This window comes from Cannabis sativa, chromosome 3 (genome assembly GCF_029168945.1).
Source record: "Cannabis sativa cultivar Pink pepper isolate KNU-18-1 chromosome 3, ASM2916894v1, whole genome shotgun sequence".
Lineage (NCBI taxonomy): Eukaryota > Viridiplantae > Streptophyta > Magnoliopsida > Rosales > Cannabaceae > Cannabis > Cannabis sativa.
This window is the reverse complement of record NC_083603.1, coordinates 49676829-49748917: the sequence shown is the minus strand read 5'-3', so window position 1 is coordinate 49748917 and position 72089 is coordinate 49676829. Positions and strand designations below refer to the sequence as shown.

Genomic DNA, 72089 nt, shown 5'->3' with positions numbered 1-72089 from the left:
ATTCTTTGATGTTGAAACCTCCTTCTTGCTGAAAGTCTTTCTTCACGATCTTCCTCACTATGATTGAGGTATCACTTGCTGTGTGTGGGCACTACTCTTACACTAAGAATTTCGAAATTGAAGAGGAAGAGAGAGAGAGAGTGGGTTCAGCCAAAGATAGGGAGAGAGAAGGCTCAGGTTTTTCTGATTCAGAAAGTGTCAAAAAAAAGTGTAATTTTTCTGAAGCCTTCACTATCTATTTATAGCATTCCACTAGGGTTAGGTTTGAATTATTTGGCATTAAAATAATGAAAATATCAGAGGGAAAAACCCTAAAAAAGTGGCCGGCCCTACATAGTGGATTTGGGCCTCACTTTTTGCAATTTTGCATTTTTATCTTTTCTGCATCTGATTTTCTCAAAAATGCCAATTTTCTAATTCAACCATTTAAATGCCAATTCTAACTATTTAATAACTATAAATAATATTGTCATTTATCATATTTATTAATTGAACCATACAGAGTATCATAATTAACAAATATGCCCCTAATAACTCTTTCTTTACAATTTCGCCCTTACTTAGTGAAAAATTCACAAATAGACATAGTCTAATTTGAGAATTATAATTGATTAATCAAAACCAATTACATGAGTCTTACAAGCAATATTATCTCAACTAGTGCGGGGACCGTGGGTCTATATAACCGAGCTTCCAATAAGTAGATCAAGAATTTATTACTAAAATTCACTAACTTATTAATTCTTCGTTGAATCCACGCATAGAACTTAGAATTGCACTCTCAGTATATAGAATGCTCTATATGTTCCACCATATAGACACATCATTAGTTATCCATTGTTATAATCCTAATGTGATCAATGATCCTCTATATGAATGATCTACACTGTAAAGGGATTAAATTACCGTTACACCCTACAATGTATTTATTCCTTAAAACACTTGACCCCGTATAAATGATATTTCAGCTTATGTGAAATGAGTACTCCACCATTTATGTTCGTTTGGTCAAGCTCGAAGGAGATCATCCTTTGCTTACTATTCGCCAGATAAAAGCTATAGATTCCATGTTTATGATAGCACTCCCACTCAATTGCACTACCGTGTTCCCAAAATGTACGTTTCACCCTGACCTAAAAGTAGGCTTAACTAACAAATCAAAGAACACGAATAACCTTTCAAGATTGAGCCTAATCATATCAGGATTAAGATCATTTGATCTAGGATCAACTAGGCGATATTGACTTGAATAGATATTACGGTAAGTTTAATAAATCTAAGTCAAAGTTCAATATCGGTCCCTTCCGATGCATACTCCATGCATCCAACCTGAGCTTTACTTTAACCAATGCTCTGGAAAGAACATAGCACTTCTCCAAATGCAAGTAAACTCTGTTGTAGATTATCATATCAGTAAAACCCTATGTCTGATAAATCTAGGAAACTTTATTCACATAGTCATGTTTACTTTCCAATGTGTTGACGACACAATAAACAGGATCAAGTATGTGAAAAGGGTTTCAGATGAATTCATACATTATGTACATATAATCATGAAATAAATCATGTGAACCATGCAACATCAAATGTTATTTCTGATCTATATTAATAAGTAAATCTGATTATATTGAAATGAGTTTTATTTAGGGCATAAAACCCAACAAGAACACTCTATATGTTCCAAGATATAAATAAATTATAAATTATCTATTTTTATAATCCAAATAATCAATGATCCTCTATAGATAATCTACATCAAGTAGGGACAAAATTACTTCTACCCTTCAATGTATTTTATCCTTAAAATAGTTAGCTAACCTATAAATTATATTTCAGTAAACTAATATAATTAATGAAATGAGTACTCCACCATTTATCTTTATTAAGCCAAGCTCGAAAGAAATTATTATTTCACTTTTATGCATTTATAAGAGCTATAAATTCTGTATCTACGATTAGCGTTCCCATTCAATTGGTCAACTTTAACGAACAATTCAAAGAACATAAGAAAATACAATTGAACTAGAACCTAACCATCTCAGGATTGAGATCATTGATCTAAGATTAACTTGGTGATATTGACTTAGATAGATAGTACGGTAAGTTTATGATATCTTATCCAAGTTCAATATCGGTCCAATTCGATGTATAACAATACATCCAATCCAATCTTACTTTACCAATACCTTGAAAAGGACATAGCACTTATCCAAGGTACAAGTAAACTACATTGTTGATTATTATATCAGTGAAATCTTATGTACTGATAAATTGTAGGACTTTGTTTAATCGCGTAATCTTGATTAGTTTCCACTGTGTTGACATAGTAATCAAGAATATCAATGTGATAATGATTTGTATGAATTTATAAACCAAACAAATGATCATGAAATAAACATGTGAACCAAATAATATATTAAACACGTAATGAAATAAATCTGTTTCTTTATTGATAAATGAATATTCAAGAGAGCAATTTGTGGCGAAACCCCCTTATATTTTAATTTTTATACACTTAACCCCCTTATCTTTTTTTTGGTGGCAAAACCTCCTTATGTTTTAATTTTTATACACTTAACCTCCTTATTCTTTTTTTTGTCACAAAACCCCCTTATGTTTTAATTTTTATACACTTAACCCTCTTATTTTTTTTTTGGTGGCAAAACCCCCTTATGTTTATTTTTCTTTGCAAATTTGACACACCAGTTTAATATTACCGTTAAATATCAATTGGATGACCATTGTATACACCTGTGTATATGTAATAGTAAAACCTCTAAGTCGAATCGATACAGTAGTAATCCAGTTAGTATTTAACGGTAATATCTAACTAAAACTTTAAATTTGCAAAGAAAAGTAAACTTAAGGGGGTTTTGCCACCAAAATAAAAGATAAAGAGGTTAAGTGTATAAAAATTAAAACATGAGTTTTGCCACAAAAAAAAAAAAGATAAGGGGGCTAAGTGTATAAAAATTAAAACATAAGGGGGTTTCGCCACAAAAAAGAAAAGATAAGGGGGTTAAGTGTATAAAAATTAAAACATAAAAGGGTTTCACCGCAAATTACTCTATTCAAGATTACATTAAAATAGAGCTTTAATTGGAGCACAAAACTCAACACCAACCCACCCAAACACAGACCGACCCGCACCCTAACCAACTCGAGCTTGAAACCCGACAACTCGTGCACACAAACGGGCTGATTCAATCTACTAATTCTATACACCCAAACTCAAAAATTTTGAAACTCCTTAAAACCCACCCTATGTGCACCCCTATCTCATAGGGTCCATTTCAAATGGTTTATGGCTTAAACCTACTTCATCATTAATACTACAGTGGTACAGTGACATTGATTGGGCAAGTTGTATCAATGAAAGATGTTCAATAGGTGGCTATCTCATGTTTTTAGGTCACAATTTAGTCTCCTGGTCTGCTAAAAAGTAACAAGTCGTTGCTCGTTCTAACATTGAAAATGAGTTTCGAGCAATTGCTAATGTTGTTAAGATCATATGGATTTCTTTCTTGTTGTTTGAGCTTTCAGTGGTGCTTCCTCAACCTTAAATACTTTGGGTTAATATTCAAGGTGCAGTTGCATTGGCTTACAACCCTATTTTTCGTGCCTGAAGCTAACATATCGAGATCGACCTTCACTTTGTTCATGATCAAATCATTGAAAAACAACTCTCAATTCGTTATGTTCTCTCTTTGGATCACGTTGCAAATATCTTAGCTAAACCTTTGTCTACTGACCAATTTAGTTACCTCAAATCCAAACTTCAAATGGCATCATCTCCTTATTAGTTAGAACAATTGGTGTAAAAGTTGGTTAAAAAATATATTTAGTTGAGGTGGCATTGGTAACATTTTTGTTTTTGAAAAATAAAAGTATGTTCTCTAACTATTTTGTTTTTCAATTTTAAAAACAGAAAATAAAAATGTGTTCTGTAAATTTTATTTTCATTATAAATTTTATTTAAGTTGAGTTTTCAATTAACAACTCATAATGGTGAGTTCTTAGAGAGATTTACATCATTGCTCATTTCATTTGTTAATTAAAGTGAAAAAATAAAGGGTAAATACCATTTTGGACCCTGTGTTTTGCAAAAGTTGCAGATTGGACCCTCTGTTTTGTTAAATGACAAAATGGACCCTGTATTTTCTAAAATGGTAAAAATAAGACCCTGAATTGATTTTTTGTCAAAATAAAATTTAATAATAATCCGATGTAAAAGTGTTATGACAAAACTGTTTACATTTTCTGTATCTGTTTGTATTTTCAAGTTGGTTATATTAAAAAAAAGTTGTCAAAAATTAAGCTCAGGGTCCTATTTATACCATTTTGGAAAATACAGGGTCTATTTTGTCATTTAACAAAACAGAGGGTCCAATTGGTAACTTTTATAAAATATAGGGTCCAAAATGGTATTTACCCAAAAATAAATGATCTTAAATAAGAGAAGTACAAACCTTTTATATACTATCTAAGCAGATTTTTCAAATTGACACTTTTTTCCAATAATATCTTCACATATATGTTATTATGTAATGCTTCCAACAAACAAAAACTCAACGTTTCTCTCCTATATACAGTTATGCAACAAGAGAAAAAATGTGAAATTATACTCAATCTCAAACGTAGTATCAATATTAAAGCCTAAGACCAAGAATATGATTAACATTAATATCTGATCTGCTTCATTAAATACAAACATATACCTATAAGTATATATTGTTCAATTTAATTTGTCTGCAATCAAGATAGTCCTTTTCAACAACAAATTTAAATACAAGAACATCTTAAAGAGTCACTGTAAAGAGTCAGAGTTAATAGAACAAAAACCACAGACTCATCTCAACACATCTACCACAGTCTTGCCACTTGAACAGACCATGATGTGCCAAGGATCTTGCGATTTGAACGAAAAACCAAATTTTACGGTAGTCATCAAGACCATCGCTATACGTAATCAGATCAATATATGTAATCCATAGTCCACATTTCCTAAACCTGCAAACACTATATATCGAACGTACAGTTATTATTAGAATGTATGCCCCCAAACTTGTAGCCCTGAACAGTTGTGGGCTAGATTGTTTAAAGAGCTTGGGATCAATTGGTGTATGGACAGCAATGGGGATAAGAGGAGTTCTAGATTATGGACAGCAGCCATTCTGGCCATTTTTTAGGCTATTTGGCTAGAAAGAAATAGTAGAATTTTTGAAGGCATATATAAGGAAGTTGATGTCCTTTGGAAGAAGGTTAAAGTATGTACTTCAAAATGAGTCTACAAGACAAAAAGCTTTCAGGGCCTATCTTTTCAAGACCTGACTAGGGAATGGTGTTCTATTTTGTATTAGTGCCTTGGTATGGGGATATAGACATAGGCCTAAATGTATCCGGTTTTGAGCTTATTTTGCATTTTATGCTTTTAATTTTTCATGTCTGTTATAATGTTACTACGATTTCCCTCCGCCATAAGTGAGGCTCTCTAATAAATTTGGGAGGTCACTCTAAGATAAGTGGCCTTTGTCTCTTTCAAAAAAAAAAAGAAGAAAAAAAAAGTTGTAATGTATGATTCTTTTGAATCTTTAATAAGTAGACCTCGATTCACTGCAAAACTATCAAAATTTACCTAATAATAATTTTGATCATATATGTACCACTGATGGCTATTAAAATTTAAGGTTATTTGCGGCAAAACCCTTTAAAGTATGGAAGTTTTTGCAACTAACTTCCAATTCTAAAATTTTTGCGGTAAAACTCCCTAAATTCAAGATTTGTTAGCACTTAGCCCTTTCCGTCCATTTTTCGCTGTTAAGTGCCAGGTTGGAATGTCCACGCGTACACAGTGTACACGTGGCACAATTTTATTGGTCCACGTAAATAAATATTTTAAAAAATTAAAAAATTAATTATTTTAAAAATAAAAAATAAAAAAAAATTATTTTTCTTTAAAAAAATAAAAATTAAAAATTTAAAAGTACTTTAGAAAATAAATAATAAAAATAAAAATTACAAAAATAAAAAAAATTATGTATATATATTTTTTTTCATTTTCCCTTCTTTATTTTTTCTTCTTCTTCTTCTACTTTTTTTTTCTCTGTAAACCGAGAGCCACCATCACCATACCAACACCCACATCACTCACCACCATAACCCCATTTCTTCCCCATACTCTCTCACTTAACAGACCTCAAAAATGACTAAAACCCTAAAAATGAATATAATCACATTTGGAAAAATAACCCCAAAAATGACTAAAACCCCATTTCTTCCCCATACTCTCTCACTTAACAGACCCCAAAAATAACAGACCCCAAAAATGGGAATCGTGAATGATTCAAACGGCAAGATCCAATGCCCAGATCACGACACCACCACCACCTCCTTCCCAGACCTCCCTCGAACATACAACGTTGATTCTCCCATTCTAGATCTCTCTCACTCCTCATCTTCTTAGTGGGTGTCGAGGACAACGAGATCTAAACTCCCCTCTGTCAAGATCATCTTTGGCACTGTATGTCGACGGAGGAACTCGCAACTGGAGGAGGTTGGGACGACGAAGCTTCGAATCGACGAGCTTGAGGATGAGATAGTTGTCTGGAGTTAGGCTTCTCGGTTGAAGAGGTTGGGACGACGAAGCTTCGAATCAACTGCACTGTATTTTTTTTTCATTTCATTTGTATTTTTGTTTGCTTTTGTTGGATTTGATGGGTTTTAGTTTGATTTTGTTGGAATTGAATTTGATTTGGATTTTATTTTGATTTTGTTGGATTAAGAACTAAAAAATAGGTTTTGATATTGGTGGTGGTAGTTTCGGTATTTGTGGATGGTGGTGGGCTTGGTGGTGTTGATAGATTGAAGAAAAAGAAGAAGAACGAAGAAGAAGAAGAAGAAGGTTGAATTAGGGAATTAGGGTTTATTTTATTTTCAAAAATTTTAAAATAATTTTTTATTTTTTTAAAGAAAAATATACTTTTTTATTTTTTATTTTTAAAATAATTAATTTTTTAATTTTTTTAAATATTTATTTACGTGGACCAATAAATTGTGCCACGTGTACACTGTGTACGCGTGGACATTCCAACCTAGCATTTAACAGCTAAAAATGGACGGAAAGGGCTAAGTGCTAACAGAACTTGAGTTTAGGGAGTATTACCGCAAAAATTTTAGAATTGGAGGTTAGTTGCAAAAACTTCCATACTTTAGGGGGTTTTGCCGCAAATAACCCTAAAATTTATTACTATTGTACTGTTAAAACACAAACAAATTCTGTTAAAAGACTAGGACTTATTTGTGTGAATAAATTGTAAATGTTTGTTTCTTTCTGCGGGAGGATGCAACTGTTAAAACTTCTGATAAAGTTAACTTTTAATAGGAATATGTTAAAAGCACAATTAGATAGCCTTATATAATAGGTGAAGTTAAGATAAATATTATAAATTAATTTCAATTTTGGTTATGAGAACTCGTTCAAGATATAACCACAATAATTCATGTAATGTATGTGACAGGATCAACCAGCTTAACACATAACAAATTCTTTAACATATAGCAAGGCAACTAAGAAGAACTTAACCAATCCTTGTACTAAATCAATTCACTAATTGTTAGAATTTAGGGATAAGATGAATGAGATTCTATCTCAAAACCAATTGGCAATGGGAGGAGTAGTCCATTCATCTTATATATCATAATTTATTTTCACACATTAGCAATGTGGCACTAACTCTTAATACTAATGTAAACAGTTCTAAACTTATCAAAGAAAATTGACAAAAAATAATGACAATCAAAAACCAAAAGAATTTTTATATATTCATACATTCAATCTTATTTAGCTTCTTATTTGAAATTTTAGCCAAGTAGGGGAAAAAAAACACTACAACACATGAAATCCATAAATGGAGTCGTACAAAAATAAAAAATAAAAACATAATTCTACAAAACAAACCTCATAGTGTTATGAAGATTTAATGGATTCAACAAATCCACTACCGAGAAGCCTCTCTACATACTTGCCAAGTATGTCGACCTCCAAATTCACCTTCAGCCCTACTTCTTTTGAGAGGAATCACCACCTTTTGTTGGGTATATGAAACCAACATGAAATTGAAACAACTCTCATCATCAAACACATCCACCACAGTCAAACTAGTTCCATCCACAGTAATAAACCCTTTTGGCACCACATACTTCAAAATCTCTTTGGAAGCTTTCACCTTGATCCACAAAGAATCTCCCTCAGGCTCCATACTCACGATTTCTCATGTTCCATCCACGTGCCCCTGAACAAAATGCCCTCCCATTCGGCTCGTGGGCTGAACCGCTCTCTCCAGATTAACCAGCGAACCGGTCGAGAGCTCGGCCAGTGACGTCTTCCGAAGCGTCTCAGGAGCTAAACCAACTGTGAATTCGGACAATTGGTTGTCGAATTGGGTGACTGTTGTTGGGTTTTGTCCCCTAAATAAAACTCATTTCAATATAATCAGATTTACTTATTAATAAAGATCAGAAATAACATTTTATGTTGCATGGTTCACATGATTTATTTCATGATTATATGTATATAATGTATGAATTCTTTTTAAGTCCAGAACATATGAATTTGTTAAAGATTATAGTGTTGTCAGCACAGTGGAATATAATCTTAATTATATGTTCAAAAGTTTATTCCCTGATTTGTCAGAACACTGGATTTAGACTGACATGGTATAATCAGCGATAGGTATTCTTACACCTTGGAAAAGTGTTATGTCCTTTCCAGGACATTGGCAAAGTTTACCAGTATCGGATGTATGGAGTATACATCGGAAGGGACCGATATTGAACTTTGATTAGATATATTAAAACTTACTGTAATATCTATTCAATTCAATATCACTTGTTGATCCTAGATCAAATGATCTTAATCCTGATATGGTTAGGTTCAATCTCAAGAGTGTTATTCGTGTTCTTTGATTTGTTAGTTAAGCCTACTTTTGGGTCAGGGTGATACGTACATTTTGGGAACACGGTAGTGCAATTGAGTGGGAGCGCTAACATAAATATGGAATCTATAGCTTCTATTTGGCGAATAGAAAGTAAAGGATGATTTCCTTCGAGCTTAACCAAACCAAAATAAATGGTGGAGATCTCATTTCACTTAGCTGAAATATCATTTATACAGGGTTAAGTGTTTTAAGGATAAAATACATTGTAGGGTGTTACGGTAATTTAATCCCTTTACAGTGTAAATCATCTATATAGAGGATCATTGATCACATTAGGATTATAACAATGGATAACTAATAACGTGTCTATATCGTGGAACATATAGAGCGTTCTATATGACTGAGAGTGCAATTCCAAGTTCTAAGTGTGGATTCAATGATGAATTAATAAGTTAGGGAATGTACTTGGTAAATTCGGTTCGACTTATTGGAAGCTCGGTTATATAGACCCATGGTCCCCATACTAGTTGAGACCATACTGCTTGTAAGACTCAGTTAATTGATTTTAATTAATCAATTAAAATTCTAAAAGTTAGACTATGTCTACTTTATGAATTTTCACTAAGCAAGGGGGAAATTGTAAAGAAAAGAGATTCTAGGTTTATTTATTAATTAAGATACTTTATATGTCTAAATTAATAAATATATTAAATTGGAAAATTAGCATTTTTGAAAAAATGGGAATGGAAAATAACAAAATGGGAAAGTTACAAAGTGAGGCCCAATACCCTTTGTATGGCCGGCCACATGCATAGGAAATTCTATTTGTAGTTTCCATTATTTTAATGTCATACAATTCTAACCTAAACCTAGGGGGTTTTCTATAAATAGAAAGTGTTGGCTTGAGGAAACTGAGAACTAACACACAACTTTGATCATTTAGTTTCTCTCAGAAAAGCCTCACGCCTCTCTGTCTTTTCTTCTCTTCTATTTCGAAACCCATGAGTGAATGAGTAGTGCCCACACACATCAAGTGGTACCTCAATCATAGTATGTAAGACTATGGAAAATCTGCATCAAAGAATGAGAAAAGAAGATCCAGATTCAGATCTTTTTTTTTTATGAATAAGAATCATTGTATTGCTCATCCAAAACATTACATTTTACAATTTACATCACAATCCTCAATCCTATCTCTTATCTGACTTAGTAATCTACTGTAGGGACTTTACTTTCAATTAATCTATACAAGTCAAACTCAATCAATACATACAAAATCCATCTAGTTAATTTCCTAATAATCAGTATTTATCATCATCCGTGAGCTTGTTAGGCAGCCCCAATATTCTGAATTTACTCTCTTGTTGGACCCGTTGAATGATGACTCTTGTGTGCCACAGTTTTTGGTTCCAGAATACATCATTTCTGGCTTTCCATATATGGTATACCAGCCCAGCAAGAGCAGTCTTCAAGACACTCCTTCGAGCAGCAGAAAACGTTTTGTTCTTGCTGAAACTCTTTGCTAGCTGCTGCATATTTGTTGCAGTCGACCTCCATTGCAGCCAAATCTTTATCCCTTGTAAGCAGTTTCGGCTATACTCACAGTCAAAGAACAAATGATTGCTTGTTTCCTCTTTTTGTCCACAAAGCAAACATGTCGAATCGATTGTTGTGTTGTATTTGCCAATCCTTTCTTTGGTGTTCAATCTTCCCCAAAACACAAGCCAAAGAATAAACTTGTGTTTGGGAATGATGAATCTATCCCAAACAATCTTGGACCAAGAGGTCTTATCCCTGCCTTCAAAAAGAATTTGATAAGTGTGCTGAATTGTATGCCTCTGCTGCAGATTCAGATCTTGATTATGCTCTGCTACAGAAAGAAATCAAGGGCTAGAGATCTGAATGGAAGGAGTCATATTATTCCGCTGCACTCACTGTAAGGTTTTCTTAACTTTATATGTGTTTATTTTCATTGTTTTAGAATTTATATTAGGTTGTTAATCCAACATACTTGTTAGTAAATCTAGATCCTGGTAAAATAATTTCCAACAACTGTGAGGCAAGTCCCATTCACGGCAATGTTGTCGCCGAGGTTGGCTCCCTCGAGTACTGTCTTGGCACCGATTATCATGTCGAATCCGCCATGTTCAGCGATACCAATTTGCTTGACTTGGCCCATTTCTTCAACAATTCCAGTGAAAAGGCATCTGATTGCGGTGTTTCGGCTGGGACGAAGAGATCTAGAATGGTTTCGATGAAATGTGGGGTTGGAGATGAAGAGAGTGAGCGTTGAATAGCCAGAGAAAGGATTAAATTTGAGGTTTGCTTTGGGTGGAGTGGTGGTTAGACTAGCCAGGACTGAGCTTCTAGGAAGAGAGATTTTCGTTGTAGAGGGTACGGAAAGACGAATGGGAATTGCCATTGTTGTGTCGCCCTTCCTCTCTCCCCAACGGCCAATGTTCTCTTCTCTTTTTACTTTTAACTGTTAAACCCTCTCTCTTTGAGTTTGATTCGAACAATATTAAATATTAATATTAAGGTATTTTTTCTCATATAGCTTTATTTTGGAAAAACTTTACTTTTTTACTCTCATATAAAAATTTAAATAAAAAAGGAAAACTCAAATTTTTTTTTTCAAAAATACGGTCTCTACAATAACCAGGGCCGGCCCTAGGCATAGGCGGGCTAGGCCTATGCCTAGGGCCCACACTTTCCGGGGGCCCAAAATAAAAAAAAAAAAATTATTAGGTTTTTATTTAAGTAAAATTTAAGTGTATTATAAGCAACAAATATTTAAAGCTTAGTTGGTTGAGTTGGATATCATATTATTCAAGGTCATGGGTTCAAATCCCATAACACTCTTCTTTTAATTTTTTTTTTTATATATTTTTGAGGGCCCCAAAATTTAATTCGTCTTGGGCCCATATATTTTCAGGGCCGGCCCAATAACCTTCCCAAAATAACTTCTTCAAATATTTTAGATCTGAAATTATCATGAGCTCACCCAAACAATTCAAGATCTACTTCATAATCAATGTAGCTTCTCCAAACAACACCACCAACAATGTAGAAGCTTTTGCCGATCACCATGAATGCCGACGAGAAAGCATTTATTGATCACCATGAACTCCGGCAAGAAGCTTTTTCGATCAGCCATGGCAACACGGCCAGCAATAGAGATCTCCATGAAAAGTTGACAAGAGAAGGTCACAATTGAGGCAAATCTCCATAAACGCTTAATTACTTGCAAAATTTTCTGGGTTTTTCTTAGTGAAAACAAATCTGATGTTGATTAATATGTTTGCTTCAATTATTTTTTTTAATCAATTGTTGTTTAGTTGATTCACATATATTGGTGGTTTTAGTTCATATATTTTCGTATTTTCTGGTATTTTTTGAAAATCTAGAATGAAAACAATGAATTGAAGTTTCTGGGAAGTATAATGAGAACAGTGAGTGAATTTTAAAATTTCAAAATAAAACTATGTTGTTTTAACGTTGTTGTCATGTTTTTTTTTTTTGTTATCCATGATCGTAAAATAAAAGATAAACAAAAAATACAATAACAACACAAAAAAAAATGAGAAATTTATGTAATTTTATTATTAAGAATAATTAATAATGAAACAAAGAAATAATTGTGTTGACCACAAGAGAACAAGAAAAAAAAAATATATTGTATCATAACATCTTGACTCATCCAATCTAAAAATAATTGAATTATTTATTCAGTAGGATTAATCTTTCCATAATTTTCAACATTAAAAATAAAAAGTGAAGATGAAAGTGTAAACATAAATTTCAAAATATATATATAAAAAAAAAATTATTTTCATGTTGTTATGAAGTTTCGTTTGTGTTGTTTTGAAACATCTTATCTTTAACTTGAAAATACTATGTTAAACCAAGTTATTTTCAAGTTGTAGTAAAGTTTGTTATAAGTTGTTTAATCAAAAAATACAAGCTACCAATATTTTAAATGTTTTCCTTCATAACTAGTTGTTATTTAATGTTTTTGAAGTAAATCAAAGTAAATTCATACTGAAAATTGGTTGATTTGAATAAATTGGTGCAAATAATCCACATTTTAAAAAAAAAATAGTAGTACATTTAAGGTCATTTCCTGATTACTGTCATGAATAGTTGTTTATACGTTGTTCTCATGTATTAAAATAGTTGCTTAACAATATTGAAAAATTAATACTGTCAGGTATGGAACCATTGCAAAATTTGGTACAGAGCAATGGTCATTGGGATAACAACAAGTACTATGTTGCTTACGAATCAATTGGATAAATAATATCAAGAGATTGCACCTTTGCTAAACTAGTGCGGATAATGATGAAGAAATTACAATACAATCGTGAAATAATTCACAAACAACTGAAATATCAACTAAAGGAAGGCTGTCAACCACTTCAAATCAAGGATGATAAAAGTATATTATTTTACATAAAGTTATTAACTAAGAAAATTGATTTCAAACGATATCTATTGTAGGAAATTATTTTACCAGGATCTTAGATCTACTCACAAGAATGTTGATTAACACTCTAAATATGAACTTCTAAAACGATTATAAATAAACACATATAAAGTATGAGAAACCTTACATTGGGTGCAGCGGAATAATATATCTCCTTCCACTCAGATCTCTAATCCTTGTATCCTTTCTGTCCCAGAGTATTATCAAGATCTGAGCCCGAATGTCCTTCTTGTTGAATGTCTTACTTCACGATCTTCCTCACTATGGTTGAGGTACTATTTCCTGTGTGCGGGCACTACTCTATCACTAAGAGGTTCGAAATTTTCAATGAAGAAGAAGAGAGGAAGGTGGCGGCTAGGTATAGAGAGAAGGCTCAGGTTTTTCTCTGAAGAAAACAAGATGTGAAAGTCACTTTTTCCTGAAGCCATCACTATCTATTTATAGCATGCCACATAGGGTTAGGTTTGAATTATTTGGCATTAAAATAATGAAAATATTAAATGATAAATCCTACAAAGGTGGCCGGCCATGGCTAGTGGATTTGGGCCTCACTTTTGCAATTTTGCTGTTTTATCATTTTTGCATCTCATTTTCTCAAAAACGCCAATTTTCAAATTCAACCATTTAAATGCCAATTCTAACTATTTAATAACTATAAATAATTATTAAATAATATTTTCATTTATCATATTTATTAATTGGACCATACAAAGTATCTTAATTAACAAATATGCCCTAAAAACTCTTTCTTTACAATTTCGTCCTTGCTTAGTGAAAAATTCACAAATAGACATAGTCTAATTTGAGAATTATAATTGATTAATCAAAACCAATTAAATGAGTCTTACAAGTAATATTGTCTCAACTAGTGGGGGGACCATGGGTCTATATATCCGAGCTTCCAATAAGCAGATCAAGAATTTACATCCTAAATTCACTGACTTATTAATTCTTCGTTGAATCCACGCATAGAACTTAGAATTGCACTCTCATTATATAGAACGCTCTATATGTTCCACCATATAAACACGTCATTAGTTATCCATTGTTATAATTCTAATTTGATCAATGATCCTCTATATAGGATATTTACACTGTAAAGGGATTAGATTACTGTGACACCCTACAATGTATTTTATCCTTAAAACACTTAACCCCGTATAAATGATATTTCAGCTAAGTGAAATGATCACTCCACCATTTATTTTCGTTTGGTCAAGCTCGAAGGAAATCATCCTTTACTTTCTATTTGCCAGATAGAAGCTATAGATTCCATATTTATGTTAGCGCTCCCACTCAATTGCACTACCGTGTTCCCAAAATGTACGTATCACCCTGACCCAAAAGTAGGCTTAACTAACAAATAAAAGAACACGAATAACACTCTTGAGATTGAACCTAATCATATCAGGATTAAAATCATTTGATCTAGGATCAACTAGGTGATATTGACTTGAATAGATATTACGGTAAGTTTAATAAATCTATGTCAAAGTTCAATATCGATCCCTTTCGATGCATACTCCATGCACCCAACACAAGCTTTACTTTAACCAATGCTCTGGAAAGAACATAGCAATTTTCCAAATGCAAGTAAACTTTGTTGTAGATTATCATATCAGTAAAACCCCAGTGTTTTGATAAATCTAGGAATCTTTATTCACATAGTCAAGTTTACTTTCCACTGTGTTGACAACACAATAAATAGGATCAAGTATGTGAAAATGGTTTGGATGAATTTATAAATCAAATAGACAAGCAATTGATAAGATGAACCAAAACATACAAATGAATGAAAAATACTTCTGTTTCTTTATTGATATTGAATAAAATGGATACATTGAAATGGAGTTTTATTTAGGGCATAAAATCCAACATCTATTGTGTGTGAACACATTCAACAACACAGAAACACAATCCTTTCTTGCAGCTACCCAAACAATAATGAGCAACAATGTGATAATGACCAAAAAGTGACAATCACTCAGTACAGTCAGATGTGAAGCAACCTGAAAACAACACAACAACAGCAAGTAAACAACTTTTATCTGTTGCATTGTATTATGTTGTTTTGAAGTATATTTTTTTTCTGAATATCAAAATCTTCAAACTTCTCTGAACTCTTAGGAGGGACATGAAAGTAGGTATAACAATAAAAATCATAAGCGAAAAATTCAAACAACTAAATAAATAATTTTCAAGAATATGAAAAATATAAACATAATCTAAGCATCCAGAAAAAAAAAAAAAAAAAAAAAAAAAAAAAACCAAACCAAACCAAACCAAACCAAACAACAACATTATAAAAACACCCAGACATAAACAGCCTGAAAGATGAACAACTTCCAAGCAACATATTAACAACAATCTGCAAAACATGAAATTACTAAAGTAATTGTCAACCGTGAAATTAAATTTAGCAACACGAAAACTACTGAAAACAAACATTAAAACAACTGTTTAGAAAAAGTCAATACAACACTAAAAGACCAAATAATGCTACAAACTGTTTAATAGCGAAAACTAAACCAAAAAACAACTAAAAAACAACACAAAAATAACATCAAGATAAATACATAAAGAAATAGTACACACAAAAATGAGACAAAACATAAAACCGTGAATATAAATAGGTAAAACAAAAATAAAATGAAAAACAACAGTTGATTAAAAAATTTCAACTTAAAAAAATAAAAAAAAATTCAAGGTAAACATACCTTGGGTTTAACTTTAGGCTTCACTTCCAAATCAGGAACTTCATCCTCGAAGTCACATTAGAGTTAACCTAAAACAACAAGGGGTGAAAAATTTGAAACATAAAATAGCAAACGAAAAACACAACTAAAAGAAAAAAAAACTAAAAAAAATCGAAAAACAACAGAACCCAACTTACATCCTTGACAAATGTCGAAGATTTGGTTCTTTTTGCCTTACGAGACTCAATCTTACATCCTTAAGTGTGTAATTTAATAATTAAAGGATTATATGGAGTGCTTAATTAAGTGTCCAAATTATTCAACTCTTTAGGAACCAATCTAGCAGGTTTGTCGCTGTAAAATTGTGCATTAGCGTCCAAGTTTACAGGCTGATTCCTCTGCTTCAATTTTTCTAGGAATTCGTGTTTAACATATTTTTCTATTTAACTATGATATTTTTTTTCTGATTTATATGTATTTTTTTTCTTTTAATTTAACACCCCTATCTCCTGTTTAACCCTTTTATTATATTCAAAACCTCACTTGTTAGCACGACGAGTACAACTCAACATGATGAAATTCAACGGGCAAGATCTTCCCAACGTGTTGCCCACTTCATTCCACTTCTCACCTTTAGCCTGCATTAGCTAGACGGCCCTATATATCTTTACTATAAAGAGAGTCTATTGTGAAGACAAGTAAATAAATACATAAAAGTATAGGGTATTTGAACCATGCTCTACTTACTGCTCTAGATTCTTATATATATACATAGTTCTTGTTCAAACGAGTAATACCAGAAACATAAACTTATGACTTGTGCTTTACATGCTACACATGCCTATGTAATTTTCACTTAAATATCTCACCAGATGATATTTATAACAAAAAAAAAAAAAAAAACTAACAGAAAATAAAATAAAAATCCAGAAGAAAGAAAAGAAAGAGGAGAAGATGTTAGGGATGGTGTGAAATATGAGAGAAAACTCATGACATAAGCATAGGTATTTTTGTAATTATCAAACTTTGAAAATCTAATATTGAAAAACAAATTTTTTATAAATGTTTAAATAACCGAATAATGATAAAAATGTAAAAAAAAAAAATAGCAAAATGTGGCACCAAGTGTAAGAATCCCTAATATTAATTGAAACTGATTTTTTTTAAGAAATGAACAAATTTATTGAAAATATCATAGAGGTGAGCATCTATGGCCAATATTTATAGTTATTCTCTCACATTTTTTTTTATAAAAAAATACTCTAATAATTGACAACTCAAAAAATTATTTGTAACTGTGCCATAAAAAAAACAGTTGCAACAAAACCAGTAGTAGACCCAAAATTAAATTTCAAGGAGGGCGTAATTTTGTTTTCACGTATAAAAATACACAAATTACGGATGTGTAAATATGTCTGAATTGTGCTAGCCCGACCCATAATTGTTAGACATTTTAAAGCACGAATCATGTTGTACACGACAAAACTGGACTTTTCAGACGCTCTAAGTGGTGAAACTGCTGCAGTTTGTTTGGCGCTTGAAGTGGCAAAGGACAAAGGACATAATTTCATCCTGGTTGAAAGCGATTCTAAGGTAGTGATCAATTCGCTCAGTGGCTTCGACCCTAAATGAGAAATTGAGAACCATTCCTTATTTTGTAATAACATTGTTTCATCTTTTGTTAGCTGTTTATTATGTATTACTGCCAGAACTTGTAATTTTATGGCTCACAATGTGGCCAGATGGGCGTTCTCCCATAACCGCTTTGGGTGCTTTGATGTGGCATCTATCCCTATGAACAGGGGCGGAGGCAGGGTCTAATAAGAGGGGAGGCCAACCATTAAAATTTAAATATTAAATAAATATCTTAAAATACATAATTACATTAAAAATTATGAATACAAATTGTGTATTTGTACTTGATTATTCATTAGTTTATTTTTTACTAAACTACTATATAATTATTAAAATTTATCTTCTTTATTATAGAATTGTAGTTTTTACTACATTTTTTATAAAATAAAATATCTTGATTGTAGATTTTTTTATTTTATTTTGAGAAATGCGAGAAAGTATTACTAGTGGTATGCATCACCAGTATGAGGTGTCATGCCATTTTAATATAATTAAATATCAAGTTCTATATATTATAATTTAATAACTATTAAAGAATATCATAAATCATTTACAACAAGCTATATGGTTGATATTGGGAAAAATATAAACTTAGATTTTTTTTTCCTTCTACTTGATTATTTTTATGAGATAAAATTTTATTATTATATAAAATTTCCACTTATACATATTTACTCATTATGATGTTTATTAATTGATGTAATATTTATTTTGAAGAAAAAATTAGTGTATATTGTATAATTATAATATTGGATTATTTTGTTTTAAATATTTAATTTGTAGGACTCACACTTTAAATGAATACCCATCACGTACTCTCTAATGTCTAGTTTCTACTATCTCATTTGTTTTTCTTATTTTTATTTTTATTTGTTTATTTATTTTAATGGAGAGAGCCAATTGACTACTTAGTATATTATTTTTTGTACTATTTTAATGTTTCTTATATATTTTTTGAAAAATAAAGGGGGGCCAAGGCCACCCTTACTCCCAATGTACATCCGCCCCTGCCTATGAACATTTTATGTAATGACCGCGAGGTCTAACTTTATGTTTAATGAACATTAATCTTCAAAAAAAAAATGTTGTACTGGACCATAAGAAAATATGGATCATGCCATAAAAATATGAAATGTTTCATGCCATGCAATAATTTCATAGGGTAAGCCTGAAACGGCCCGCAAATCTAATAGTTTCGTGTCGTGCTCAGATTCTTATTGTGCTTTATTCGGACCGGGTATTTTTCTTAAATAGACGAACCTATTTTCTTATACAAACTCAAATTCGTGCTCTATATTTTTGTATTTTTATTAAAATTGATGAACTAATTACTAAAATATATGTGTATTTATAGTTTTAATTAATTTTATATCATTTTTCAACAATAGTTACACACAATCATATTAAAATAATGATAATTATTATAATTTGAATATTACTATCATTTTTGTAAAGTCCTTTTTTTTGGCAAGTTAGTTGACAAAATAATTTTTCCATTTATGGTAAGATTGTTGTGCATTCATATTTGAATTCTTGCCTTATAAATTCGGATTGTAGTTGCTCTTTTCCTTGTTTGGAAAGTTGCACTTTCAGCTGAACTTTCCTTTGTTGAAAACTTCTCAAAAGAGAAGGAATTCTCTTTTGGAAAGTTGTCTTTTTTAGGAAAACTTTGATTATTGCCTTTTCCTTATTAATTTCGATTGTATCTTGATACAATCAGAATATCTAATCTGTTTTTGGCAGGAATCAAGCATTGATAGAGGATCAGACCCGATTTTAGCAAGTTTCCCGTTTCTGGTCAGATCTACTGCGTCAGCATCCGAATCTGATGTAGCAGATCGTGTTTCTTTTGGAAAGTTTTTGTACAGCTGCTAATTCGAACTTGTGGTTGCCTCTTTGGTTTCTATGTTCTATAAATAGAGCCTAGAGAGCAACCATTCGAATTACCTCTTCCATTATTCATTTTTTACATTTATCTTTTGAGAGAAGAGAGTGTTTCTTGGTTTTGTGAGAGCCTAGTTGTTCATCTAGGTTCTAGTTGTTCTATTTCTGTTCTTACTCTGTCCTAGAGGTTGTAAAGAACTACTTGACTGAACAAGAGATTGGTCTTCGGGAGAAGACTTGATAAAGCCTTACTTCGGGAGGAAGTAAGCACTTGGTCTTCGGGAGAAGACTTGTTGAAGCCTTACTTCGGAAGGAAGTAAGCACTCACACTTCAAAGACGAAGGGAGTTCGGGCTTGAAGGTGTTTCAAGAAGTCAGATTCATAAAGTGGATTACAAAGGATTGCGGCAATACTTTAGAGGGAGTCTAAACTTGTTTAAGTCAATTGTCTTTGTAATTTTGATACTTTATTAATTGATTTCATTCTCTGGGCGTGGCCCCGTGGACTAGGAGTGTTCGTGAGAACACTGATACCACGTATAAATCTCTTGTGTCAAGTTATTTATTTTTACGCAAATATTTTATATTACGCTTTGTTCGGTTCTTTGTAGCAGAATTGCTTTCTACTGCTGCAAACGCTTACAGTTTTTATATTTTCTTATATACAACTGACATTTACAAAAACACGGTTTTTCAATTGGTATCAGAGCGGGACACTAAACTCTTAGTGTGGTCCTATAACGTTTTTGTGTTAAAATATCATTTTTTGCAGAAGAAAGTTCTATTTCTAGACCACCGTTGCTTAATGACTCTAACTATCCTTATTAGAAAGTTAGAATGAGGGCCTTCATCAAATCTCAAGATGAGAAAGCTTGGAGAATGGTTCTTTCAGGTTGGTCTCTTCCAGTTGAGACAGATTCGTCAGGTAATACTACTATAAAATCTGAACTGGAATGGTCTATTGAAGATGATAAACTTTCTGCCTACAATAGCAAAGCCTTGCATGCTATCTTTAATGGTGTAGGTGAGGGTTACATTAAACTTATATCATCTTGTGTTTCTGCTAAGGAAGCTTGGGAGATCCTTCAAACTCAGTTTGAAGGAACTTCTGATGTGAAAAGATCTAGATTTATCATGCTTCAAACTAAATTTGATGAGCTTAGAATGTCTGATAATGAAACTTTAACTGAATTTTATGAAAAATTATCTGACATTGCTAATGAATATTTTGCTCTTGGAGAAAAGCTTGATGATTCTGTTCTTGTGAGAAAAATTGTTAGAGTACTTCCAGAAAGGTTTGATACTAAACTTTTGGCAATGGAGGAAGCTAAAGATTTTAGCACTATGAAGGTGGAAGAATTGATGGGTTCCTTACGTACTTTTGAATTAAATCAACAGATTAAGCAAAAGGACAAACCCAAATCCATTGCTGATAAAGGTAAAAGTATTGCTTTGAAAGTTGCTGATAATGAAAATTCTGATAGTGAATGTGATGATGAGATTGCTTTATTAACTAAGAATTTTCAGAAATATATGAAAAAGATGGGAAATAAAAAGAATATTTCAAAAGGTTCAAAAGGTAATACTTTTATTAAACCATCTGTTTCTAACAAAAAGGGAATTCAGTGCAGGGAATGTGAAGGTTTTGGGAATATTCAAGCTGAATGTGCAAACACTTTGAAAAAGAATAAGAAAAGTTTCAATGTCACTTGGAGTGATGATGAAACCGAAAGTGATGAAGATAATTCTGAAAATGTTGCCCTAACCTCTGTTATGTCTAATGTGTTGTGTGATTCACAGGTGAAAGCTAGATTGGTATGTCTGAATAATACCACCGAACAAGAGGAATCAAATTCAGATGAGTCTGAAATCTGTGAAGAGTCTCTTGCTGAATCATACAAAGTCATGTATGAAAAATGGATTTAGGTTGCCTCTGAAAATAGAGAGTTGAATAAATTGAATAAAAAATTGTCTCATCAGATTGAAATGTGTGATTTGAAAATAAAAGAGTATGAGACAAGTTTTTGTGATAAAAAATGAAAAAATCACTCTCTTAAAGAAGGAACTTGAAAATTTTAAGAAAAATGTTCAAATGCTTAACCCTGGATCTTCTATTTTTGAAAAAGCTCAGAATGCAGGTCAAAGAGGGTTCGCAGGCCTTGGTTCAAGTGGAATGGAAAGTTCTGGAGTCACGAAGTTTGTAAAATCTAGTGTTCAAACGAATCACTTTGAGGCTACAAAGTCTGCTGTAACAATTTCACAGCCTGTTACTGAAGAAGCCGGTTCGATCTTTGTAAAATCTCCAGGATTATAGAAAAGAGTAAGATCTCAGGTAAAAAGATTTGTTCCCACTTGTCATTTTTGTGGTAGAAAAGGACATCTCAGACCTAAATGTTTCACGTTGAAAAATCTGTTTAAAACAAATTATTTTGATAATTTGGAAAAATCTCAAAAGAAACATAAAGGTTTGAAACAAATATGGGTGAAAAAGAATTGTCTAGCTGGTTTTTCCGATAAAACTGTTGCATCTCAAATGTGGTATTTTGACAGTGGTTGCTCTAGACATATGACAGGTGACAAGGACTTTTTGACTAACATTCGGCCTATGCAATGTGGAGAAGTCACTTTTGGTAATGGCCTATCTGGAAAAGTTGTTGGTATGGGAACTCTAAATTTTGAAGGGTTACCTAGACTGAAAAATGTGATGTTAGTTGAAGGACTGAGGGCTAATTTACTTAGCATCAGTCAAATTTGTGATCAAGGGTTTACTGTTTCTTTTGATAGTGATCATTGTTATGTTCTGAATGATGACAATGAATGTATCTTGCAAGGATTTCGATCCAATGATAATTGTTACACTCTAACCCCTGTGTTTACTTGTCATTCAGCTATCAACAACACCACAGATCTGTGGCATGCCAAGCTTGGGCATATTAATTTTTAAAACCTGAAAAAATTGTCAAATGCGGGTATTGTTCGAGGACTTCCCAAGCTTGGTAAGGAAAGTGAAGGTAAGTGTGAACCGTGTCAACTTGGGAAGCAATTAAAAATCACTCACAAGCCTGTGTCTGATATCAATACCTCAAAAGTATTGGAATTGCTTCACATGGATCTTATGGGTCCAATCCAAGTTGAAAGTTTGAATGGTAAACGATATATCTTTGTGTGTGTTGATGATTTCTCTCGTTTTACTTGGGTAGATTTCTTAAGAGAAAAATCTGACACTTTTGATGCCTTTAAAACTCTTTGTTTGAGATTAAGAGTTGAGAAAGGTTGTAATATTGGGAAAATTGTTCGAATTCGAAGTGATCATGGTAAGGAGTTTGAAAATTCTGTGTATGATGATTTTTGCAAGTCTACAGGTATAACTCATGAATTTTCAGCTCCCAAAACTCCTTAACAAAATGGAGTTGTTGAGAGGAAGAATCGAACATTGCAGGAAATGGCAAGAGTGATGTTAAATAGCAAGAAGTTGACAAAGCGTTTATGGGCTGAAGCTATTAACACAGCTTGCTACATAATAAACAGAGTGTTTATTCGTCCAGGTACCTCAAAAACATCTTATGAAATCTGGAAAGGTAAGCGCCCCAATGTAAGTCATTTTCATGTTTTTGGATGTGTGTGTGTGTTATGTCTATAGAGATCGTGAGCATATTGGTAAATTTGATGCTAAAAGTGATGTTGGTGTGTTTATTGGATATTCCTTAAACAGTAGAGCTTATCGTGTTTATAACATGAGAACTCAAACTGTTTTGGAATCAACTAATGTGGTTGTTGATGATTTTCAAGATTTTTTAGAGTTTTCCACAGAAGCCAAGATAGATAGTCTCATGGATGCTCCTCCAGAAGCAGCAAAAGCAGATCTTGATGCAACAGAACCCATTTCTGATGCTGCAAATGACAAATCTGCTACTGCAACTGAAACTGGAGAACCAGAACCGTCTATCATGACTCATCCAAACATCATCACTGATTCTATTCAGAAAGAACTAAGCACCAGAGTCAAATTGAATCATCCAAAAGATCTCATTCTTGGAAATCCTGAAGAAAGCATGGTAACTCGCAGAAGGTATGTTAATTTAATCAGCTTTCTTTGTTTTGTTTCTCAATATGAACCGAAAAATGTGAAGGAAGCCATGACCTTTGAGGAATGGCTCAATGCAATGCAAGAGGAACTCAACCAATTTGTTCACAACAAGGTATGGATTTTGGTCCGAAGACCAAAAGGTATAAATGTAATTGGAACAAAGTGGTTATTTAAAAATAAAAGTGATGAGTTCGGTACAATTGTGAGAAACAAGGCTCGTTTGGTGGCACAAGGGTACACACAGGTAGAAGGTATTGATTTTGATGAAACTTTTGCTCCTGTTGCAAGATTAGAATCAATTCGTTTACTTTTGTGTATTGCTTGTATTTTGAATATTAAATTGTTTCAAATGGATGTGAAATCTGCCTTCCTAAATGGTATTTTGAATGAGGAAGTTTATGTTGAGCAACCAAAAGGATTCGAAGATCCTCAATTTCCAGACCATGTATACAAGCTTGAAAAAGCTTTGTATGGTCTGAAACGAGCTCCTCGAGCTTGGTATGAAAGGTTGACTCAATTTTTACTTTCTCATGACTATCACAGAGGTAGTGTGGATAAAACTCTTTTCATCAAGCATATAAAATTTGATTTTATCATTGCTCAAATTTATGTTGATGATATAGTTTTTGGTTCTACATCTAACCATGAAGTGCAGGTATTTGTTGATCAAATGAAAAGTGAATTTGAAATGAGCATGGTTGGTGAGCTTAATTTCTTTTTAGGTCTTCAAGTGAGACAAATGGAAGGAGGTACATTTGTATCTCAAAGTAAGTATGCTAAGAACCTTGTCAAGAAATTTGGCCTTGAATCGGCTAAGCAGGTAAGTACTCCAATGAGCACCACACTGAAATTAACAAAAGATGAGAATGGAGTAAAGGTAGACACTACACTCTATCGTGGCATGATTGGAAGTCTTTTGTATTTAACTGCTAGTCGTCCTGATATCTGTTACAGTGTGGGAGTGTGTGCTAGATATCAAAGTAATCCTATGGAATCTCATGTATCAGCTGTAAAAAAGATTATTAGATATGTTAATAGCACCCCTGATTATGGAATTTGGTACTCGAAAGATACTAATTCAAATCTTGCTTGTTTTAATGATGCAGATTGGGCAGGCAATGCTGATGATCGAAAGAGCACAAGTGGAGGGTGTTTCTTTCTTGGGAATAATCTAGTATCTTGGCATAGCAAGAAACAGAATTCCATCTCCTTGTCCACTGCCGAAGCTGAGTACATAGCTGCTGGCAGTTGTTGTACTCAACTATTGTGGTTGAAACAAATGTTGATTGATTATGGATTTAAATTGGGTGTTTTAACTATCTTTTGTGATAACACTAGTGCCATAAATATTTCCAAAAATCCTGTTCAACATTCTAGAACAAAGCACATTGATATAAGGCATCACTTTATCAGGGAACTTGTTGAAAATAAATCTTTGCAATTAGAATATGTTGATACTGAAAAACAATTAGCAGATATTTTCACAAAGGCCCTAGATTCAAGTCGCTTTGACTCCCTCAGAAAGTCTTTGGGAGTTTGCATTGTCTAAATCTCTCTTGTTCATATTTTTGTACAATATTGTTATGTGATTCTTCTCTAGCTTTTAATCTTCTTTCATTGTATTTTGACAAATCATGTTTATGCTTTTGGATTATAATTAGTTAGGATCTCATTCTTATCATACTTTGTGATGTTGTGTTAAAAGGTTCATGTTACTCTTTATTTGTGTCTAGGATTAACTAATGTACTTATACAGAGTTGAGCAATTTTTGTTTCAGACTTGTCAGGCCCTATTTGGAATAGAGCTACCCATACTGAGGTGTGAAAGCCATCTTTTGAGTAAGCTGGAACATTGTAATTAGCAACTATAATGAGGATGCACTACCATAGAAAAGGGCTACCTTCAGTATGGTGTGATAGCATCCAGTTGCGGGATCAAATTGAAAAAGGCGAAAATGAAAAATCTTGCCAAGGACAATGATCCTATTTTCACTGCACACACTTATGTCTGACAAGTGTGTTCAAATTTGTAAGTCTCCTCTACTAAATTAAATTGATAATCCTTGGTCACAATCTTAAGTAACATGCATATCTTTTTCCTCAACATCAATTAAGTATGATTTGTTCCTGAGATACTGATTAGTTATTTTCTTTAAAAGCATAACATGTATTTTATTTTGTCATTTTTCAATGATATTTGATTACATTGCTTGTTTAGAATTTCATATATGTATTGTACACATTTTATTTTATTTTCGGTTTCTTAAAAATAATAATAAAAAAAAAAGAGGGAGGTGTGTGTCTTGATTCATGGGCTAAGGAAATTTTGTGCTTAAATGGTAAGTATCAACATTTATTCTTCCTTGATTTATTTTTGATATGTTTTCATTTAAAGATTGATCTTTTATATGGTAATGTGTCTTTAATCTTGAAGATTGACTTATTTTTGGAAATATTGTTGGTAATTCTAGTTTCCTTTTATTCCTTTTTTTTTTTAAAAAAAAAAAGGGGGAAAGAAGTTGCAAGGAGTGGGCGGTTTCCTTTTGTAGTCGTGGGTTGGTGGTTTCTCAAATATTTTGAAATTGGTTTCCTTTTTGCTCAACTCTCCCATGTTTATTTAATCCAATTTTTGTCATTTACTCTCACCACCTACCCGATTCTATTTCTTTGTCTCTCTTGCTTGTTGCTGTTCATTGTCTCTTTCAGATCAAAATGGTGAGAACAAAGAACCTAGGGCATCCCAAAATGTTGGTGGAATCCGAACAAGCCCCCTCAAATGCTCTTCTTGCTGCTCCAATCTTCTTGCTGCCATGGAGGAGGTTCAGCAAGAGATGTCCAAGCAGCTGTCCTCATTGATCAAGCTTTATGGGGCATAAGTTTTCTTTCTTTTTGTTTTTGTTGGACATATTTCTATATTTTCATTTCTTTTTGTCTTTGGCTCTTATAGATAAACAAAAAGGGGGAGTAATTGGGTTTTTAATTGTATACTCAACTGTCTAGGGGGAGTTGAGGTTTGTGTTTGTGTTAGTGTTTGTGTTCGTCTTTGGTCAAAGTTAGCTTTTTATTTTAGTTTAATGTTGTGCTTCTCAGGGGGAGTTTTTATGTTTGTTTCGCTAACTTTGTTTTGTAGGTGTTTGTTAATTAATAATATTTTGATTATCTAAAGTCCCAAAGGGGGAGATTGTTAGGTCCTTTTTTGGCAATTTAGTTGTCAAAATATTTTTTAATTAATGTGCATTTTATTGAGCATTCAATTTGTTTTTATCAACTCTAGACCCTTTTTCCAGGGGGAGTTGTGGTTGGTTAGTACCTGTGAACTATTTGGTTTAAAAGTTAGCATGTTTCTTTAGTTATTGTTGGTTTTCGATTGTGTTACTCAGGGGGAGTAGTTATTTGTTATGGCTAACTTTAACTTGCAGGTACCTTGTGTTAAAAATTATTTTGTTCATCTAAAGTTCCAAAGGGGGAGATTGTAAAGTCCTTTTTTTTGGCAAGTTAGTTGACAAAATAATTTTTCCATTTATGGTAAGATTGTTGTGCATTCATATTTGAATTCTTGCCTTATCCATTCGGATTGTAGTTGCTCTTTTCCTTGTTTAGAAAGTTGCACTTTCAGCTGAACTTTCCTTTGTTGAAAACTTCTCAAAAGAGAAGGAATTCTCTTTTGGAAAGTTGTCTTTTTTAGGGAAACTTTGATTATTGCCTTTTCCTTATTAATTTCGATTGTATCTTGATACAATCAGAATATCTAATCTGTTTTTGGCAGGAATCAAGCATTGATAGAGGATCGGACCCGATTTTAGCAAGTTTCCCGTTTCGGTCGAATCTCGTTGCGTCGACATCCGAGATACGATGTAGCAGATCGTGTTTCTTTTGGAAAGTTTTTGTACAGCTGCTAATTCGAACTTGTGGTTGCCTCTTTGGTTTCTATGTTCTATAAATAGAGCCTAGAGAGCAACCATTCGAATTACCTCTTCCATTATTCATTTTTTACATTTATCTTTTGAGAGAAGAGAGTGTTTCTTTGTTTTGTGAGAGCCTAGTTGTTCATCTAGGTTCTATTTGTTCTATTTCTGTTCTTACTCTGTCCTAGAGGTTGTAAAGAACTACTTGACTGAACAAGAGATTGGTCTTCGGGAGAAGACTTGATAAAGCCTTACTTCGGGAGGAAGTAAGCACTTGGTCTTCGGGAGAAGACTTGTTGAAGCCTTACTTCGGGAGGAAGTAAGCACTCACACTTCAAAGACGAAGGGAGTTCGGGCTTGAAGGTGTTTCAAGAAGTCAGATTCATAAAGTGGATTACAAAGGATTGCGGCAATACTTTAGAGGGAGTCTAAACTTGTTTAAGTCAATTGTCTTTGTAATTTTGATACTTTATTAATTGATTTCATTCTCTGGGTGTGGCCCCGTGGACTAGGAGTGTTCGTGAGAACACTGATACCACGTATAAATCTCTTGTGTCAAGTTATTTATTTTTCTGCAAATATTTTATATTCTGCATGTTCAGTTTTGCTGTAGCAGAATTGCTTTCTGCTGCTGCAAACGCTTACAGTTTTTATATTTTCTTATATACAACTGACATTTGCAAAAACACGGTTTTTCAATTTTAATTGATGAATAAATATTTATCATTGTTATTATTATCGAGCTTTATAATATGTCGTGCTATTGAGCTAATCTATTTATGTTTACGTGTCGTATTTTTGGGACTTATCGTGTTGTGTCACGCCTAAGTGCATATTTTTTTTTCGTGTCATGTCGTACCTAAGCACATATTTTTTAGTGTCGTGTTTGTGTCTCTCGGGCTCGTGTCGATTTATGCCATATCAAAAAGTCTGATCCATATTTATAATACCAATGACAGTTCTGATCATGTTGCAAATCATAATCAAAGATAGAAAGAGAGACTAATACATATTTATCACGGAAAAGTGAGAGAAAGATGGAGAGAGGTAGGAAAAAAAAAAGAGGATAAGGTTTTTTGATGAAAAAAAAAAGAGTGGGTTAAAATGTTTTTATTACTATATTATTTTAATAGATTTTAAGGTTATACATAATCTATATACTATAGTTAAAAAGAAAAGTGAGGGAGAGAGTGTTAGGGAAATGTAATATTAAACTTATTATTTAAGTTGTTGAGATTTTTCTAGGTGAACATTTGATTAGTTTTTTTATTATTATTATTTGGTTATAAAATGTGATATATTTGATTGATTACGAAAGTTAGTAAACCTGGGTTTGTGAAGGAATACCGGCCTATTAGTCTTTGTAGTGTGATATATAAGATTGTGGCTAAGGCAGTGGCGTTGCGATTGAAAGGTACTTTGTCTCCGTTGATCTCATCGTTTCAGAGTGCTTTTGTACCTGGTAGGGCTATTCATGATAGTGTTATGGTGGGGTTTGAGTTGCTACATTCTTTGTTCAAGAAGAATAATGGAGTTCGTGGGTTTATGGCGCTGAAATTGGATATGAGTAAGGCCTACGATAGAGTTGAGTGGTGCTTCTTGCGTGCTATCATGTCCAAGTTTGGTTTTCCGAATCGGTGGGTGGACTTGATTATGGATTGTGTGTCTTCGGCTGAGTATGATTTTTTGGTAAATGGGAGGCCTCGGGGTAGTGTGGTCCCAACGAGAGGTTTGAGACAGGGGTGTCCTCTTTCTCCTTATTTGTTTCTATTCTGTGCTGAGGCACTTTCAATGCTCCTTCAACAGGCTGAGATAAATGGTGATTTGATGGGTTTCAGGTGCTCTCGCTCTGGTCCGCGGGTGTCTCACCTATTTTTTGCTGATGATAGCCTGATATTTGGTAGAGCTAATGGTAGGGAGGCGGAGTCTATTCGTCGGATTCTTCAGTGTTATGAGAGGGCTTCTGGGCAACAAGTCAATTTTGATAAATCTGCAATCACATTCAGTCCGAATGTTCAGCCTGCAGATCGTACTAGTGTATTGGGTATTTTAGGCTTGGGGTCAGTGGCCACTCACGACAAGTATTTGGGGTTGCCGACGGTTATTGGGAAGAATAAGAAGCGTACGTTTGCTAGTATTTGTGACAAGGTCCAGAAACGTGTGCGTGGTTGGAAGCGAAGTTTCTTTTCAGCGGGGGGCCGTGAGATTCTTATTAAGGCGGTTCTACAGGCAGTTCCGAATTACCTTATGAGTATGTTTCAATTGCCTGTTGCGACGTGTGATAAGCTGCGTTCCATCATTCTTCAGTTTTGGTGGGGTACAAAGGGTGATAAGAAGAAGATTGCGTGGGTAAAATGGGATGATGTTTGCCAGCCGAAAGTGAAAGGGGGATTAGGCTTCAAGGACTTGGTCCTGTTTAATCAAGCTATGGTCGCTAAGCAAGTGTGGCAGCTATTCCATTCTCCGGATTCGTTGCCGGGTCGGGTATTGAAACATAAGTACTTCCCCGAAACATCAATTTTGGATGCTAAGGATCGCCAAGGTTCTTCTCATTTGTGGTCAAGTTTGGTGTGGGGGTTAGAGTTGTTACGGATGGGGATGAGGAAGGTGGTTGGGGATGGTCGTTCTATTGATGCGTTTCGTGATCCATGGATGCCTCGGCCGAGGACTTTTCGCCCTATTACAGCTGTTCCTTCGGGCAATGTGATGGTGCATGACTTACTGGAGGTAGGTGGGGGGTGGAATCTCCACGCTTTGTCTCAACGCTTCTTGCGAATGGATGTAGATGTTATCCTTGGTATTCCGGTGGGATGTGGTGTTGGTGCTGATCGGTGGTGTTGGCATTATAGCTCTAATGGTGCTTATACTGTGAAAAGTGGGTATGTGGTGGCTCTTGATGTCTTGAGTGAAAGGTTAGGCTCCTCTTCTTGTAACCAATCTCACTGGTGGAATGGGTTGTGGAATTTGAAGGCCCCTCAGAAAGTAAAGATCTTCCTTTGGAGAATGTATCATCGGGCCCTTCCTACAAATTCCCAGCTTATTAGGCGCAAGGTTCTTGTGCATCCGACTTGTAATAGGTGTGGGGAGGAAATGGAATCACCGGAGCATGCTTTAGTGTTTTGTTCATCTTTACTTCCTCTTTGGACTAATCTGCGGGTTTGGCATCATTTATACCGGGGTCGGATGGGTTCCTTGGCGGAGTTGCTTGTTTATTTATTTGATGTGCTTAGCAGGGAGGAGTTTGAGTTGCTGGCTATGGTGTGGTGGTGGGTGTGGTATGATAGGAATTCTGTCTTGTTCGGGCAAAAACAATCGCGGTTGTTTGGGATTGTCGACCTTGCGTACGAGGCGTTGGTTGAATTTCAAGGGGCTGGTGTGGGTGCTGATGGGGCTGTAGTGAGGAGTGGGTTTGCTGGTGGCTTGGCTGTGGCCCGTAGGTGGTGTCCTCCTTTGCGGGGCGAGTTTGTGTTGTCTGTTGATGCGGCGGTTTCTCCGGGTAGGGGGTTTGCTGGGTTTGGGGGGGTCATTCGGGGTGGGGATGGTGAGGTGTGGGCGGCCTGGGCGGTGGGTGGGGTTGGGGAGTTTCAGGTTGCGGTAGCCGAGCTTTTGGCGATGCGTGTTGGGTTGCGGTGGGCGGCTACGTTGGGCTACAAGCTGGTGAGGGTTGAGACAGATTCTTCTGTTATTCATTCTTGGATTTCTCTTCCAAATTCTATTTTTATGTATAAACCGATTGTTGAGGAGATTATTTCTCTCTTAGCTGCTGTTGGTGGTGGTTCTTGTTGTGCCATTCCGCGTGTTGCGAATGGTGTGGCCCACGCACTAGCAAAGTTTGTTACTAGTTCCTTAGGGGTTGATTTGTGGACAGATGCTTGTCCTAGATTTATTAGTGCTCCTGTAACAGCTGATTTAATTTAATGTGATACATCTTTTCCTTCAAAAAAAAAATGTGATATATTTTTTCTCAGCATGTGCTTTAACCCAGCCTAGGCCTATGTTGGGTTCGCTTGTGAAGAAAATTGTGGAAAAAAATTGAATTAAGTGTTTGGTAAACTATAAATTTTAAAATATTATGAATTATTAAAATTTTATTATAATGATAATAATAATGTTATGATCTAGTTAATTATAATGTTAAAAATTAGACCACATTGCATGTGTGGCAAGACCACTCCAATAGATAATAGGGATATTCTAAACAGGCCCGGCCCTGGGCATAGGCGGGCTAGGCCTGTGCCTAGGACCCACCCAGCCCAGGGGCCCAAATTTTTTTTTTCCTCTTTTAAAATTATACATTTTTTTTTTACTGATTTTGAAAAATACTACATTTTTTCTAATATAAGGGCCAAAAAAAAAAATTTCTCTGGCCCACTTTGTTTCAGGGCTAGCCCTGATTCTAAATACTATACATTTCATGCTCATCGAACAAATATTATAGATGTAATGTTCATCAAAATATACTATACATCACAAAAATATGATAGTCATCTAGTCAAACAAGTTCTTCATCCATTTGAAGAGCATGCACAATTAATCTATGAGTAACACAGATTGGAAACACTTTAATCTGGATAATAAACTTGCAAAAACCTCTAACAATGATCTTAAAATCATTAGAGCAGGGAGCCTGTAGTAAAAAACAATCACAGTTGTAAATGATTAATAAGATTAATGTATTAATAACACATTAAATTGGGATACAATTATGACAAGATTAACCAATTAATAGCAATGCTTACTTAATTAGTATACAAATTTATTACCATACGTATAATTTGTACATGAAAATGAGAATATGTTTCTCATAGTTAAAGAAATTTATAATTTTTTTTAAATAAATTTTTTTACACATATAATGTAATAAAGTTCTATAATATATATTGTTATAAATTTTCTTTTTTTTTTTTTTTTATCATGTCGTGTTTTTTGGACTCGTATCGATTTCGTGTCGTGTCGAAAAGTCCGGCCAGAATGTACAACTCTAGGCAGGATCTAAAAACTTTAACTTTAGTGCAGGAGTCATACTTCATTCTACTAGTTGAATTTTAAACTTGGTGGGCACTATTTTCAATCCCTTCATATTTTAGTTATAGCAGTTTGAAAGTACTCTATATATTTGACAATTTTTCTTTTTCAAGATTGGATGATAGATATACTATAATGTTGATGAAATGACCTGTCACCATTTTGAAACAGATGGAGTGCTTTCTGTTACCTCAACAATTTTTTTTGGGTTCAAATCTTTGCAATGATAGGGATCAGGTTGTTGCTTTTGCATTATAACTGGTTTGCAATGGCTTAGAGGAAACCTTTCTAGTCTCATTCAATATGATACTGTAGTTTATTTTTCATGAAGTTGCTTTCAAAAATGTTGATCTTTTTGATTGATTTGCAGCTAGGTAAACAACTGCCAGTAAAGTCACATTTTTAGAGCATAATGAACTAATTTTTGTTTCTAAACATGGAGATTAATTCTTCAATGTATTTAATTTGGAGATGTTTATTTGCTACGCTAATTAGTTTGAAAACTTAAAATTTAAAGCAATATAACTTTCTTGTTATTAATTGAAACTGTATAATTTTAGTTTGTGTATTTTATTATTGGTGAAATGTTGCTCTATTTTTGGGTTTTTTAAACTTGTGATATTTTTCACTTTTAATTTTTTTTAGAAAAAAAAAATCTTTTTTGACATATGGGCAGAAGGAGAGCATTTTTTTCAGGTATTATAAAAAAGTGTCACTTTTGAAGAAAGAAGTTCAATCAAGCATACAGTCAATTTTTGGAAACATCACTTAAGGTTACTCTACCTAAATCAGGAAATATTACAAATAAGATAGCTCAATTACTCAACATCTAACAGCTTGAAAAAAGTGGAAAATAAACACTTCGGGACAGAACCGGTGGTGGAGGTGGTGGCAGGCAGTTGGAGAATTTCAACTAACTAAACAAAAGTTCAAAGAAAATACTAAAATACAAGTGCACCATCCTACCCTCCAAGATTTCCCTCCTAACAATACCTGCTCACTAAACTGTTTTTAGTGCTTGCTTACCAATCCCTACCATTGTCTTCATTCATCTACTTTATTACTTTAACCCCATTTCTTTCATCTCTTATCTTAACGTATTGCATTTCCATTTTGTAGTAGCCATGGCCAAGATCAAGAGGCTTGGCCTGATTATATTGAGGCTTGCTGCGTTCGCTGCTACCCTTTCCGCCACCATTGTCATGGCTACAAGCCATGAGAAGGCCAGCTTCTTAACCATCTCTTTTGAGGCCAAATACTCACAAACACCTGCCTTTAAGTAAGAATTCTAGCATATCTTCAAATCTTATTAATGGCTAGATAGCTACTTTTTTCTTTATTATTTATTTGTTTGCTAACAACACTGGTTTATAGGTACTTCATGATTGCAAATGCCATTGTCAGTGTTTATGGGTTTCTGGTTATTTTCCTCCCTTCAGAAAGTTTGCTTTGGCGTCTAGTAATTGCCATGGATTTGGTAAAGTTGCCATCACCTGCCTTTTCACTTCAAATTGTGTTATACTTGAAACATTCTATAATTTAATTGTTGTGATGAATCAATATCCTAATTGAAGAACTTTTAGATGTTCTCACAAACTTCATGCAGCATAATAAGATGGGTTTGATAGCTAGAGAGAATCCCAAATACTGTGACTAATGTTTAGATTTATAACCCCTTGATGAACTTTCAAATTTAAAATCAAAATAAAAAGTTCTACAACTTACTGTTTAAATTTTATTCATTCGGTCAGGTTTTTGCGATGTTGCTCAGCTCAAGCATTTCAGCAGCTTTAGCGATAGCTTATGTGGGAAAGAAAGGAAACACTTACGCAGGTTGGCTGCCGATATGTAGCCAAGTTCAAAACTATTGCGACCACGTAAAAGGAGCTCTAGTTGCTGGTTTTATTGGAGTAATACTTTACTTTCTGCTTCTTATGCATGCTCTGCACACCGCCTTAGATCCCTTTCTCCTGAAAAAGACTTAGTTTCTTCTTCACACCAATCTATGAGTACATTACGTGAAACTTGTATTGATTTTAATACTCTAGAGGAAAAAAAAATCATATAGTATACTACAGTGTATCCATACAAGCAAGTAGCAACAGTAGAGAATTCATGCTTATAAGATATAGAATAATTGTGTCTTTTCTCCTTTTTATCTAGAGTTTCTAGTTCAACATGTGTAAGAAAAACTACAGTTATGCAACTTTTGAAAGCAAATGTTTTGTTTTTAGGTTGACGCCACAAGCTTTGCAACTCAATTATATAAATCTTCTTCTGTTGACTTGTGACATTTTAATCTCCACCTTTTGGGCACAAATGAAATGAGGACAATTAGTCCTGTCCAGTCCACCTCTACTATTTCAGATAAAAATATGATATAATAGAAACTTTGTTATTGCAGCATGAGAAAAAAAACAAAGGTGACAAAACTTTGAAATCCTCCTCAAAATGACTCAAGCCCCACACCAAATTAGTTGAGGTAAGCCCTACCTCTTTCAATGTTTTTGGAAAACCTAAAGTAGACACTAATATAAGAAAGATGTGAACATGGTTAAGCAAAACATGCCTGTTAATGGAGGGAGAATAAAATTGAAAAATAGAGTTCATCTCTAATCTTACCACCAAACACAAGATGGTGCAAACCAAAAACTTGTCCTGAACTATCAAAACCAACAGAAGCAAAAGAAAAAACAATAATAAGTGAATCTTACATTAGTACAGAGAGAATATGAAAGCCCATGTAACTCTTCGAAGATTCAGATTATTCCATCATTTGATTTTCCTTGTATCATCTTTAGTAGTTCCCAACTGAGTGAAAACAGGAGAGTACCTGTGATTGCGAATAACTGAAACAAGAAGGTATGTATTTGCAGCCAGAAAGAAGATACTGGCCATCCATAGTTGAAGAAAAACATTCTTCCCCTTAAACTCAAGCAAATACCCCCACATCAACCAATGAAGCTGAGCTCCTACCCATATGATTATGCATGAAAGGCCTTTCCATTTAAGTCTTATGCTGCTCCAAGGCAGCAACAGTGGCAACAGACAGAAGAACCATACAAAGTACTGTGCTGTAATCACCTGTTAACAGTCAGATGGAGTATTAGACCTTATGGTTGATGACAGCCTTGTTCTTGCAATTCAGTAGAAATTAAGCCTTGTAAAATAAATAAATAATTGATTGATGATGATGATGATTAGACTAACCTTATTAAATGCCACAAATGCCACAGTCTGTACAAAGAAGCAAAACGGGAGGTCTTCAGCAAAACTTGAAATAAGTACAAGCTGAACTAAAAACTGAGGCAAAAATGAGATGAGCTTCTCTGCTATCATGAGCTCACGGTCATACTGAAGGTAGATGTGGTAAAAATAAACAGAAAAGTTGTGCCTTGGATCTGTACGGGTAAGATGATATAGCAGGGCCTCATGCAGAAAATCCCACCCGTACAAACAAAAGAAAAAAGCCGTACAGGAAAAGAACACAGACCCCGAAATTAAGCCAAAAAGTATTCTCTCCTTCGTTAGTACACTTTTCATAAGGAACCACGGATGTATCAAATGAGCCATTCTTGTAATACATGATTGTTGAGATGACTTCTGTTCAATATGACTCCAGCTTTGAAGAGCAGGCCGACGACCAGATTGAAAGGCTTGTGGGTCAAGAATCAGAAGAATGGGAAGTGCGTATATAATGGGGTAGATTCTAAAGTGAACAACTAGGCCATACCAAAGTGCAGCTTGAAAAACACGTCCTGTTGCAAAAAGGGAGACAAACCATAGGGAGTAAGATAGATGTTGGTGAAAATGCATCAGTCATCATTAGAAACAGTGCTATTTACAGAACTAGCTATTTGCTAATGCTGACGGGATGCTAAGGACATGTCATTTTCTCAATCAAACAGTAAATATTGTAATAACCAGATGTTAAGACTACACTATGGAATAGTTAGTCATGCATATAATTTGTATCACAGAGAAAAATAATGCATAGTCATAAAACATAACAAACTACATAACTCTTTCTACTCAAATACAAGAAAAACTTCAAATTGGAAATTTGAACAAATATTGAATACATTGTCTAATATCATAACTGTAATCCTAGGTCATGTGTGAAGAGAAACGGAGAAATAGATTGGATTTGATAAGTTTATCTAATATTATTTTGTTGGTGTGATTTAGTAAATAAATTAGAAACATTAATCCAACCACCTAAATAATCCACCTAGCAATAATCCCACTGAGAAACTTTGAATAATTCTATACTACAAAATTAGTATTGTTCTTTTATCAATTTACTCATTTAGTTTTTGTTTCTTCTCTAATTTTTCTTAAGCCAATTCAGTAAGAGATACTAAAATTTTGTTCCCCGCAACCAAAATCCCTATGTATATATAGCATACAATTGTGGACCAACTTCAACTCTTAAAATCTCTCCTTTCCCATATTTCAACGTTCTTTCTAGTGTTGTTTTTTGATTCACACTTACTATCCTACAAACGGTATAGCATGTATAGAGAAACAAAAACAAAGTAACAAGAGTGAAACTTACACCGTTCATGAGACATATAATGATCCAAAGAATCATGGCGCAGACAATCGGCTCACAGTTTCCACGAGTCCCAATAGTAAAGGTGAAAGGGTTAAAGAGCCAAGAAACCACAGAAACAATACATAGATTCTCAGGCACCCCACGCATCTTCAAAATAGTACGTATGAAGAAACCCACAAGCAAATCTGCCCAAAAAAAAAATCATATTATCAGTGAAAAATAAATGTATCTCTTAGTGAAGATATTCTCTGGAAATAAATGCATAAAAAAGAAGAAAAAGAAAACGACATTTCTAGTTAGTATACCTGAAGCTGAGAAGATGAATTTTCCCCATGACCGATGGATAAAAGAATTGGGCATCAGCAAAAAAGCGAGCAAAGGGGAGTATCTATAAGTGGATCTCTGAAAGGGAGAGTTCCCAGATGCCATTAGAGAAGCAGCATCTGAGAAGACGAAGTAATCAACATCTGTGTACCTAACCTCCATGTGTGTATCTTGCCATTCTCCATATAAGATTAGAATAATCCTAAATATTGCTGAGACAATGATGAGCGTGGTAAAGCTCACGAAGGCCATTGGTCTGAATGAGACTGGTAAAACCCTAGTTAGTGTATTTGTTCCATAACCCAAAATTCACGACTTGTGTGTTTGGTCCACATTGTGGACCAAACTTGCACAATGTGATGCTAGTATTGCTTGTATTACATTATACTAAGTTTAGTCTACAATAATATTAGTTAAAGAAACAATATAAATATATTCAAACCATATAATATGTGATGCTAACCAAAACCGTACCACAATACATACCCATTCTTATTTCGATCCAATCAACTTCAAATAAGTAAATATATCATAAATATATCCTCATTCTAACCCCAATCAACATCAAAATTGTCAGAAAGTATAAAAACTAGTGTTGTAAATATAGGCTGTGTTTTTTGACACGGCACGAAACAGGCACAAGCCTAGGAGGCACGAGCACAATCAAGCACAAAAAATATATGGTTTGGACGCAACACATCGACAATGTTACAAATTGCCACGACACGACACGAAAAGCGCAATTAATGAACTCCACTCTGTTGTAGCCTCCTTCCCCTATTTAAGTGTCACTGCTGACGTAAGGGCTCATCGCTCTTGTCTACAAAAGCTAGTTCACAAACTAGAGCAAGATGATCGCTTCCCCATTTCTTACTAGGGAGTCCTCCAGTTCTTTTCAAGATATCAATGGGCAAGGTTTCAAGAACTTTGACAGGAACAAATTCCTCGGTATGCCAAATATAGTCAACAGTGCCCATAAACTTGGAGTGGTAGGATGTTGCTAGGGGTTCTCCATAATTATCCCTTGTTCTACAACTTCCAGAAGCACCAAGATATGCACTGCAAAGCTTTAAATGGTGCTTGAGATGAGTGGTCACTTCACTGCCTGTAGCAAGCCTTAATTCTTCTTCACTCCATCTATGTGACACGGGTAAGCTGCTTATCTTCACATTTGAAGGCCTGAAGGATTTGCATTTTGAATTAGCTTCGATTTGTCCTGAGATTTTACAGCGATCATAAAGTCGAATGTCCAGCTTCGATGATGCCAAGAATTGGTATATAGGACTCTGTGGAATGCTATTTAGATCTCCACAAAGTATAACAGGGATGCAGCCCCATTCACGTGATAGCTTGGATGCTTTTTCAATAAGTAGTCTCACCTGGCCTAGCTTGATGTCCCCACGTTTCGGATTGAAAAGCACGTGTATATTTCCTATCACGAAGGTTCGGTTTTGGAAAGGTTGAATGATTGATTGGGTATCAGCATCTAACTTTGGCATATGTTCGTTCATCTTTAGAACACAAAGTTGGGCAACATTGTTGCGAAGACCATAATCTTGATACTCTATACTCTCATGATGCAAAAGAGAAAATAATTCTTCTTTCCAAAATATAGCGCATCCATCAAAAGCTTCACCAGTCCGTGCCTTGTAAACACCCTTAAATCCATCTTTCTGAAAAAGATCTTTTAACTCAGTAAAGCGATCAACCTCCTGAAGGCATAGGATGCTTGCATTGTACTGCTTGATCTCCTTGCAAACAAGTGTCTTCCGCCTGTCCCACTTTAGATACTTTGGTGATACATTACAATACAGGTCTTCATGATTGGATGCATTTTCAACACCTAATATGTTATAAGAAACAATCACAACCTTATCTCTATAAGATGAAGAATCACGCGAAGAGAAAACCCATTTTCTAGAGTTCATCGTACTACTCGACTCCAGTATAGACTGCTTCTTGCGCCGCCGATGAGATCGGCAAATGGCATTGTAACTATTAAACCCGACTAAGCATCGAGGTGGATCAGGATTCAAAGCGATGGTTTGTGCTTCTGGTGATAAGGTGCTTTTATTTTTGTGATGGCTATGGAATCGTTTTGATGAATGGCGGCATTTAGAAAGAGGAACAACATGTGCGTGCTCCGACAGTGGTTGTAATCGTTTAGGTGGTTTCATGGTGCATAAACTGCTGGGTAAACTGCAGGGAAGTTTACCAGCAAAAATATAAATAAAACGCTTGGAAGAATCTGCAATTAATTTATTTGTAGTATGTAAGCAGTCAAGTGCACACAAAATCTAATATGATCCAAGTAACAGCAAGCATCCTAATTTAGTCATTGCACACACACATCTTATCTTACCTATATAACAAATACCTATCTAACAGAATTTCTTGTGGTTTAACAAAATACCTTTAAAAACTTAGTTTTAAAGATGCTGTCAAATACTAACAACAATGCAGATGCAAAAGAATAAAGCATAACTGTTCACATCTTCTCTAAATAGGTTATCAGTTGGTAGCTATTCAATGAAGTATTTTCCATTTTGGTTCAAAACTTCTCTAAACAGTTCATTACTTTCAACGAAGCATTGCCTTTTTTGCTCTTATTACAATGTCAAATAAAATTTGAAACAACTAAAAAGTATCTATCCAATCAACAACAACACAGCATTGCTCCACATTGAATGCAAAGTAACTTATTTGTCACTATAAGATTATTTCCACTTTAAGTTGCTTAGAAACACCATAAATTAAATTTTATTTGGAGAGAAGTTTGTCAATGTCACCCAACACTTAGTCAAAACCAATACCGTTATTTCTCAGAACCTCGTATATGGAATTATCCTACTTAAATACAGTACTAAAAGAAAACAAAAAAAAAAATCCCACAATAATATCCATTTACGAACTATTAGTCATGTCACAAGGAATCAATACCATGTTATTCGCATGAAAGAAGCAGTAATCCCATTGAACCAAAATCACAAAAACATAAAATTTCTTTCATTTCAAATGGAAAAAGATTGACCCATTGAACAAAATCTCGTATGATCATTACAACATATTTATACTGTTAATGTTTAAAAGATTTGGATAAGGTGTACACATATACACAATTTCTAAATCTTAAAACTAAACATGATAAACTAATTATGACAAACCTGACACCATTAAAAAAAACGAAAAAAATGGATAGTAGCTAAATCATATCCGGACAGAGAGAATCACTTGAGAAAAATAAAACAACCAGATAAAGTTTCAATCGTTTCCCTGCATTTATGGCTGCACGATAAAAAGACATGTTCAAGTAGAGAAATCAATTTAGAGCATAACAGAATCAACTCAGTATAGTATGCTCTTCTTCTAGACTATTTTTCAGAGCAAAACAAGGGTTGATTTAATTACTTTACCACTGATCAGAAAACATAAATAAAACTACAGTACACAACCATAGAAGCAAACAGAAACAAATCAAAAAATTATGGAAAGAGAAAAAAGAAATCTCTGTAAAAAATAGATGAAAGCACGTACCTGTGAGTAAAGTAATTGTTTATCCGAGCAATGAGGAAGCGCAGGTGGTAATGAAGGCAAACGGAATTCCCCCTCTCCGATCAGCAGTGAACGAGGTTAGGGTACCTGTGATGAGTTAGTCACAGAAGAAAGATAGAGATCGATTAACGGAGAGAGAGAGAGGGTGGGTGAGAAGTTGTGCTCTTTGGTTGGGCTTCTGATATTGGGCTTGGGCTTGGGCTTCTGATATTGACCTTGGGCTTCTGATAAAATTCCATGAGGAAATTACACTCTATACCCTTTTTATATTGTCCTCTTTTATTTTTACCTTCTTTTTTAAAATCTATTATTTTTACCTCTTTTTTAAAACATTGTACCAATTTTACCCCTGTCACTTCAAGATACTCTTCATGTGATTCTCTTATGTAAGGGTATTTTGGGTACAATACATATAAAAAGAGGTATATTTCAAATAAATATAAAATTAGAGGTAAATTTCATTAATTGATGAATAAAAAAGGCATTTTTCAACTTACCCCAAATTCCATCATCCAAACATCGCTAAGAAATTAGGGATTATTTCATAAATATACAAAATAATGACAAAACTTTCAGATTTTTATGGATTTACTATTTTCTTTAAAAAAAATACTGTGTTATTTTTCTGTTGTTTTCGAAAAAATATTGTTTTGACATTGCTGCTATGGAAAAACAACATAATTTTTTTACAACTATACATAGTGTTGTTTTTTCCGTTGTTTCAAAATAATTTTGTTTCAACGTTACTGTTACGGGAAAGCAACATGAAAGCAATATTTTTTTCTAAAAAAAAAAACAAGTCAAAACTTGTAAAAGAATTCTATAGAAATGTAAATAAAAAAAAATTGGAATAAACAAAATCTGTAAGAATGTAAAAAAAAAAAAAAAAAGAGTTTTTTATGATTAAACCTTTTCAACTATCACTCTACTTGCACTTAACCCTCTAAGCTCAAATTTTGACGGTAAAACCCTCTAAACTACTAAACTATTTGCAAATTTAAGGTGTCATCCATCTTTTACAGTTAGTTGTCAATATAGACTGTTTATGTATATACTTTTGTATATGTGTCAAATTCATATTGGTACACTTAATATTATTATTTTAAAAGTATAAATCTAAATCGTAAGATGATCTGAGCCCGATACTCCTTTAGATGTTGGATTCTTCCACTCAGATCTCTAACCTTTGTTCCTTTGTGTCGCAAAGTATTATCAAGATCTGAGCCCGATACTCCTTCAGGTGTTGGATTCTTCAGAATCTTACATACTATGATTGAGTACTAGACTTGTTATGTGTCGGCACGTACTCAATCACTAAGAGGGACAAAAATTTAAGAGAGAGAGAGAGAAGGTTTCAAAAATAGAGAGAGAAAGAGAAGCTCAGATTTCACTGAAGGCTTAAGTTGCATCAACTGTCAGTTTTGAGTCTATTATTATCTATTTAAAGGAATCCTTATAGGTTTAGGTTTGAATTATATGACATTAAAAAATTGATAAATAAATGGCTAAATTGAGCTTAAGTAGCTGACCATTAGGATGTGGACCCACCAATTATAGTTTTGTCATTTATTTAATTATTTATCCTATTCTTTCACAAATGCCATATTTTCCAATTCAACCACTTAAATGTCAAAACTATTTATTTAATATTTAAATTAATTATCAAATAAAATTTCCATTTAATTTATTTATTAATTAGACTTAATAAAGTCTCTTAATTAACAAATAAACCCTAAAACCTCTTTTCTTCACAATTAAGCCCTAGCTTAGTGAATATTCATAAATAAGACATAGTCTAATTTTAGAATCATAATTGATTAATTAAAATCAATTAACTGAGTCTTACAAGCAGTATTGTCTCAACTAGTGTGGGGACCATGGGCCTATATAACTGAGCTTCCAATAAGTAAATCTAGAATTTACTAAGTAAATTCCCTAACTTATTAATTCATCCTTGCACCACTATAAATTTGGAATTGCACTCTCAATTATATAGAGCGCTCTATATGTTTCACGATATAGATACGCTATGAAATTATCCATATTCTAATCCCAATAATTAAAGATCCTCTATAGATGATTTACATCGAGTAGGGATAAATTTACCGTTTCACCCCTCAATGTATTTTATCCTTAAAATACTTAGCTTCCTATAAATAATATTTCAGCAAACTAATATAATTACTGAAATAAGAGTTCTTCCATTTATCTCTATTAAGCCAATCTAGAAGGAAATCATCATTTCACTTCTATGTCCAGATAGAAGCTATAAATTCCTATGATTAGCGCTCCCACTCAATTGTACTATCATGTTCCCAAAATATATGTGTTCACCCGTACGAGCTTTAATGAACAAATCAAAGAACATAAATAACACTCTTGAGATCGAACCTAACCATATCAGGATTAAGATCTTTTGATCCACTACTACAAATTAGGCCTTTAGTGACACTATATAGTGACACTCATAAAAGTGTGTGTCACTAAAAAATTAAGAGTGGTTTATAGTGACACACAACATTAGACTCTAAATATTCGGTATTTATTATGCGGAATGTGTGTCACTAAAAATATGGAGTGTCACTAAAAATAAAACCCAAAATATATAATTTTATAAAAAAAAAAAAAAATTTAAAAAAAGTAAGGCCTATGGTGACATGCCACACGTGTGACCAAAGAGGGATCCCCACACTCTCTGCGCGTCATTAAAGCCACGTGAGAATCACGTGGCTATAGCGACGCGCAGAGAGTGTGGGGATCCCTCTTTGGTCACACGCGTGGCATGTCACTATACCATTTTATTTAAAAAAAAAATAAAATATATATCAGCCCTAAAGTATTCTTCCCCAGCCCACTCGTCCCCACACTCGTCCCCACACTACCCCAGCACTCTCTCTCTCTCTCACGATACCCTGTCAAGTAGCAGACCCTAAAATTTTCCCCAGAGGCCGGCGCAGCAGACGGAGACCAGAGACCGGTGTGAGGTCCTCCCTCTCAGGCAGAGACCGGTGTGAGGTCCTCCCTCTCAGACGGACGCATCTCAGGTAAGAAATTTTTATTCATTTTCGTTTTTTTCTTTTTTTTTTGCATTTCGCATTTTTTTTTTTTTTTTTGAGAGACCGTTGGGTTTTTTTTTTCTATTCTAGATCAATTTTCTATTTTTGTTGTTTTTTCTATTTGAAAATGTGATTATTTTGTATATGATTATGTAATTTTCACTTAATAAATTGTATTTTTGTAATTGAACCCATGATGATATCCATAGCGCTCGAAGAAATCTGCTCCCATGGCGAAGACAGAGTCACTCTTCCCACGCTCTTCTCAATCCTTACTTCTCCTCATTCCTCTGCATCATCTGACCTCATCAACATCAAGCAAGCCTTATGCACCACTCTTCTCACAATCCCCACTCTCCAATTTCATGCTGCTCATCACATTCAATCCGTTTTTACCTCTTCCGACCCCTCCATTCAGTCTTTCGAAGCAGCCGAAGCTATGAATTTGAAGATAGTTGCGAAACAACATCTTAGGGATAACTTTTTGGGTCTTTACAATGTCCAATCTTTCAATGCTTCGATTTCTCATCATCAACGCCGCACCTTACACCTCCTCGCCCTTACCAGGTTCGATTTATTCTTAAATTGCTTATAAATTTGAAAAACTTAAATTTCTTGTATTCGTTGCAGTTTATTGATTATTGGTTGCTCAATCAACTTTGAATTTTTGTTTTGCTTAACGAATGAATGAAGTGAGCTAGTGTTTTGTAAAAATGGATGAGTTTTTTTATTAGCTAAAAATAGTTAGATATTACACAAGAAAATATACTTAATATTTAAAATGAAAAGTTTTAAGTAATTACACCCAATTATTATGGGGGCATTTGGGTCCAATTACGCAATTACAATGTAATTATGTGGTCAGACATATTCGTAAAATTGTGTAATTATCTTCAATTCAACCAATTCTAATTTCTTCTTGGCTTTCCAAATGCGTTCTAAAAGTTTTAATTGCAAAATAACCATGTTTGTTTACAAAAGCAATCAAAAATTACACTATGCAACCATAAAACAACTATTCAAATAGTGTAAAATAATGTTGTTAGTTTGCTAATTGTTGTTAGTTTGGGAAATTTGTTAAGTGTTTAAGTGGTGAGGTGAGTGAAGTATTTGGTGATCATTTTTGTTAATTGGTGGTGTAATTGTGTTGGATGATTGATTTCTTTATTTCCACACAAGAATTTAACAAGTTAGGTTAATGATTTTTTAATGTGGTTGATTATTCGATTCTTAAATCCAAGATTGTATCTTTCTTATGCTTTGAAACTTAAATTTCTTGTCAATCAACTTTAAATTTGTGTTTGCTTAATGAATGGAGTGAGCAAGTGTTTAAGTGGTGAGGTGAGTTAAGTATTTGGTGATCATTTTTGTTCTGGATGATTATTGATTTCTTAGTTTCCACACAAGAATTTGACAAGTTACAATGATTGATGATCAATAATTGCTTCTACATGCACTAAGTTTCTATTCTATTTGATGTTGAACTATTATTTATGTCCATAAGTTAAAATGATGTTTTGTTTCTTAGGCTTATGTGATACATTATTGTTCCCATTCAGCTCTCAAAAAGAATTAGAAAATAGGCATTTTATCAATATCAAAGAAAGAGTTACAAAATTTCCCAACTTTCGAGACAGTTTGGTATTCTCCGTAGAAAATATTTCACTTTCTTTAACACATATTCTAACTGATACCTCTGGGAATATAGGACTAACCTTTATATAGACACAACCACTAACTGAAAAGAATAGAAAAATTCTAACTAACTAGCAATACAACCAGCCGTATAGGAATTTAAACTGTACTAACTCTCTAACTGATTTGTTGTGTGAGCATATATTGAGGCCTAACATTATGGTTCATCATTTTCTATTCCACATGTGTGTGTATGTGTGTGCACATATACAAACAAATATGAAGGATGCTTGTATTTCATGATTAGGCCGATTAGGTGACACAATTGGTTTATTTGTCATCTATACTTTGTAGAGAAGCTACTTATTTTAATTTTAATTAATTCATAAATTAATATGCAGGATGCTTTAATTATCAAATCAAGACATTCTTTATTTTAAATTTTAATTATATTTTATTAAGATTTTTAGTAATTTTAAAAAAAAAATCTTTAGTGTCCACATCAACCGGAAGACACAGAATGTGGATATTATGTAATGAAGATGATGAAAGATTTAATTCAAGCTTCGAATCGGAAACACTTTTGGCCGAGGTACATAACATACAAACTATATAAATATGTCATACATTATTATTATTAAGAATGCATATGATGATAAATTTAATTAATATATTATTTATCTTTAAATTTTGTAGTTAAGTGATGCAAAGTATACAGAAGAAGAAATTGATGAAGTGAAAGAGCATTGGGCAAGTGAGATGTTATCGGTTATTCAAACTTATCGACGTTAGTTGTTTTTTGTTTTAATAGGGCAAGTGAGATGTTATCGGTTATTCAAACTTACCGATGTTAGTTGTTTTTTGTTTTAATAGACCAATAGTTATTATATAATTTGATAGTTATGGATTTATTAGTATAATGAACTAATATGTAATATTTATTAATTTTGTTGATGTGAATTATTATTATGGTCTAATTTATAAATTTTACATTTAGTCAATTAAAATTATTATTATTATATTTAATTGCATTTGTATATAATTAATATAAATTATTATTTATAATATATAAAATTTGAATTAAAATAATTAATTATTTTATTTTTTAAAAAAAAAATATTTAATATAGTGGCGCTTTTGGTGTGTCACTATAACCCTAAAAATATTAATAAAAAAGAAAAATAGGATATAGTGACACTCTTTGTGTGTGGTTGTTACTTTTTTAGTCTGGCAAAACCTGACACTATATCCCTATAGTGACGCGCAAAAAACGAGTGCAATAAGTTTCAGTGACACGTGTGGAGTGTCACTAAAAACTGTCTTTCCAGTCAGCCTCATTAGTGACACGCGTTGAAGTGTCACTAAAAGGTTTCAGTGACACGTGTGGAGTGTCACTAAAACCCAATTTTCTAGTAGTGATCTAAGATCAACCAATGATATTGACTTAGAAAGATACAACAATAAGATTATTATATCTTTACTAAGATCAATATCAGTCCCAGTCCAATGTATACTCTATACATCCGATACTAGCATATATTTTTGTCAATATCCTGGAAAGAACATAACACTTATACAAGGTGTAAGTAAATTTTATCGCTGACTATCATATCAATGTAAATCTAGTACACTGATGAATCATGGGACATTAACTTTTGAAGCATACAATCACAATTACCTTCTATTGTGTTGACATCACTATAATTGTGAATAACTATATGTTCAGGATCTAACAGAAATTGTATATTAATCCATAAACATGAATAATACATGTAAACATAAATGACTTCTAATCTTCTATTGATAATAAATAAGATTATATTGAAATGAGTTTTATTTAAGGCATAAAATCTCAACATAATCTAGTTTATTAGAGCTTAGAATTATAGGCCCATGGTCCCTGAATCGTCACCTTGAAACACTATTAAGGGAAGGGACAAAAAGTTGTATAATATTGTTCAAAAAAATCTATTTTGAATTGGCAAAATAGTAATTATTTATTTTTGTAATAAATAAATAATTTTTTCAAATAGGGAAAAGAAAAAAGTTGTTAAGACAAAATTTATCAAGACAGTATTTATTGAGATAAAGTTCTGAGGACAAAAGACACCATCCTTTTCCTAAATGATACAAGGTAGACGCCTAGAGTGTCCTATTAATTTTGTCTTTTTGGTTTAATTACTTATTTAATTAATTCAATTAGATAAATATTTAAATTTAAAAAGTGGTTAAAGATATTTCAAAGTAGTTGAGAGATTCCCTCATAAATATCAGTAACCGAACTCAGTATGGATATTTATTTAAATAGTTAAGTGTGATTTAATTAATAAGATTTAACTACTATAAATAGAAGCTTGATTTGAGAAATTATGAGATGCTTTTCACATAGTAATTTTTGAAATTCACTGTGAGAAAACAAAAACAATTTTTTCTCTCAAATAATTCTTGCTCATGTGTTAAGAATGTCCACACTATTCTTTGTGTGCGGTGGTTCAATTTGGAAGACTACGGTGTGAGTTTCTAAACAACCAAAAGGATACAACATACGAGAAGTTTGGAGGGTACCCTGATAGTCATCAAGAGGTACATATTCTTATCTTGTAATTTATTTAATTTATTGTATACACATCTAGAGATCCATTAAGTTATGGTACAATGATAATCAGATAATACAAAATCTTCTATTGCGTACTTGATTTAGTACCATAAAAACTAACATGTACACCCTTCAAAGTGCTGTATGGGCATGACCCACCATCCTTGGTTTGCTATTCAACAGGATCTACCTTGGTATTGGTTGTTGATCGCTGGCTGAAAGAGTAGGATTCCTTGATGACTTGAAGGTGCATTTCTTGCGTGCTCAGCAAAATATGAAGGAGGTGGCTGAGAGTTCTCACAGGCAGGTGGAGTTTATTGTCGGGGATTAAGGTCTTTGCAAATTGAGACCTTACGGCCAAAAATTTTTAGCTGCTCGAAAGAATGAGAAGTTGGCAGCAAGGTACTACAATACTTTTTTGATTCTAAAGCATATTGGTGATGTGGCTTATCATTTGGACATTTCTTCTTTGGCTGCCATACATCTTGTGTTTCATGTGTCACAACTCTGCGTTGCCATTGGTAGTGCTCACTCTTCCACCACCCTCCCCCTACTTTGACTGCCGATTTAAAGCTCATTGTGGAGCCATATGAGCTATTGAAGCTGAATTCCAACTTCTCCAGATCGAGTGTAGAGGTATTGATTCATTGGAAGGATCTGTCATTGTTTGAGGCTACTTGGGAGAAGTTTAATGTCATCCAAGAGAAATTCCTAGCCTTCAACCTTGAGGACAAGGTTAATTTTTCTTAGGCCTAATATAAGATTTACTTAAACTAGAAGAGGGCCAACAAAACATGGGTTGTATTGGTTATTGGTGGCTAAGCTGGAGGAGTTGGTTAAGGGGTAGTTTGGGTATTGTTTAGGCTATACAATGCCTTGAGAAGCTATTGTTGGGTGATGCGAGAATTAGAGTAAACTCTCTGTTTGGAGAGAGCTTTTTCTCTTTGCATGAGACCTTGTCTCCTTCTTTTGAATTCAATAAAGTTTCTGAGAATTATTCTACTTGTGCTACTGTTTTTATTGAGATTCTTGCTTGTTACCATAACTCTGCTATTGCTGCAACTAACCTCTCATCTAAGGGCTTTTCACAAGAAAAGGTAAGAGACAAAATCTTTGAAGTTTGTGAAAAGAAAGAACCTAGTTATGAAGCTACAAGCAGGGTTGGCCCTAGGCATAGGCGGGCTAGGCCCACACCTAGGACCCACTTATTTTAGGGGTCCAAATAAAAATTATACATATTTTTTTAATAATTTTTAAAAATACCATTTAACTTTATAGTAAGGGCCTGAAATTTTTTTTTGGGAAATTTACATGCTTTACTGTTTTTTTTTTTTTTTATTTCGGCAGTATGCTGCCTTGGTTCAAATTGTATATGTTATTATTTTGTTTTTTTTTACTGATTGGGACATGGGCTGTCACAAAAGTGACAAGTTTTTTTTTTTTTTTTTTTTATTTTAATAGATGTAAAAATTATTATTTGTTATTTTTAATATTTAATAATTATTATTTTGATTAAAAGGTTGATGGGATGTGGGCTGTCACAAAAGTGACATGTTTTTTACTTTTTCTTTTATTTAAATAGATTTAAAAATGGAAATTTGAAATTGTATACTTAATAAATAATAAAATTGGACACCTAATACAATAGTAGACATAATTTGTAAAGTGGGATACATTTTACTAAAACCCAATTTTACCCCCCTCATTTGAAAAGTCACTCTCTCTCTCTCTTCGTCCCCTATTCTCTCAAACCCAACCCATATTTTCGCCCAAACACACGGAGGAGCAGACCCGACCCCTCTCCACCTCGTACGACCGAAGCCACAACCCCCTCTCCATCGCGCACGACCAAAGCTCCAGCCCCCCTCCACCGCGTACGAACGTCCAGCCCCCCTCCACCGCGTACGAACGTCCAGCCACCCTCCACCGCGTACGACCAAAACCGAAATGGCCAAGGTATGTTCGACCGACCCCTTTTTTTATTTTTGTTATTGTTTTGAGTGATTATGACTTAGAGTATTGATTTTAGGGTTTGATTTGAACGGATTTGTTAGATTTACGGGTTGATTTAGGCTAAGATCTTGGATTTGGGAAAATCGGTTTGGGAAGACAATGGTCTGATGGACCCCTGATGGGTCCGATGCTATGGCTCGATGTATGGATCTGAATTTGTTAAATAATGGATCGGGTCCGATGGCCCGATGGGACCCCCGATGGCCCGATGGGCCGATTTCATGCAGGCCCAATGGTCTGCTTTGAAGGGTCCGATTGGGGTATTTTTGTAGGTTAGGGGTCCGATGGGGCAGGTGTAGGCCCGATTGTATGTAGGCCCAATGGGGCCGATTGTAGGCCCGATGGGTATGCAAGTTGATTTTTTTTTTTTTCGTTTTTTTAAATATTAGTAATTGTTTTATGTATTATTTTATTTGTATTGAATTATTAAGTATTGTTTAATTAATAATTGTTTTATTATTAATAATCAATTATTGTATTTTTTTTATTATTAATTAATTATTGTATTAATTTTTTTTTGTTTTAATAATTATTGTTTTTTATTAATTATTAATTATTGTATTATTTTTTATTGTTTTATTAATTATTGTATTTTTATTAATTATCAATTAATGTTTTATTATTAATTATTAATTATTGTATTAATTTGTATTGTTTTATTAATTATTATTTTTGTACTAATTATTAATTATTAATTATTAATTTTTATTATTTATTAATTATTGTTTTATTATTAATTATTAATTTTTGTATTAATTTTTATGGTCTTATTAATTTTTTATTATTTATTGATTATTGTTTTATTATTAATGATTAATTATTGTATTATTTTTTTATTGTTTTATTATTTATTAATTTTTTTACTAATTATTAGTTATTAATTATTAATTAATGTTTATTATTAATTATTAATTATTGTATTAATTTGTATTGTTTTATTAATTATTATTTTTTTTACTAATTATTAATTATTAATTATTAATTTGTATTATTTATTAATTATTGTTTTATTATTAATTATTAATTTGTGTATTAATTTTTATTGTCTTATTAATTTTCTATTATTTATTGATTATTGTTTTATTATTAATGATTAATTATTGTATTATTTTTATTGTTTTATTAATTATTAATTATTGTTATATTATTGTTTTTTTTATTGTTTTATTAATTATTGTTTTATTATTAATTATTGTATTATTTTTTATTGTTTTCATAATTTTTAATTATTGTTTTATTTTTTATTATTTTATTAATAATTAATTATTGTTTTATTAATTATTAATTATTGTTTTATCTTTTATTGTTTTATTACTCATGAATTATTATTTTAGTATAAATTATTAATTATTTTTTTTTTAATTTTTATTGTTTTATTGATTATTATTTAATTATTAATTATTAATTATGAATTATTATTTTATTTTTTATTGTTTTATTAATTATTGGTTATGGTTTTATTATTAATTATTTATCGTTGTTGGTTTTTTTTTTTCAGGGAACTGCACATCTTATAATTTCAGTGTCGGACCATTACACAGGCCGTGTCACATGGTGCGGGGGTAGTTACTACTACCCGAAGATTAAGGCTAAATTTGAAGAATTCAACCTATTGGACAGGGTGAGGGAATCCCCTTTCAAACAGTTTTTCGAGAGAGAGCCCATACAATTTTCAGGAGCATTTTTTCATCAGTTGATGCTTCATAAAATAAAATCTGAGAAGCCGGACGAGGTGCATTTCTATGTGGGAAGGAAGAGATGTAGATTTGGGAGGGTGGAGTTCGGCTTGGTCACCGGGTTAAACTTGTTGCCCGGCCCTACTGAGGAAGACATCAAACAAAATGGAAGCTCTGACCGGTTGATTATGGAATATTTCAACAGGAGTTCTTCAATCAGCTTCGGCCAACTGCGCAGAATTTTTGAGAGCTGCACAGAAGCTGATGATGTCTACAAGTTGGGGATGGCCTTGTTTGTTATGGGCGTCCTCACTGGTAAAGAGGAGAAGACTGTCGTTCCTCCTTTTGTGATAAGAATGGTTGATAACCTTCCATTCTTCTACGAGTACCCCTGGGGAAAGATTTCTTACACCAAGCTGATGGAAACTTGTAACAAGGATTACTTGGATGTGAAGAATAAGATGTCGAAAAAAATTGAGAAGGGAGTCACTCAGAAGGAGGCAAAATACTCAGCCTATGGCTATACTGCAGCGTTGCAGTATTGGGCATACGAGGCCATATTACAGCTGGGCAACGAGTATGCAGTGAGGAGGTCACATCGCTTTCCGAGAATAGTCAACTGGGAGAGTAAGCCGAACACTACACTCGGGAAGGATGAAGTGACCAGATTATTTGCTAAAAATGTAAGTTTGTTACGCTTTATGTTGAATTCATGTTAATTTCCATATATTATATTAATATATTTGTTATATTTTTCAGTTGACAGTGTACTCCATGTTATGTCCTCGGCCAAACGAGATTGAGTTTGTGAGTTACATAACCGGGGGTCAGCCTTCGTTATTTGTTGACTTGGAGGAACTTGTGTTGGGTGAGGATGGGCAACCAACACATGATGCTTTGCGAAGCCAGGCCGAAAAGCTTGCCTTCACATTGGAAGAACGAGCGGAGGCAGCCCGAATATTTAAAGACTCTACACCACCTCCACCGTCTCCTCCACGTGCACCGCCTGCAGTTCCAGATGGGTCTGGTGTTGACCCATCTCCAGCTTCAGTTCCTGATGGGTATGGTGTTGACCCATCTGCAGCTTCAGTTCCAGATCAGTGTGGCGTTGACCCACTTGTAGCATCACAGGGTCCTCCTGTTGCCCCGTCAGCTTCTATTCCCAGCACCTCAGAAGCTCGCGATCCAGTATACCCTGCCATTTTGGCAAGGTTGGAGACTGTGGAGAGGGGGCAGGCCGCTCTGCTAAGAGGACAAACAGTGATTATGGATCTGTTGAAGACCATAATGACGCTCCTGCAAGATCCTGGAAGGCTGGCAGCAGATTCACAGCCACAGCCACAGCCACACCCACAACCGGAAGAGGAGGCTCGGACACCGGAAGATGACTTCATTCTCCCAAATGATTACCAACTGGATGATGATGACATGTTCTGTACACCTGAGAAGACGAATATCACCAGCATCGGGGATACTGAGGATTCTGAGGTGCAGGTGTTAGAGACAGCTCCAGAAGTCATGGAGAACCGGAGGAAGAGAAGGCGGCCTAGGTGGTTCGCTGAGTACACTGAAATGAAGAAGAAGGCTAGGGATACTTCGACACTCGTGAATGCGGACCCACTTAGAGTGGTTGATCGGAAGCTGCTTAAGACTTTGCACAATTGGGTACTCGGCCAGATTGGGAACAATTACCCGAGAGAGTGCTTCACCAGTCGATACCATTCGTCTTGGTTCCTCGAACTACATACTCCGAAGTTTTGGCTTGGGAACGATGTAAGTTTTTAAGACTTTTTTACTGCTTTTGCTTTTAAAGACTTTATCTAACTCTTTTTTATTTAATCTCTGACATATTTAATTTTCATGTTTTAGCTTTTGGATGCGGCATTCCATTTGATGAGGAGGCGGCAACACTTTTATCCCGAGGCCTACCCAAATAGATGTGTCATCATGCCGTGTATTTTCCCAGCAGGAGTTATTGCTCGGTGGGAAGCTGCGGGTGATGAGCAGGCTAACTATCAGTGGGACGAGAGCATATTAGATTTGATTCGAGGGGATGAAAGTCAATTCTTGGCCAATTGGAAGAACAAGGAGAGAATATATATGGCCCTCTACTTCGATGGAGCAAAGCATTGGGTGGCACTAGAGGTAGATCTCGATCATTGGTTTTTGAACATATTTGACTCGAGCCTCGGATCGATTTCCCCGAACGAATTGAAGCGTCACCTGGCAATGTGGGAAAAATTACTACCAAATTTGCTACTGCAGGCTGGCCTATTCGAGACTCATGACATGATCCTCATGCCTCAACTTACCGCCTCAGAGAGCCAGGTCAGAAATTTCACTTCAAAAGTCATGGATCGGGCCGTTGTTCCACAGACAAAGACAAGGTAACTTAATTACAATTGATTTTTTTGTTATTTAACTTGAATTTAATTTGCATACTTTTATTTATTTACTTTTTATTGTCTCATACAGCGGTAACTGCGGGATGTACGTGATAGAGCACACCGAGCATAGTATGCTAGAGACTACGTTTGATAATGTGCACGATGAGAATATGAAGAAATTTAGAGAGCGGTGGTGTGTAGATTTGTTTTACCAGAATTTAGCATGAACAAATGTGTTTTTTATTTGGTATTTATTAAGATAACAATGTAACTGGTTTTTTTTTATTGGTATGTTTATGTTTTTTTTAAGATTTCATACAAATTTTACGCCTTTCTTTCATGCAACAAATTATAATAATTATGTAAACATAAAATATCACAAATTCGAATATTTAAAATAGTCCAACATTAATTCAATAACAATACATAATAGTCCAACACATCACGATACAAATAAACTAAAATAACATTTTTAACCTCGGTAGTTGCAAGTGCTTCTGTTGTGCCCCTTGGTACCGCACTTGCTACAATTTCGTGATTTGATAATCCTTTCACCGTTACAAGCAGTTAGGTTGTTCTTAATTCTTCCAACCTTTTGCTTCTTGGGTCGCCCTACTGGTTGCTTCTCAACAGGCACTCCAACTGTCATGTTCTTGATGTCATCAGGCAATTCCCAATCATCCTCGTCACCAACTGGCATAATTGTTCCTTCATATGTCCTCCTCCAATATTCAGTCGTGTAATATGGCGAGCATAGTGTGTACGCGCTAATACTTCGCTCCTGAGATGCAGCACATGCATGAGGACAAGGAAACTTCATGCACTGGAACAAGCCGCAAGTGCAAGTATGTTCCTGCAAGTCCACTACGCCACCGGTCATAACTGTTCCTCCAAGGTGAACCTGCAACGTGTAAGGCCCGCATGAGTCAACGTTCAAATACCGACCTTTTTCAAAATGCAATGTCAAGTCCTCCTCCATTTCTGGTGCTAGGGGTTTCGTCCACTTGTCAGATTTTTCTTTTCGTGAAGCAAACCACTTCTGGACTTTGGACCTCAGGAATGCTACAACAGCAGTGATCAGGAAGCCTCTTGCATCCTTAGTTGTGTTGTTGAAGCTCTCAGCCCAGTTGCTCGTCATTACATTGTAACGTACCCCTGGAAAGTACGACCAGACCCATTTTTCAAATCCAATTTCCTCAAGATATTGTGCAACCGCTGGATTCATGGCCCGAATGTTCTCGAATTCTCTGTGAAACTCTGATCTTGAATACGTGTAGGCACACGTGTAAATGTGATTCGTGAAGACGTCAGTCTTGAACTTGTGGTTGACGTTCATAATAATGTGGTGGTAGCATGCACCGTGGTGTGCATCAGGGAACACGATATCCAAAGCACGAACAATGCTTTGATGCCTATACGAAACAAAAGCTAAGTTCTCAACATCACCAATCGTTTCTTTCAATTTTTTTCATAAAATAGGTCCAGGAATTGTGGTTTTCACTGTCAACTATAGCAAAAGCTATCGGAAAGATATGACTCCCTGCATCCAAAGCCACTACACACAACATTTGCCCACCATACCCAGTCTTCAAGAAAGTGTTGGGTTTTATGCCCTAAATAAAACTCATTTCATATAATCAGATTTACTTATTAATAAAGATCATAAATAACATTTTATGTTGCATGGTTCACATGATTTATTTCATGATTATATGTATAAATAATGTATGAATTCTTTTTAAGTCCAGAACATATGAATTGGTTAAAGATTATAGTGTTGTCAGCACAGTGGAATATAATCTTTATTATATGTTCAAAAGTTGATTCCCTGATTTGTCAGAACACTGGATTTAGACTGACATGGTATAATCAGCGATAGGTATTCTTACACCTTGGAAAAGTGTTATGTCCTTTCCAGGACATTGGCAAAGTTTACCAGTATCGGATGCATGGAGTATGCATTGGAAAGGACCGATATTGAACTTTGAATTAGATTTTGAAACTTACCGTAAACATCTATTCAATTCAATATCATAAGTTGATCCTAGATCACATGATCGAAATCCTGATATGGTTAGGCTCAATTTCAAGAGTATTATTCGTGTTCTTTGATTTGTTAGTTAAGCCTAGTTTTGTATCAGGGTGATACGTACATTTTGGGAACACGGTAATGCAATTGAGTGGGGGAGCGCTAACATAAATATAGAATCTATAGCTTCTATTTGGCAAATAGAAGTAAAGGATGATTTCCTTCGAGCTAAACCAAACGAAGATAAATGGTGGAGATCTCATTTCACTTAGGTGAAATATCATTTATACAGGGTTAAGTGTTTTAAGGATAAAATACATTGTTGGGTGCTACGGTAATTTAATCCTGTACAGTGTAAATCATCTATATAGAGGATCATTGATCACATTAGGGTTATAACAATGGATAACTGATGACGTGTCTATATCGTGGAACATATAGAGCGTTTCTATATGACTGAGAGTGCAATTCCAAGTTCTAAGTGTGGATTCAATGAGGAATTAATAAGTTAGGGAATTTACTTGGTAAATTCGGTTCGACTTATTGGAAGCTCGGTTATATAGACCTATGGTCCCCATACTAGTTGAGGCCATACTGCTTGTAAGACTCAGTTAATTGATTTTAATTAATCAATTATAATTCTAAAAGTTAGACTATGTCTACTTTATGAATTTTCACTAAGCAAGGGTAAACAAGAAATAGAGAGTTTAAAGGGTATATTTATTAATTGGGAAACTTTGATTAGTTTTTATTAATAAATAAAATAAATGACAATATATTATTTAATAATTAATTATAGTTATTAAATAATTAGATTTGACATTTATGAAGTTGAAAGAGAGAATTGGCAATTTTGAGAAAATGGGAAACTAGAAATGATGAAATAGGAAAGTTTGAAAAGTGGAAGGATTTGTTTCCCTCAATGAATGGCCGGCCACTTAATGCTCCTATTTCTCATTTTATTTTTCAATTTTTAAATGCCAAATAATTCAACTTTAACCCTATGTGGTATTCTATAAATAGAAGGTAAAGGCTTCAGTTTTGAGACAGACACTTTACAGTTTATTCTCTCAAACACTATGAAACCGCCACTCTCTCTCTTTCTTTCTTCTCTGTTTTTCGAATTCCCTTGAGTGATGAGTAGTGCCCACACACATCAAGTGGTATCTCAATCATAGTATGGAAGACTATGGAATTTCTGCATCAAAGAAGGAGAAAAGAAGATCCAGGTTCAGATCTTGGTGATGCTCTGCTACAGAAAGGAATCAAGGGCTAGAGATCTGAACGGAAGGAGTCATAATATTCCGCTGCACCCACTGTAAGGTTTTCTAACTTTATATGTGTTTATTTTCATTGTTTTAGAATTCATATTAGGTTGTTAATCCAACATACTTGTTAGTAAATCTAGATCCTGGTAAAATAATTTCCAACAACTGGCACCAGAGCCATGGTAATGATTTACTTTCATGTAATATGAATTAAAACGATGATTGCATGTTTCTGTGTTGATTTGGATGGTTTCATGTTGGTTTATGTGTTGTTTGATGAATGTTGACGTTGTACAGTTTCGTTTTCCATGAAAAATATTTTTTCGATTTTTGAAAATATTTTATTTGGATTCCTTGTGAAAAGTTAAGCAATTTTGTTTTTTACGGAACTCGATTCCGATAAAAATTGAAAAAGATATGATTTTTGGAAAATCGGGAATGATGGTTGTGGAAGCTAGGTGCACACGTGCACTAGGTGCTTCGGACAACCTCCCATCCGCACGCGTACCTCGGTCAATCACTCAGGAGCACGCCCGTGCGTCTCGCCTGGGAATCCTGCAGCCCGCCGAGTTTTCTCGGCAGATGGGGCTGCAATTCCCCTTGTCCGCGCGCGCAAGGCTGGTTTTGCAGCCTATGTGGGCTGCTCGTGCAGCCTTGCTGCCAGCTTTCCCAACAAGTTGCGATTTTTGGGATTTTTTCCCAAAAATCCAATTTTTTCTTGGGATTGTTTTCCAAAATTTATTTTTCCAATTTTAAATATTTCTAAATTGAAATGTTTCCAATTTTAAATATTTTCAATTAGGAATTTTTCCAATTTTAAATATTTCTATTTTGGATTGTTTCCAATTTTTAAATATTTCCTATTATGGTTAGATTTAAAAATTTGTTAAGTTCTTTAATATTTATTTATTATTTAATTATAAGATTAGATATTTTGATATTTAAGATATTTTAAATTAAAAGATAACTTTGTCTTTTTATTTAAAATATTATATTAAAATTATCTTATATGGTAAATTAAATAATTAATAAATTTGAAATTAACATAGATATTTTTATAGATATACTTACCATAATGTTTTTCAAATTCAAAAATTTGTTATTTTGTTAAATATTTAATTATTTATAAATTATAAGTATAAAAATGATATTTTTTCTATATATATCATTTTTTCCTTATTAGAAATTTATAAATCATATCTTAAATATTTAAATAACATAGATATTTTTGTAGAGATTTGAATATTGCTTAATTTGAGATATTTTGATATATAATTATGGTAATTATTATTTAACCAAATCTATTTTAAAATTGGTTTATTTTATTAAATTATAAGATCTGAAAGTGATATTGGAGATTCTTTCCTTTCAAATCATTGATCTTATTAGATATTTAATTTGATTCAAATAAACCTAGATATTTTAAAATTAGTTTCTTTTATTTGGTTAGTTTAAGAATAATAATTTAATTATATTAATATCTTGTTTTCACATCTGTTACATGGACAATGTTTGTTTATTTACATTGTTTATTCAAAACTTTTTAACAAACCTATTATTTATCTGATCTAAATTGCTATGATTAACTTGTTGACAGATCATGATCCAATGATCTGATTTTAATCATAGTCCAATTGACGATAGATCTTATAAATAATTTGTAACAGGTAAATTTTGTACTTCTTTCATCTGTGTAAACCTAGTAACATGATAGGGTCCATCCAAATCATTTGACCTGTGTGAGCCTATATGTTTGCTATTGGGCTTAGATACATATAGGGAGCCCATTTAAGTTTTACTAAGTTGCTAAAATAAATTTTGACATAAGGAAATTTATTTAGGTCCAATTAGATTTGGACTTATTCAATGAATAACAATTGTTTATTTTAAGGTTAAATTCCTCTCTTTTGGGCCTTGTGTGAGAGTTGGGGGCCATAGAAGTGGGTACGACATACTGAACCCAGCTCCCCCTCACATGAACTACCCCAATTGTGAAGGCTCATTTGCCTTATTTAAATAATTGTATTAGGTTAATTATATTAGTCTAACCTAATTAAAATTGAATTAGCAACGTAATTAACTTTTAAAATATATGAAATTTATTTTTCATTGTAATATTTTAAAGTTAATTTTAGAAAAACACTTAGTCAATGATATATTCTAGATAGTTATTTCTAGTACTAGTTATTATTTCTAATATTAAATAGGAAAATATCATTGATTGTGAAATTAATTGTCTCATAATTAATTTTGGTACAATCTAAGTTTGGAATATTTTCCTAGTATTAAACTAGAATTAATAATTAAGTTTCCTCTTAACTTAATTATTTATTTCTTGAATTTAATACATTTAATTAAAATGAAAATTTCAATATCTAAGTTGATTTTCATCATGATACTTTAATATTGTTATTTTCATGTTATTTAATTAAAGTTGAAAATTATTTTAAGTTTGGAATTTTATTTTAGAATAACTTAAGTTTGAATAATTTTCAGAATATATTTTATTTTATTTTATTAATCATTTCCCAAAATTTCGAAATTACATTTCTTTAATGTAGAAATTTCGAATTTTATTTGAAAAATAGATTAAAGTTGAAAATTATTTATTTAATTTTGGACCAACTTAAATCAGTGACTTTTTCATTTGATGGTTAATTAAAATAAATGAACTAAAATATATTATAATTAGAAATTGGATTAATTAGTCTATGAAAGTCTAGATAGATATTATCTGTTTTGCTTGAAGTATTTTTCTAGTGTATTTAATTAAATAGAAAATTAATATTTAAGTTGATTTTTTAATCATGATACTTAAATATTTGAAATTTTTCTTAGATATTTAATTAAATAGGGAAATTATATTTTTTTGTTGAAAATTAATTTTTATTAATTTTGGGCCAACATAAAATTAGAGTAATTTTCCAGGATTTATTTTTATTTTATTTTAAAGCATTTTCGAAAATGCAATATATTTATAAAAAATTAAATTTGAGTTGTAAATTAATTTAAATTAATTTTGAAACAACTTAAATTGAATAATTTTCTAAATATTTATGGAAATTATTACTAAGATGGAAATAATTCACGTTATTTATCCATCTAAGTATAATTTATAAATATTAAATTAAAATTTATATTTAGAATTTTTCATTCTAAATTGGAAATTTTAATTAAATAAATATATATTTAAAATAAATGGATTAAAATAAATATTAGAAGAAAATACAACCCTTCATTAAATAATGAGCTTTATTATTATAAGGATATTCGATCTCCATTGTTGGTTTTACATAGCTATTGTTTTAGTGAGTAATCCTCCCTAATGGAGGAACGTTCATTAGCAAGTTAGCACCGTTTAATCTCGAAAGATAAGTAATCTTGTAAGTTTTTTATATAGTTTATGACCACCCTAATGGTGGCGACTGTATAAGACTTGCAAGAATATGAAACAATGGTGGAAGCTCATAAGATAGAATAGCCTTGACTCTCGCCTAAACGGGACAACGCGGATTCACATCTTGATCGAATATAAGGTTGCTAGAATGTTTGACATTTTAGATGAGCTGACAACTCTATTCAATGAATGATAGCTTTGACTCTCGCCTAAACGGGACACTGATATCAGTTTGTTGAAAACCTTGGAAATTATTTAGGATTGTATGTTTTAGTATTTTCACTTGTCATTCCTATTTGCTATGTGCTTCATAATTTCTGAATTGTGTATGAATTTGTATTGAACCATGTTATTTTTCTGTTATTAAATTGTAGTTTAATTTCGAATCTTCATTGTTGGTCTAACTTGATTTGTTTTTCTAATGAGATAAATCCCTAATGGATTTTCACCATTAGACTAACATAATAGTGTTAGATCTCGAAAGATAAATATTGTATGCAACATCTAGCTGTTCATCAATTGATGACACTTTAGACTAGTGTTTTACAATATGAAACAAGAAGATTGTATAAATAAGATTACTTTGACTCTCGCTAATCGGAGCATCGTTGGATTCTTATTTAAAACGAAATTATCCTAATTCCTCTTAGCTTATTCATTTCGAATTAGCTTAATGACATATCATTGGATGAATGGTCTATAAATCATATAAAGTCTTATTTTCTCTCAAGAAATTAGATGACGCATATGATTATATTCCCGGAATTCTATCCCTAAATGATATAAATCCTCAATCTTAGATATCTCCTACTTGTATAGGCAAATCATAGAGTTAGATTAGTAGTGGTGGTCCAAGAAAGAGTTACTAATTATACAGTTACACTTTCACAAGTGTTTCGTAACCATTTTCTATCAATGGATTCAAACTGTATGAGTTTAGTATTCTGTGACCAGAATCCACTTGCACTATTCTAAGAACTCTTTGATGTAACTAAAGTAAGTCATCAAAAGATACAACCACATATTTTATAAATCTATGGCATTTGTATCTTGTTCATAGTGGTTTTGACAAGATCATTCTCTGCAAAGAGTTAATATGCCTATATCCACTGAAAGTAATTTCATCTCATTCGCAGATGGATGTACATTCAGGGGTGGATATGAGTTTTTGTTGTATTCTTAAAACGATCACTCTAGATTTTACCTTATGCAAAAGAAATTTGAAATGTTTGAAAAATTTCATGAATTTCTAGCAATGGTGAAGGTAAGTGGTTAAAGATCTTGCGAACTGATAGGGGTGGAGAAAAAGGTAGTAGATATGCAGTTCAAAGATCATTAATTTGATTTTTGAATTATATCCAAACTTACCTCCCCAGAAATTTGAGTTGCATATTGATGATTAGTTACTAGTCGTTGCCTAAATCCTTCTATGGAAATAAAATTTCAGAATGATGTAATGGTTGCATACTTAATGTAAATCATTACTAGATTCATGGATGACCTAATCGAAATCTTAAGAAAAGCTAGAACTGCTAACCCTGATTTGCATGTTTGTTAGCTATTCTAAGTGATTAGGGGTGGAGCATCCCATAGTCATTAGACAAGAAAGTGTTTGTTTAAACAAATACTACTTTCTAAGAAAATGACTAAGTCTGAAAATAAAGTAGCAAATAAAGGAGATATTTTTTCTTGATTCCAAAAGTGTTCTATCATCTTATTTTACAAGATGATCCCACTGCCTCTGTTGTCTTAACACAACTGAAGAGGTCAATACCATTTAGTTTTCTTTGACATAGTTCACGGTACCTTGTTGTAGTGGGAGAGTTTCTAGGAACTCACCTTGTTATAACTTGGAGGACACTAGTGATTAAAATCCATTGTGAGTTTAAACAATTAATGGATTGTCAATATAAGAAACTAAGAAGAAAGCCAAGAGAACTATAGTTTGATCCATTCACATGGAGTAACCTAAAGTTTTCTATTACAAGGACATGATAGGAAATTTCGTTCATAAGTCTATTCAATGGACTTAACAAAAATTCCTGTTCCTAGTATTATAGGTATGAGTTTATCTAAACCTATGGCTTGTGGTATACCTGGTAATTACTTACTCTAATGCAAGCATGAGAGGCTGATGCATTTTCTTTCCAATGGAAATCTATAGAAGCTTCACAACTTCTTAGACATAGATTTTATTTATCTAAGGAAAAGTCTCAACTATTCCAGAGAAGATAAAGCCATGAAAGAATTTCTTAAATCAACAGTGAGAGGTCTCATATATGCTTTAGTATGTCTTAGACCAGACACCTGCTGTTGAGTGGGAGTAATGAGTAAGTATCAGATTAATCCAGGAGAGGAACATTGGAAGACAATCAAGTAAATCTTAAGATTAAGAAGAGGAACTATATGTTAGTCAATAAGGGTGTTTGTTTAAAAACTCTTAGACTACACCACATCAGATTTCAAGACTTGCCTTTGTGCTAGAAAGTCTGCTGATGAGATGGTGATTACTTTGGGGGTGGAGTAGTGATTTTGGAGAAGTGTAAAAACCTATCTGAAATCTCTTAGTCTACCAGAAAGAGACTGAATGTTAAAAGTTGCAGGAAAGATACTTTTTCAGTCTAAGGAAAGTTCTATACATTTGTGGCAGTGTTCCAACTTGCCTTAACTACTAGGGTTACTTCCTGTATAACAAAAGAGTAGTTGCCCAAAAGTATAGAATCCAGTATCCCAAAAGAGTAAACATATAGAGAGGAATTTCACATTATCAAGGATTTTGTGATTAAGGAAGAGTAATGGTGGAGAAGAGGTTGTGTTTAATTCAACCTGTCAAATCCCATTACGAGGAGTTTACTACTATTACACTTGATTGGTATATCAAGGTGTTAATGATTATTTGAAATGCACTTTTTGTTTTATATTAGTGCAAGTGGGAGTTTGTTGGGTTTTATGCCCTAAATAAAACTCATTTCATATAATCAGATTTACTTATTAATAAAGATCAGAAATAACATTTTATGTTGCATGGTTCACATGATTTATTTCATGATTATATGTATATATAATGTATGAATTCTTTTTAAGTCGTAACATATGAGTTGGTTAAAGATTATAGTGTTGTCGACACGGTGGAATATAATCTTTATTATATGTTCAAAAGTTGATTCCCCGATTTGTCGTAACACCGGATTTAGATCGACATGGTATAATCAGCGATAGGTATTCTTACACCTTGGAAAAGTGTTATGTCCTTTTCAGGACATTGGCAAAGTTTACCAGTATCGGATGCATGGAGTATGCATTGGAATGGACCGATATTGAACTTTGAATTAGATTTTGAAACTTACCGTAAACATCTATTCAATTCAATATCATAAGTTGATCCTAGATCACATGATCGAAATCCTGATATGGTTAGGCTCAATTTCAAGAGTATTATTCGTGTTCTTTGATTTGTTAGTTAAGCCTAGTTTTGTATCAGGGTGATACGTACATTTTGGGAACACGGTAATGCAATTGAGTGGGGGAGCGCTAACATAAATATGGAATCTATAGCTTCTATTTGGCAAATAGAAGTAAAGGATGATTTCCTTCGAGCTTAACCAAACGAAGATAAATGGTGGAGATCTCATTTCACTTAGGTGAAATATCATTTATACAGGGTTAAGTGTTTTAAGGATAAAATACATTGTAGGGTGTTACGGTAATTTAATCCTGTACAGTGTAAATCATCTATATAGAGGATCATTGATCACATTAGGGTTATAACAATGGATAACTGATGACGTGTCTATATCGTGGAACATATAGAGCGTTTCTATATGACTGAGAGTGCAATTCCAAGTTCTAAGTGTGGATTCAATGAGGAATTAATAAGTTAGGGAATTTACTTGGTAAATTCAGTTCGACTTATTGGAAGCTCGGTTATATAGACCCATGGTCCCCATACTAGTTGAGGCCATACTGCTTGTAAGACTCAGTTAATTGATTTTAATTAATCAATTATAGTTCTAAAAGTTAGACTATGTCTATTTTATGAATTTTCACTAAGCAAGGGTAAAACAGTAAATAGAGAGTTTAAATGGTATATTTATTAATTGGGAAACTTTGATTAGTTTTTATTAATAAATAAAATAAATGACAATATATTATTTAATAATTAATTATAGTTATTAAATAATTAGATTTGACATTTATGAAGTTGAAAGAGAGAATTGGCAATTTTGAGAAAATGGGAAACTAGAAATGATGAAATAGGAAAGTTTGAAAAGTGGAAGGATTTGTTTCCCTCAATGAATGGCCGGCCACTTAATGCTCCTATTTCTCATTTTATTTTTCAATTTTTAAATGCCAAATAATTCAACTTCAACCCTATGTGGTATTCTATAAATAGAAGGTAAAGGCTTCAGTTTTGAGACAGACACTTTACAGTTTATTCTCTCAAACACTATGAAACCGCCACTCTCTCTCTTTCTTTCTTCTCTGTTTTTCGAATTCCCTTGAGTGATGAGTAGTGCCCACACACATCAAGTGGTATCTCAATCATAGTATGGAAGACTATGGAATTTCTGCATCAAAGAAGGAGAAAAGAAGATCCAGGTTCAGATCTTGGTGATGCTCTGCTACAGAAAGGAATCAAGGGCTAGAGATCTGAACGGAAGGAGTCATAATATTCCGCTGTACCCACTGTAAGGTTTTCTAACTTTATATGTGTTTATTTTCATTGTTTTAGAATTCATATTAGGTTGTTAATCCAACATACTTGTTAGTAAATCTAGATCCTGGTAAAATAATTTCCAACAGAAAGACCCATCAACGCATACAACAGGTCGACAAAACCTAAACCCCCGAATAGAAGGACCCAAAGAGAAGAAACAATACTTGAAGCGACCATCTTCTACCACAAAATCCGTGATGGTACCTGGATTCCGCAACTGTAGTATGTGCAAGTAACTAGGTAATTTCGAGTACGAATCTTCAGGTGTACCCCAAGCTAGGTGTAGTGCCTTCTCTCTGCACCTCCATGCCTTTTTGTAACTCATTTGGATCCCATAATCCTTGTGCATACTTTTTCTTATATCAGAGGGCAACTGATCCGAGCCGTCAGTTGCGAACTTATCCTTAATTAGATGGGCAACTATTACAGGTGATGCTTGACGGTTATCTTTTCCTGGAAGATCAAGGGAACATGTATGTACATTATGAAATGTACTCACCTCAAACATGTTAGAAAGTACGTTCTTCTTCGCTCTTAATCTCCACCCACAATCTGTATCCTTACATGTGACGTACCAAATATCAGTACCGGACTTCCTAACGTAGTAGTCAAACCCTTTCTTCATTGCATACAGGCCAACAACTATCTTTAAATGCTCTTTGTCTCTAAAAAACTTTCCCACATGTAACTCCCCGCCTGGTGTGCCACCCGTAGATATATAATGACTATGATCCTCGATGTCTTCTCTTGTATACATTTTCTCCTTAAATTTACCGTAACTTGTCGAAGAAGAAAATGGATCGCTCCATCCAGTCACATTGGTACCTCGAGCATCAGTAGGACCACTAATATCATTGGTCTCTCTACCATTATTAGGACCTGTACTGTCTGTAGTTCTTCTAGCATGACTGGTTTCGCCTGGACGACTATTACTAGTACTAGGTGTTTGGCAATTTTCTCTACGGGGCATTCTTTTCCGTGTTGGTGGCCTCGGTGGTATTTGGTATGATAGTGGAGTCAAGTTCAAAGGTACAGCAGCAGGGGCCTCTGTACCTTGGTCGTCTCTTACGCCATCATTGCCCTCAACATAACATTCAGGGTCTGGACCATTAAAAAAACCATCGATGAACGGCATTTGTGCTACAATATCAGCACTCGACATCATATTGTTTAATTCAGGTAATACATCCGCCACCAACACCTCTGGATTTGTTTCTGGAACAAAACTCCCAACCTCGCTACGATTATCCTTAACAGAACTTGGTGTGGGACTAGGATTGACGCAAACATTCTTCTTTAACAAAGTCACAAACAAAGGAGTAAATTCATCTAGCTTCTTCGCAAGTGTAGATAAAAAGTACCTTGCACGCTTATCATTTCCAATAACTTCAGGGCGATACTCAAAGCCTTTCTTGTACTTGTAATGTACTTCCAATTTCAAGTCATACTCCACTTTGTCGACATCCAGTTCTTCGTACAAAACATCAACCAAACCTGAGTAGCTTAGGTTCGGATCAATGTCAAATGTCAAATTGTCGCCCCGTTTATAAACCCAATCTCTACCATCAAACTCCCAAACACCATTATACATAACACACGCATTTACAGTTGAACCTGTCACATACATTTAAAAAAATACAGTCATAATTTACAACAAAAATCTCACCGAAAAAATCTTAATTAATAATTATTACTAAAACCATAAAAAATAAAACAAAAATTAATAAAACAATAATTAATAAAACAAAAATTATTAGTACTAATTAATAATTAATAATGATTAATAATTAATAATAATATTTCATAATTAATAATAATAATAATTCATAATTAATAATTAATAATTAATCATAAAACACTTATTAATAAAAAAATTAATTAAACAAAAATTAATAAAACATTTGTTGATAAAACAAATAAAAAACTTAACAATTAATAAAACAATAATTTATTAAATTCATAACTCAATAATAAATAAAATAACTCTTAAAACATTAACTAAAATAAACATTAATTAGTCACACAAATATTAATAATTCAATACAAAATAAATTAATCATAAAATAATAAATAATAAATAATAATAAACAAAAAATAAAAAATAAATAAAAAAACAAGTCGGGTCCGATTGGGTTCGATTGGTCCGACCATCGGACCCACTTGGGTACCATCGGGCCAAGATCACAAAATTAAAAAAAAAATTAAAAAAAAAGGAAAAATAGCCTCGGGTCCGATGGGGTCCGACCATCGGACCATTTTGATGGACCATCGGACCCATCGGACCATTACCCCTGCCAACCAAATTTTTTCACACATCGGGCCCCCATCGGCCCAGCATCGGACCCCATCGGGCCCGACGGCCAAAAATGCAGAAAACCAGCGAAATTCCAGTTTTCACATGCAGCAAACATTTTAACAGAAAAAAATAGCAAAATAACAGCAACAATAGACAGATCAAGCAACAAAAACAACATTCTTAATTAAATATAACAACAACAAACAATATTTTGTTAAAAAAAATTAATTACTTACCCATTAATGGAGCTTGTAGTGTTCTAGGTTCTAACGTGGTGGATTAGTGTGGGGGATCCCTAGTGTGGTGCCTTGTAGTATGGAAGGTTGTAGGTTCTAGTGTATTAATGAGTGAAGAGAAGAAAAAAAAAATTTGGTGGTGGTGAAGATAGGAGTTCGGGTGGGGAAGGGATTGATGAGAAGAGAGGGTTGGGGTGGGTACATGTAATTAGGGGTATTATGGGGAAAACAAAAAAAATGTCATTTATAACAAATTATGTTAAGTATAAGTTAGGGAAAAAAATTATAAGGTAATGTAAGCAAATTATCTTTGAAGTTTGTGAGAAGAAAGAACCTAGTTATGAAGCTACAAGCAGGGTTGGCCCTAGGCATAGGCGGGCTAGGCCCGCACCTAGGACCCACTTATTTTAGGGGTCCAAATAAAAATTATACATATTTTTTTAATAATTTTTAAAAATACCATTTAACTTTATAGTAAGGGCCTAAATTTTTTTTTTGGGAAATTTACATGCTTTACTAACTTTTCCAATTTTCTTTCATTTATACTGTGACACGCTGAATATAACTTTTTTACTGTTTCGGCAGTATACTGCCTTGGTTCAAATTGTATATGTTATTATTTTTTTTTTTTACTGATTGGGACATGGGCTATCACAAAAGTGACATGTTATTTATTTATTTTTTTTTTATTTTAATGGATGTAAAAATTATTATTTGTTATTTTTTAATATTTAATAATTATTATTTTGATTAAAAGGTTGATGGGATGTGGGCTGTCACAAAAGTGACATGTTTTTTACTTTTTCTTTTATTTAAATAGATTTAAAAATCTCACCCCCCATGTCTCACTATTCATCTTCTTCTTCATCTTTATCTTCTAGCTTTTTACATAAATCCCACCCCCCATGTTCTAATATACATCTTCTTCTTCTAGTATTTTTTTAGGCACTTATTGTGAAGTGAGTGGTTTCTATTTTTTTTTTCAAATTTGTAGAGTTTTTTTTTTTTTTTTTTTTTTTTTTTTTATTTTTCATCTTAAACTTCCCTATACATTTCCCACTTTTTTTTGTTGGAATTCTTCTATAAATATTGTTTTTCCTCAGTAACAATGGTTATTAACCGATCTTCCTCCCCTGTTGCCAAAAAGTCCCCAAAACAACCTCAGAAAAATAAAACCCGAGCATCAATGGACAAGAAGAGTTTGAAAGATAATCCTCCTAGCCATACTTTCACAGTTCCTGCTAAAAGAAAACTACGTTCTGGTACTTCAAAGAACACTAAATCAAAATACCCGCAATCTGTGTTGGAGAACTCCGACTCTGATTTTGAGTTTGAGCCAAAGTTCCAAAGTCTCCCAAATCTGATAAGGTTTTTTTCTATTGATCTTGTGTTGTTTTAGGGTTTTTTTTCAAGTTGATTATGTTTCCTATTTCTCTTTTTTTTTTGCATGTTTTTTTTTTGTTAGTCCTATTTTATAGTTTTTTGTTTTGTTTGACTCTGTGTTTTGTTGTTATTTTGGTTTTATTTTGTTAACTCTTAGGGAAAGGTAAATACTAAGTGAAGATTGTTCAATCAACTGATCTGTTTGAAGACATAATTGGAAAAAGGGTTGTTGAGGTGTGTCATTTCATTATTTTAGTTTTAATATTTTTTTATGCTTGTTTTTTATGTTCTTTATTATTTTTTTTTTTTGTGTTGTTTTAGTTTTGTTTTAGTAGTGTTTTGTTGTGATAAATCCAACACGCAAGTATACGTATCGTTTTAACAAGTAATACTCAGGTAAGTGAGATCGTTCCCACGAGGACTGCAGTTAAGTACCAATCAATTGAATTCTTGTTTCTATTTGGCAATCGAATAAATAAACTTTGAACAAAATAACCTAAGCAAAATTAAATAAAACAAACAAATAAAAGGTTTAACAATGGATGTGAAATTAGGGATATGATTTCAATTGCTTTGATTACCCAATTATTAACACTAATTAACCATTCTTCTTCCTCCTATGTGATGACAGATTATAAATTAACCTAAACTCTTTTCAGATCATAAAGGTTAGGGCTGCACACGGGTCGGGTTTTCGGGTTTTCGGGGTTTCGGGTTCGGGTTTTCGGGCTTCGGGTCTTGGAAATTCACAACCGAACCCGATTTACGGGTGTACGGGTGCGCCGGGTTTCGGGTCGGGTTTTTCGGGTTGGGTATGGTCGGGTTCGGGTCTTATTGGCTAAGCCCGAATGTTTAATTTATGGGCTGCAATAAAATTTAATTTTTAAAAATACCATTTTTTTTTATTTTCAACGTTAGTTGGGCCTTTTTTTTTTTATAATTAATAATAATATATATATATATCAGTATTAATATATGAAATGAAACTGTATGAATTGAGAGAGTGAGAAGTCGTGTGAGCTGTGAGGTGAGTCAGACTTATTGCAATAATACGTACAAAGTCTTAAGCTTACTTTCCCCAAAAGAATAATTATTATCACATAAAGGGCACTGTTTCAATTTTTTGATTGACTTTATGTATATATAAGTTATGTTTTAGTATTAATGTTATGTGTACGTGTATGATGTCTTTTGTCGGCTGCAACCGTGGCTCTTCGATTGACCAAACGTGTATATTAATCTCATGATTCTCATGCATAGCCATTAGCCATATATATGTAGTTGGCTCTTTTCAAATTCACCCTTTATATATGTATTAATTAATTTTGGTGTACTTCCAACAAAAGAATAAATTATTGGTAATTGTTTTTCTGGAATCTGTTTAAAAAAAATAAATCATATTAAATTTACAACAACTTCATTAATGAATATTTAAACTAACCAATAATTTTTAGACTTAGTAATGAATAGTCTTTTTTTTTTTTTTTGAATATGAATAATTAAGTATCATTAATATTAATTTTTTTTAAAAAAAAAAATAAAAATTTCGGGTTACGGGTTACAACCCGACCAAAAATAAACTGCTTATCCACACCCGAACCCGAAACCCGATTTAGGTTTTTCGGGCTTCAACCCGACCCGACTATACGGGTTTTCCGATGGTCGGTTTTTTTGGCAGCGGGTCGGGGCGGGTGTTCGGGTTTTTCGGGTGTGCGGGTCCAAATGTGCAGCCCTAATAAAGGTCCTAAATTGTATGCCAACTACTGCATCTCTGAGATAGAACAACATACAATTTGCATTAAGCAATAATCTAAAAGTCACATAAGCTATGTGAATACTCTCGTTTCACATCAAAACCTATGTCTATTCATTTAGAGCATTCTCAATACTCACTTTTTAGATTTTGTATTGAGATCATAGAGCATGCAAAAGGTGATCAAGCTTAAACATGAAATAAACACAAATATGAATAAATCACAATAATATAGGAAGAAAGAACAATCAAATAACATTAATCCATAGAATAATCTCAGTCAATATCCATCAAATCCCTAAATAGAGAGTTTAGCTCATAATCGAATCCATAATTAAACTAAACACAAATAAAAACATAAAAAAATCAAGAGAAGAGAAAGAAACTAGATGGAGGATTGTTGCAGATCGCCCATGCTCGCTCCAAGAGCCTTCTTCTTGTGTTTTTAGGGTTCCATATGGTCTCCCCTTTTTAATTTGCGACCCTCTTTCCTTTAAATAGAGTTTTTCAGCCCAAAAACGAGAAAAGACGAAGTTATCCTTGACCTGTACGAAGTCGGC

At 33.4% G+C, this 72089-nt stretch overlaps 4 protein-coding genes, 1 long non-coding RNA gene and 1 pseudogene across 12 annotated transcripts; 3 read left to right on the top strand and 3 right to left on the bottom strand.

Moving 5' to 3' along the window:
* Positions 1-7945: 7945 nt before the first annotated feature.
* LOC133036142 (uncharacterized) lies at positions 7946-11358 on the bottom strand (annotated as a pseudogene).
* A 22011-nt stretch (positions 11359-33369) lies between these two features.
* LOC115709641 (GPI mannosyltransferase 1) lies at positions 33370-41229 on the bottom strand. 7 transcript variants are annotated; one of them, XR_004010247.2, is made up of 6 exons: positions 41070-41208; positions 37517-37801; positions 37214-37396; positions 35864-36411; positions 35368-35737; positions 33370-34656 (listed from the first exon to the last, which is right to left on the bottom strand). XR_004010247.2 is itself a non-coding variant. In XM_061112022.1 (5 exons), exons 2-5 carry the CDS (start codon positions 37638-37640, stop codon positions 35426-35428), a joined length of 1167 nt encoding a protein of 388 aa, XP_060968005.1. In that variant the 5' UTR covers positions 37641-37654; positions 41070-41211; the 3' UTR covers positions 35030-35425. The 7 variants fall into 7 exon arrangements, 3 of the variants coding, with proteins under 3 accessions (XP_060968005.1, XP_030493658.2, XP_030493657.2); XR_004010248.2 differs by having other exon boundaries at positions 34255-34623; XR_009686877.1 differs by lacking the exon at positions 33370-34656 and adding an exon at positions 34759-34959 and having other exon boundaries at positions 37517-37791; positions 41070-41229.
* On the top strand, positions 33700-34883 carry LOC115709649 (CASP-like protein 1C1). Its single transcript, XM_030637809.2, has 3 exons — positions 33700-33932; positions 34028-34130; positions 34405-34883. The coding sequence occupies exons 1-3, from the start codon at positions 33778-33780 to the stop codon at positions 34636-34638; spliced, it is 492 nt and encodes a 163-aa protein (XP_030493669.1). The 5' UTR covers positions 33700-33777; the 3' UTR covers positions 34639-34883.
* On the bottom strand, positions 37948-41211 carry LOC115709639 (carbon catabolite repressor protein 4 homolog 5-like). Of its 2 annotated transcripts, none has more exons than XM_030637788.2 (2): positions 41070-41211; positions 37948-39734 (listed from the first exon to the last, which is right to left on the bottom strand). In XM_030637788.2, exon 2 carries the CDS (start codon positions 39710-39712, stop codon positions 38324-38326), a length of 1389 nt encoding a protein of 462 aa, XP_030493648.1. In that variant the 5' UTR covers positions 39713-39734; positions 41070-41211; the 3' UTR covers positions 37948-38323. The 2 variants fall into 2 exon arrangements, with proteins under 2 accessions (XP_030493648.1, XP_030493649.1); XM_030637789.2 differs by having other exon boundaries at positions 37948-39783; positions 41070-41209.
* A 5038-nt stretch (positions 41230-46267) lies between the features above and the next one.
* On the top strand, positions 46268-46799 carry LOC115709652 (uncharacterized). The gene is made up of 2 exons (XR_004010263.2): positions 46268-46370; positions 46475-46799. It is a non-coding gene; the product is annotated as an uncharacterized LOC115709652 (long non-coding RNA).
* Positions 46800-52828: 6029 nt separating this feature from the next.
* Positions 52829-55032, top strand: LOC133035782 (uncharacterized). The gene is made up of 2 exons (XM_061112021.1): positions 52829-54450; positions 54539-55032. Exon 1 carries the CDS (start codon positions 52838-52840, stop codon positions 53846-53848), a length of 1011 nt encoding a protein of 336 aa, XP_060968004.1. The 5' UTR covers positions 52829-52837; the 3' UTR covers positions 53849-54450; positions 54539-55032.
* Positions 55033-72089: the final 17057 nt, after the last annotated feature.

Excerpts from the sequence above, each read along its gene's own strand:
- LOC115709649 (XM_030637809.2), top strand. The coding sequence starts at position 33,778 with ATGGCCAAGATCAAGAGGCTTGGCCTGATTATATTGAGGCTTGCTGCG. Across the intron at positions 33,933-34,027 it reads TCACAAACACCTGCCTTTAA|GTACTTCATGATTGCAAATG; the intron begins GTAAGAATTCTA and ends ACTGGTTTATAG. Across the intron at positions 34,131-34,404 it reads TAGTAATTGCCATGGATTTG|GTTTTTGCGATGTTGCTCAG; the intron begins GTAAAGTTGCCA and ends TCATTCGGTCAG.
- LOC115709641 (XM_030637798.2), bottom strand. The coding sequence starts at position 37,787 with ATGGCCTTCGTGAGCTTTACCACGCTCATCATTGTCTCAGCAATATTT. Across the intron at positions 37,397-37,516 it reads ATTCATCTTCTCAGCTTCAG|ATTTGCTTGTGGGTTTCTTC; the intron begins GTATACTAACTA and ends TTTTTTGGGCAG. Across the intron at positions 35,738-35,863 it reads CATTTGTGGCATTTAATAAG|GTGATTACAGCACAGTACTT; the intron begins GTTAGTCTAATC and ends GACTGTTAACAG.
- LOC115709639 (XM_030637788.2), bottom strand. The coding sequence starts at position 39,712 with ATGAAACCACCTAAACGATTACAACCACTGTCGGAGCACGCACATGTT.
- LOC133035782 (XM_061112021.1), top strand. The coding sequence starts at position 52,838 with ATGTTATGTCCTCGGCCAAACGAGATTGAGTTTGTGAGTTACATAACC.